General features: G+C 43.7%; 1 protein-coding gene across 3 annotated transcripts; it reads left to right on the forward strand.

Annotated features, from left to right (window-relative positions):
• Window positions 1-6530: 6530 nt before the first annotated feature.
• On the forward strand, window positions 6531-19604 carry Arrdc3 (arrestin domain containing 3). Of its 3 annotated transcripts, XM_004651620.2 has the most exons (8): window positions 6531-7073; window positions 11240-11321; window positions 13267-13414; window positions 14337-14439; window positions 14782-15038; window positions 15153-15315; window positions 15585-15739; window positions 16852-19604. In XM_004651620.2, the coding sequence occupies exons 1-8, from the start codon at window positions 6794-6796 to the stop codon at window positions 16906-16908; spliced, it is 1245 nt and encodes a 414-aa protein (XP_004651677.1). In that variant the 5' UTR covers window positions 6531-6793; the 3' UTR covers window positions 16909-19604. The 3 variants fall into 3 exon arrangements, with proteins under 3 accessions (XP_004651677.1, XP_044990027.1, XP_044990030.1); XM_045134092.1 differs by lacking the exon at window positions 16852-19604 and having other exon boundaries at window positions 15547-15733; XM_045134095.1 differs by lacking the exon at window positions 13267-13414 and having other exon boundaries at window positions 7014-7073.
• The last annotated feature ends 52485 nt before the right edge of the window (window positions 19605-72089 follow it).

Consider the following 72089-nt stretch of genomic DNA (forward strand, 5'->3'; position numbering starts at 1 on the left):
ATACAGTTTATCCCTAAACATTGTCCAGAATTTTATTTAATTCCATTTGGAAGGAACAGCAAACTCTTAATGACTTAAAGTATGTGAAAATAAATGTATGAGAACAAATACACAAAATAAAATCATGAATTAACAACAGAAAAAAAATAAAGGACTGGAGCACAAACTTACTGAGGTTTATGAAGACAAGAAAGGTTAACACTAGAAACAGAATAGGCATGTGGTGCTTGTTCTTTCTGAGTCATTCCCTTAAGTCTGTTTTCTTTTCTTTTCTTTTTTTTTTTTAAGTAGGGTCTCACTCTATTTCACGCTGTCCTGGAACTCACTCTGTAGTCCCAGGGTGGACTCAAACTCACAGCAGTCCTCCTACCTCTGCCTACTGAGTGCTGGGGTTAAAGGTGTGTGCCACCACACCTGGCTGGCTCATGATTGTTGAAGCGGGAAAGTTCAAGAATGGAAAGGCATATGTAGGGAGGGCCTCATGCAACCAACTAAAGGAAAATAGAAGGGCAAATGGTATGTTCAAAAGAGGTAAAAGCAATTTGTTCTCATGCTAGCTAATCCAGTCTCACAAGACGGGGAACTCCCTCATAAAAATAAATAAATAAATAGGCACTGGTGAGGGCTCCAGGCCATGGCCCATCCTCCATCAGGTCTGTCTCTCAGTTCTGCCACATTGAGGAATTAAGGTTCTAACACATGAAGCTAGTGTAACCTTTGCAATCTCTTAAGAACTATGATCAGGAGCTGGAGAGATGGCTTAGTGGTTAAAGCATTTGCCTGCAAAGTGAAAGGACCTTGGTTCAGTTCCCCAGGACCCACATAAACCAGATGCACATGGTAACACATGCATCTGGAGTTCATTTGCAGTGGTTGGAGGCCCTAGAGCACCCATTCTCTCTCTCATTCTCTCATGTGCTCTCTCAAAAAAATAAATAAATAAAAATTTTTAAAAAGAATTATGATCAGTCTTTACAATAGTCTCTTGTTTGTCACTTTTCTAAGAAGTGACTCTTATGCAGTGGCAGGAGGTCCTGGTATGCCCATTACCCCCCTCTTCCCCTCTCTCTCTAATAAATAAATAAAGGTTATATTTTAAATTTCATATTTTAGCTGGGCATTGTGGTACATGCTTTTAATACCAGAACTTGGGAAGGTAAGTTAGGAGGATCACCATGAGTTCTAGGCCAGCCTGGAACTGCAAAGTGGGTTCTAGGTTACCCTACCTTGAAAAAAAAATCATCTCTTCATTTATTTGCAAAAAAAAAAAAAAAAAAAACTAAGCAAAACAACAAAGAGAGGGAACAGGACTCAGCTCAGGTTTTGCTAAGGCATCACCCTTCCAAAGATATTACCAAATTTTACAGATCAAACAGATCAAAATAATGATAATAAATGAGTAAGTAAGCTAGAAGATTTTTGCCTATCCAAATGTCCACCAGTCAAAATTGAAGCGCTCTTTATTTCTATGCATATAAAATATATTAAAGCAAATGCCTACTTTAGCTTCAAATTGTTTTTAACTCACACCTTAAAAAATATTTTTGTAAATACCAAACCTTTCCCCATTTCTAAAGACTGGTACTGAATATACAATTTTCCTTTGTAAATTATTCATGTTTAATTCTGTTCCTCACTTTTGATATTTGGTAATGTGTTTTCCCATGCCCATAACACCCTTCATATATGTTTCAAGATCCAAAATAATAAAACATTGGAAACCTTTCTGGGCTGGAGAGATGATTCCATGGGTAAAGCAATTACCAAAAATGCATAAGTCATTGGGTTCAGATCCCCAAAGACCATGTAAAAACCAGAGCCTGTAGCAAGCATCCGTAATCCCAGCCCTCCTGTAGTAAGATGCGAAGTACAGACAGAATGCTGGAAGTTTGCAGGCCAGATAACCTGGCATTTGCAGGGGTGAACAAGAGACTCTGTCTCCTCCAACAATGTGGAATTCAAGAACCAACACTCAGGGTTTTCTCTGAGCTGCAAACACACACTATGACACATGAACAAACATATTCACATCATGCACATGTAGAAAAATTGATAAAAGCTTTTATCATATTCCCTGCAGTGAACTATACACATGACTATAAAGAGGTTATGTCAATTTTGAACAGGAATTTAAGTTGCTTTATCTCTCCAGTGAGATGTGTTGTTAATTGGGGTTGATGTTATAAAAATAATAAATATAAAACCAATTGTAGATTATGCACATGAATTTACTAGGTCAGGGATTAAATGTGTGATTTTCTGATTTGGCAATCACTTGCTTCCTGACCCTGAAGTAAAAGATAATTTAAAGTCTGAGGGGGCTGGAGAGAGTGTTGAAGTGTTTGCCTGCAAAGCCTAACCATCTGGATTCAGTTCCCCAGTACCCACATAAAGCCAGATGCACAAAGTGGTACACGCACCTGAAATTCATTTGTAGTATCAAGAAGCCCTGGCATGCCCATTACCTTATCTCCCCTTCTCTCTCTCTCTCTCTCTCTCTCTCTCTCTCTCTCTCTCTCTCTATCTCTTTCTCTTTCTTCTCTCCTTGCAAATAAATAAAAAGTTTTCTCTCCTTACAAATAAATAAAAAGTTTTTAAAAACTGGAACTACTTAATTTTTGTTACAATTTGTCTCTAAAACATGATATCAAGAATATATGATGTTTAGGGCTGGAGAGATGGCTTAGCAGTTAAGGTGCTTGCCTGTAAAGCCAAAGGACGAGGTTCATTTCCCCAGGACCCACGTAAAGCCAGATGCACACAAGGCAGCACACAGACCTGGAGTTCATTTGCAGTGGCTAGAGGGCCTGGCATGTACATTCTCTTTCTCTATCTGCCTCTCCATTGCAAAAGAACTTCAGACACATGTGCCACCTTGTTCATCTGGCTTACCCTGGGACCTGGAGAATTGACTCTGGGCCCTTAGGTTTCACAGGCAAGTGCCTTAATGGCTAAGCCATCTTTCTAGCCCAGATTTCTTTTATTTTTTTCTTTTTTTTTTAAGAAACAAATATTCTGACTACTGGCATTTTTCTTCTCAATGAGATACTAGAACTTTTCATTAAATTGGCTCACTTTGCCCACTTGTATTCTTCTATTCAAGAATATGTCTTTCTCTTGCATCTGTAGTTTTTAAAATAATATTTTTATTTGAGAGAGAGAAAAAAATAAAGAGAGAGTGAGCATGCCAGGGTCTCTTGAAGCTGCAAATGAGCATGCCTCACTTTGTGTGTTTGGCTTTAGGTGGGTACTAGGGAATGAAACCCAGACCAGCAGGTTTTGCAAGCAAGCATCTTTTACCACTAAACCATCTCCCCAGTCCTAAAATGGCTTACTTCATGTGTGTTTGAGTAAGCATTTTAACATCTGAAAAACTCCAGGCTTGATTCTAATTTTCACAAATCTAGTTTTTTGACAATTCCGGAGATTGAGTATAAACTTTTACACCCCCATTAAGATAGCATCTTCATTCACCACGAAATAACAACCATGAAACAAAGTTACTATTAAAACTGCCAAGAATCTACAGCAGGGGCAAGGGGAGCTGCTTCTCAGCTGAGTGGGGGTTAGAAGAGTCAGGAGAGGGGAGAGAGACAACGTGGTTCTCGGATGGAAGGCGGCTCTTACCTGTGTACTAGCAATAGTGAGGAAAGCCGACAAAGAGGACAGAAGATGTCCTCGGCAGGAGGATGGAGAGTTGGCGGGTGGGTAGGAGGAGATGGCATGTGCTCCAAAGGCTGGGCGATCACACAAAGAAGCTGAAATCGAAGGCAAAATACAATGAGGGCCCTGAGATGCAAGAGGCCCAGGGCCCAGGCTACAAGCACATTTCAGGCTGCCCCACAGGGTACCATCTCGAAGTCTGGAAGGTGGAACTTTATTCAAGGCAGAAGTGAAAACATTCAAAATTTGGTCCAAGCATGCATTTGTTTTTAGACGTGGAAAGATCAGAAAGTATCCTGAGGAGTCAGCATTGTTTTTTTCTGGTGTTTTCATTATTTGAATTAATTGGAGGTGGAAACAGAAGAAGCTAATTAACACAAGTGTAGGCAAAATCTGAAATGAAAAGTGACCAAATAAAGGGCATGTTGGGTAAGCCGAGAGCGGAGAAGAAATCCTTGACAAGCTGCCAGTTACTCAAGTGTTTAAGAAGACACATTAAAAAGAAACATGGGAAAATGAGTGATACAATGATTCAAAAGATCCTAATCGTCCAAGAAAAAGGTGGTGGTGAACGCCTTTAATTCCAGCACTAGGGATGCTGAGGTAGAAGGATTGCTGTGAGTTCAGGGCCACAAAACAAAACAAGCAAAGATTTTATTCTTCAAAGGTAAGAAATAGTGGTGTGTACAGAGCCAAGACTTTCTTGGGTTTTGTTGCTGTTGTATTTAAGGTAGAGCGCTCTAGCCCGGGCTGGCTTCCGCTGCCAGCGATCCTCTTACTGCGGCCTCCCAAGCGCTGGGATGAAAGGCGTGCACCACCACGCGCCGCAAGAATTTCTTAAAAACAAGTTTCAAAACTACAGAGGTCAAAGATGTTTGCTTGCAATGCCTCTCAGCCCTGGTTCAATTCCCAAGCCACCCATGTGAAAGCGAATACATGCTTGGACCAAATTTTGAATGCTTTCACTCCTGCCTTGAATAAAAACCATGCAAAAAGTGGTGCAAGTATCTGGTGGGAAAAGGCCCCGATGCACACATACACATGCACATGCAAATAAGTAAATACAAATTTTAAAAAAATAAACTACAAGTTTACTACGGTTTTCTTAGTTAACTGAAATCTAATGTATTTAAATATTAATTCTTTTTCAGAAATGAGTAACAATCTAGCAGGATAAAATCTATCAAAAAATTCAATCGATGGTAACTAGCCTTCAAAACTCGTTAAGCATAACTTTGGTCCTGAATTGACGTGCTCCTGTGTCCCGTACCTTCAATCCAAGCTGTTTGAATAAAAGTCCACCCTGCACTGCATAGAAGCTGACATTCGGGCACATTCACCGCTGTGACCACTAGGGGGAGGGACAACCCCAGCAAGTGTCACGTCAAGGCAGGCGCGAGCCTCCACATTCTTTACCTAGATTTTCCACCAGGTGTCGACCGAGAGGTAGGATTGTTTTCCCAGTCATACCCAAACCCGTAATTTTAAGAATGACTAGTCTAAACTCGGAGGTAAGTGGCTTCCTCAACTATTGCTTATATACTTGCATCCTACATGTTTAAGTTCAAGATGCCTTGTCAACTACAATTTTTTACATAATGAAAACAGCAAGACAAATGGCTCCATCTACCCAAATAAATCTAAAATGTCCAAAGTCATCTTAGTCATGTATAGTCTGTGAGCGTTACTTTAAAAAAAAAAGTGTGTGGTAAACTGTTGATTGCAATCGTCTAAGTTAGTTTATAATAACATTATGCTTTGAACCTCAGGGGTGTGGCAAAGGCATTGCTTTTTTTTTTCACCAAAACATTTGCAAAAAAAGAGAGAGAGAGAGAGAAATGTACCTATCTTTAATATGCAGCATAAGCATTCCTACATTGAACTGTCCAAGTCTCTTAACATAGAAAAAAAAAATTTTAAGCTTACAAAATGAAACCTCATTTATATAACAAATCATATTTAAGAACTATTATTAGGTGCTTCACTAACAAGAGATTTCTATTGCAAGCAGTGTCAGATAAACCATTATGTCATGGTATGTCTTTTATAAGGTGGGTACTTTTTGGTGTGTGTGTGTGTGTGTTTAGAGGACTCTATTCTTACTCCTTTGGACACAGGAGTTGTAATCATGGCACAAAGCTGTAGGTGGTGTCTTGTAAAAGGACCTCTCCTTCCTCTGAGGAAGTGGTCAAACCTCTGCACACACACACACACACACACACACACACACACACACACGGCACGTAGAGATGGAGAAGGCAGCTGAGGTGACAGCAGTTCCAACTGAGCAAATCACACTTGCTTCTCTTTCTTGCTCCTTGGAGTGCATTCTAAGGTTCCTTTAGCCTTATTATTTATTGCTTTTTCTTTTTTTTTTTTTCTTTTTAATGCAAGCCAGCTATGGTCTTTTCTATGACCCATACTGCTTGTCTGCTTTTCATTTCGCTGTCTCTGGAAATCCATTAGCCTGGGCTCAGCCACCCAGCCGCCGGCCCAACCGGTTTCTCCCGGTTCCTCCTTCTCTTTCTCGCTGTCTCCCCACACACATCATTTCTTCCTCCTCCTCCTCCTCCTCCATCCCGGCAGCTGGCACGAGCCTGCTCTCCGCGCTCCATCCTCCCTCGGCTGTTCCCGGGGCTCGCAGCGTGCGCCGGGCCCGGGGCTCGGGGGCGCGCACCGCGCGGGGACGCGGGCGGCTTCCACACCTCCGCGCCGGGAGCGCGCCGGGCGCGGGGGGGGGGCGCGCGCACGGAGGGCGGCCCGCAGCCGCGGCGTGCGCGTGCGCACTGGGGTTGTTTTTCACAAAGCTGCTCTTAAAGTGAGCTGGCAGCCTCGGGCCGCCCGTCTTTGTAAGGAGACCACTCAGAGGAGCGGGAGCGCCGAGCCGCGGCTTCCCGGCTGCCCTGACTTTTGAAGAAATCTCAATGAACTATTTGTAGGGAATCACTGATCCTGCCTGCAAGGATTTTTTTTTTTTTTTGGTTTTTTTTTTCCTTTGTTTTTTTTTTTTTTTTTGCACGGCAGAGACACTCGATCAGTGTTCAAGGAAGATCACATCTTACATGCGATCTTGACTTTTTTTTTTGTCTTACATTATATTTTTATAGATTTTTTTGTTGTTGTTATAATCATGGTGCTGGGAAAGGTGAAGAGTTTGACAATAAGCTTTGACTGTCTTAATGACAGCAATGTCCCTGTATATTCCAGTGGGGATACTGTCTCAGGAAGGGTAAATTTGGAAGTGACTGGGGAAATCAGAGTAAAATCTCTTAAAATTCATGCAAGAGGACATGCGAAAGTACGCTGGACTGAATCTAGAAATGCCGGCTCCAATACTGCCTATACACAGAACTACACTGAAGAAGTAGAGTATTTCAACCATAAGGACATCCTAATTGGGCACGAAAGAGGTAAGTTTATATATATATATATAAGCCTCTAGACTTGCTTTCTTTGGGAAAGGACGTTTCTTTTTCTCTTTCAATGTGATTGCACCCTCAGCCCAGCAGTTGAAAGGTAGCAAAGTTGGCCGGTGTGGACTCCGTTGACGTGCGGCGCCGAGCCGTAGTGCATGCCGGCGCCTATCTGCAAAGGGACTGCAAGCTGCGCTCGCCCTGTGCACCAGCACCGGCGGGCACCGCCAGGCGCCCTGGCATCTGCACCTTACTTCCAAACGCTGTAAATCAGTCATCTTACTTACAGCTTTCCGAATGAATTGCCAAAAGCTGCAGTCCAACATTAAAGTCCCACCCCCCCTTTTCTTTTACAACCCTTAAATCGCAAAATGAGCTTCAGTGGAGGAATGAAGTTCACATTCAAAGAAGGTTATTAGATGTATCTAATTTTAATATTTCCCATGCAAAAGGCCTTCAAGACTTGATTATCTTTTGATAAAGGCTTTCTTCAGAACCAACAACCCACGTGTGTGATTCCCCCCCCCCCCCCCATTCTAATTCCTTTAAAATTTTACGTCAAGTATTCTTCATTTTAAAGACCAGTATCTATCATTATGGCAAGTATTAAATCAGTTTTAGAAGCCATTCGGGGCCAGTGATTTTCTTCTCCGAGCATCATGTCTAACTTTGGAACGTGGATTCAATGAAATCCATGCCAGTCAGATGGAATTGAAAAGTACCCGGCGCATTGGGATTTGGTTTTTGGGTATAAGAGGGACAAAAAGCATTGCCAAAGGGAGAATGGGGTCCTGAGCTTTTCTACCTATTGTTTAAATGATCACATTGTGGAAATATAGGAGACTCTAAGCTTGTTTTTCTAAGTTTCCACCCTTTGTTAGAAGCGGTTCAATCCTGTTTCGGACCAGTTCTGGGGGATGGTGAGGAGGGGCGCTTGCTCTGCTCTCAGCACATTGGCCACACGCGTCAGGTGGTGGCGATGACTTAATTCCTAGCCCAAGAAGAATATAATGTTAAAACTGGTTATGTAATTTGTACTTCTCCTTTTAAATGCAGCATTTAGTACAAATGTTGGAAGGTTTTTTTCATTGAAGAAAGAAATACTTTATCTTTTTAATATCTAACATTGGACATTCTGGGGGGGGAGGAGTGCTGATTGAAGTAAGGCAAGTGAAAAATGAAGGATGCTTTGAGTTATAGCCTTAATGCATCATTTAAGAAAAGAATATTAGGGTGAAGTCAGCTCTCCCGCAGCATTTTAGTAATGACAGGGGTGCCCTGCATCCCGAAATAATTCCTAGTCCATCTCGCCGAGCATTAACACAGCTAAGCAATGCCAGCGCTCAATGACAGTGCTGTTATTTAGTTGGAAAGCAAATACTTGCATTTGGATTTGAACCTTTTTTTTTTTTTTTTTGGACCTTGCTGTCTTTTATAAAATGGGTGAGAAGAAACAAAGGCTTTTCCTCCGTGGGTCGAGTCTTGTAATGGATGTGGGGGGAGAAGAACCACGGGTAGTGGGAGGGGGGGCGCAGACAATTTCATTAGTTGCACTTTGATATCACGCTGAAGGGGACGAAGCGCCCCGCACCCCCACCTCCCCGTCCCCTCCCCGACCGCCGCGACGCGTGCACGAGCTCCGGCGCCTGCAATAGTTTCAATGACTTAGAGCCGGGAGAGAGCTCGCCAAGCCAACGAACCTGGCCCCGAGGCCCCGCCCCTCGCGCCGCGCCATTGGCCGAGCCGGGTTTGTTAGCCTGTTGCTAAGGCGATGCCGGGCGCTGATTGGCTGGGGAGCCGGGGCTGGGGCTGGGCCGAGGCGGCTCAAGCCGGCTCGGGCGAGGTTTGGAACCGGCGTGCGCCGGTAAAGGTCCCTCCAGACCAGTCGCCTCCTCCTCCTCCTCCTCCTCCTCCCGCGCCTCGGGCCCGCGATCGTACCCGGGAAGCCCCCCGCCCCTCCCCGGGGGGGGGGGGGGGTTCGGGTCACATCACACCCGGTCGGGCGCCCCTTGCATCCGGGCCTCCCGCGGCCGCCGGCAGGCTCTCGCCGGCCGGCCCTTGCAGGTGCCCAGGGCGCGACTTGGGCCCGTGTCCAGTGGACGCCGGGCGCGTGCAGGGAAGGCACGGCCGCAGTTTCGGGGGAGCGACCGGACACGTCTCTGTGTGCACGTGCACCCGCGTCCCCCGGCGCGGACAAAGCGCGTGTGCCAGACCTGTGCCCGGTCCGCGAGACTTGAGGGGACCGGCGGGGACATGGCCGTCACTGACCGGGCCGTGGCGGGAGGGATGTGTGTGGAAGTGTGGGGGGCGGGAAGCGATCGGGACTCGACCCTCGGTCTGAGCCCCCCACGTCCATTGTTCCAACCCCCCCCCACCGCCGCCGCCGCCGCCCCGCGCTCTCCCCCCCCTCGCTGTGACTGTAAAGGTGTCCGGGTGGCCCGAGCCAGATCGAACCGGTCACCAGCTGGGGCGTGGAAAGCGGAAGCGCGCGGCCCCGCCCCCTTCCCCCGGGCTCGGCCGGCCCGGCTGCGCGTGCGCGAGCGCCGGCGACGTATGCCCGTATGTATAGCGGGGCGCGCGGGCGGGCGGCGGCGGCGGCGCGCGGGCGGGCGGGCGGGCGAGCCGGCTGGGATCTGCTCGCGCCGGTTTAGGCCGGTCCTCTCCTGCTCCAGTCTAGTTCTTGATTGACAGCCCGGCACTTGTTTACCACGGCGCGGCGGCCGCGGCGCGCCTCGGTGAGGCTGCTGAGCTGGCACAAAATTAAAAAAAAAAAAAAGAAAGGAGGAAAGAAAAGGAGGAGGATGGATGCATGGATGGATGGATGGATGGATGGAGGCGAGTCCCCGGCCGTGCAGGGAGCCCTCCCGGGGCAAGCCGCGTGCACACCCACGGGTCACATTATTTTTGGATAAAACTGTACACATCTACGTGCTTTTTTTTTTTTTTTTTTTTTGCTTCCCCCCCCCACTCTTGCGATGAGAGACAGCACACCTTTTCTTCCGCGTTCATGCCCGGCTTTGGGGAGGGGAAAGTTACGTGATAGTGACAGTTTTTCCCACTGATGAGCTAATTAGCAAGGTTTTTAAAAAAATGTTATTTTCCCTTACACCGAAAGAAGGAAAGCATCGGTAGATGGTGCCGGATCTGTATTGCGTACCTAGGAAACTAAAACCTGTGTAAAGCATCGAAAACCTTCCCCGCACGTTTGGTAATGAATTTATTGTCTTGACACTTAAAAAAAAAAAAAAGTCACTGCTTTAGGCAGGAATTGGCTGTAAAATTAAAGACTGGTCCCCTCCTCCCCTTACTACTGGATCTGCCTGGCTTCCTACTTCAAGGTTGCTGGAAACACTATTGTTTCCTTGTAAAAGAAGGAAGTCTCTTAAGTCCGACCTTCATAATTCACTAAAGTATTCTTTGACTGCACAAGCACAGATGCAGGTATTGGTGAGACCAGCTATCCAGTGTTGGCGTTCTGAGTGAGTGTGATGAGCCAGGAAGCGTACCGTTGCTGTCCCTTTTTTCTGAGTGCCTTTTTGAGATAGGGATGCCTTCCTTAGTCCTAGCTGGCCTGGAACTCCCAGCCATCCTCCTGCCTCTGACCCCAGTGTGCTGAGATTACAGGTGCGGTTCCCCCGCTCCCCATTCCCCTTTTAAATGCCAGCATATAATATTAGTTGACAAACGTTTCCGGTGGTTTTAAAATTATAACATGTATATTTTCTGACAGTATTGTTCCTCCCAAACTTTAATTTTTTTATGTAAAGTTTTTATCTTGTACATTATACTCTTAATATGATCTTCAATAAACGGTGACAAAAGAAAAACAGTATGTCTTAAAACTTGAACCTTTTTTTGAGTACTGTATTAAGACATTTTTTTTTTTTTTTTTGGTTAGGCTCATTTTTATTTAAAAAAGAAAAAAAAACATAGGGTATAAGCATCCACTATACATTCCAGTATACAAATAAAGAAGGTAAAGAGTAAAGGTTTTTGTTTTTTTTTTTTTTTTAGAGCAAATAATGGTGTTAAAATTAAAATTCAGATCTCGAAGACTAAAGTTTATTCCTAATCATTAACTGTATGTCCTTGAAGTTTGCCACCCACCCCCAGGAGCACAGACATTTAATAACAAGTGTTTTGTTTTCTTTTGTTTGTTTCAGATGATGATAATTCCGAAGAAGGCTTCAACACTATTCATTCAGGAAGGCATGAATATGCATTTAGCTTCGAGCTTCCACAGACGTAAGTATTACACGTAATAAGCATTTTTCACAGACATGCATAGTTATGCAGTCTTTTAAACTTAACTATTCTAATTTCAAATACCTTTAGTTTTTATTGAAAAAAAAAACCCTTTCATTACAGAAATTTGCTAGAGGAAAACAATATATTAAACATAAGAAGCTATTCTTAATCTAGTGTGGCAAAATTATAAAAAGTAAGCTCATTTATTAGTATTTTGCCCCAAAGTTTATGAGGTTTATAAAATGTGATTAATATTTCATTTAGGACAGGTGGATTAGAGGGTGCTAGTAAGAAAATAAGCCTTTGGTAGAACTTTTTATCATCATTTGGCATTGTCAGAAAAGACAATGTCTCAGTAGTTTCTGAATTAGAATTTGGTGTCCTGCCTTTTCTGCTAGTACTAATAAACTAGCAATAAGTTTAGAAGATAAAAATAAACAGAACCTCTACTGTTTTTCCATATAACACTATCTTTAGAAGTCATGTTCTTTAGATGTAAATCCAGTAACTTATAAAGAGCTATTGAGGAAATCACACAAATTATAAACCTGGACTTAAGAGGAAATTGTCATGCACGTCCAAACTTCCTTAATGAATACAGTACATTCTTAACAGATTGTTGGGAAGCTGGAGAGATGGCTTAGCCATTAAGGCACTTGCCTGTGAAGCCTTAAGGACCCACATTCTATTCCCCAGAACCCACGAAAACCAGGTGCACATGCTGGCACAGGGGTCTGGACTTAGTTTGCAGTAGCTAGAGGCCCTGGTGCCCCCACTCCTTCTCTGCCTCTCACTTTCTTGGTCTCTGTCTTGCTAATTAATCAATAAAATATTTGTTGGAAGACAGTATATAAACTACAAACAGTGCCTTTTACCAAATAATGAAATTCATAGCTGGCACTTGTATTGATTATTCTAGAGAATAAACTTAGATCACATAACAAGTTATCATGTACTAAATGCTTATCATCACACATTTAATTCTATATGTAGAATGGATGAATGATTATAGACTACAATATTTTAATAATTTAACTGTAAGCCAACGTCATTTAATATAACTTCTAGAAAACCTAGCATGAAGCATAAGATTTTGAAGTACTCCATTTATTTATTTGCTGTATAAATTTATATGGGAGTTTAAAATGAAAAAATAAAATCATTTGTAAAATACCAGTGCTTCAGCTAGTCTAACCTACATCTCTCCCTTGTAAAAACTGAATGTTGTATATTTTGCTAATGAAACAGACTGTTTATTAAAACCAGCAGATGATAAAACCTGAAAATCTGGCCAAGTTCAGAAACAGTTGTGATTCTTTTGATGTGGCGCAGTGTAAGCCTTGCCAAATCAGGTTAAAAAATGTGTCTAAAGGGGAATTGAACATGAGTATGCTGAGAAAAGAAAAAGCAGTTTTTGTTTTTAGTGATTTTATGATATGAAATTTTGAAACCATTTTAGGCCTTTTCTAAACCTTAATTAGTTGCTATAAAAAGAGGTGATAATTTCTAGCTAATGAGAAGTGGAGCACTATAGGGAATTTTGTCTGACTATTTGACCAGTGTCTAGAATTTCTGAATAGAAATAATGAAGCCATTCTTGACTTTTTAAATTTTTGATCTTTTCAAAAATAGTTCATTAAAACTCTCATAATTTTGCCACCAATATTAAAAGTAGCCTCTTTTTAGTTTAAATGGATTGTATTCTTCTGGCTTTTTAAAGCAAAAACTTCTCTAACATTAATTCCTATCTATTACCTATTGTTATTTGGAAATAAATGATTTTCCCCAGTGACTTATCCCTTTGGAAGTCTTTATAAAGTACTACATTTGGTACCTTGTTGGTACATAATCAATGCGATACATTAGCACTTCTGTTCTGACCTACTGTTGACTTTTCGAAAGGGGAATAAGATTAATATATCCACCTTTATATTCTGCACAGACCACTTGCTACCTCATTCGAAGGCCGACATGGCAGTGTGCGCTATTGGGTGAAAGCCGAATTGCACAGGCCTTGGCTTCTACCAGTAAAATTAAAGAAGGAATTTACAGTCTTTGAACATATAGATATCAACACTCCTTCATTACTGGTAAGAACTGACTGAATTCATCATTGTTTGATTTTTGGCATATGAATACTGAAGAATAATCACCTAAACTATGCAGTCTTCATAATTTTAATATAGCAATTTAATTTTTAAATTCCATTTTAAAATACACATTCTTAAATGCAATAGAGAATACACAAGCTAATGAATAATATGCTTGTATTTTTTACATTGTGCTAAGTAAATTTAAAAGTAAGACCAATATGTCTTTACTCAGAAAATAACAACAAAAATCAGATATGTTCCCTAGAAGATTTTAGTGTAAGTGGAACATTTATTGTAAGATAATCAGTTACTTGAAAGTAACAAAATCTAAAACTTGTACTGCATAACATTATTCCAATTAGGGATAGTTGTCAATTGATGGGGAATCATCACTTTTGTGAAAAAAACTTAATTCCTTTAAAAAAAAATCCTCCTAATTGCATTTGTGAGAATAATTCAAATTTCACTTCAAAAACTATTTGGTTTAAACAAATGGTAACATCTTTAAGGCAAATAAAATACCTTAAAATGGATAATTTTCCTTTGTTTTCCATACGGATTTTTATATTCTCAATGAGAGATGTTAACATTTGGGTTTACAACCAGGTTACTTCATATGCTGCCTGTTGTCAAGGCAGTTTCAGTAGGATTTGGAAAGGGTTTTTTTGTTTGGTTTTAACTGTACGTAAGTAGGCTACTACTGTATTTTGTGATAGGGTGTTATTCCTTTTGTCCCTTTTTCTTCATTGAATGGAAATTTATATACAGACCAAAATGTGGTGTAATTCAGATGTCATTGTTAGGGGAGACAAAAGCAGTACTATTGATTGTAAATAAATAAGAATTTAAGATATTTAAGATAGTCTAGTATTTTATGAGTTCATACATTGATGTTTTCCTCAAAATTTGTTTCTTACAGTCACCCCAAGCAGGCACAAAAGAAAAGACTCTCTGTTGCTGGTTCTGTACCTCAGGCCCAATATCCTTAAGTGCCAAAATTGAAAGGAAGGGCTACACCCCAGGTACGTGTGAGGCTGGTCCCACAAACTCCTGTCTTTCTTCACTAAGCATTTGTATGTAAATCTATCATGTTAGTAATAAAGATAAACATACTGCAATATTCTTTAGGGAAATAGCATAGATGGTGCATATTTATTTTGTTTTCAGAAGTTGGAATGTAATCTCCTTTTTCATGTGGCTACTAGAAGCAGACACACCATTGATATGACTTAAGTTACTTATATATTCTTCAGATACCTTTTCATCCACGTAGCTAGCTGAAATTTCGAACCTTAGCTTTGGAAGTCTACACTGTTTAAAGAAAAATTGTATTATTAACAGTACATATAATTTTCCCTCTTCAGGTGAATCAATTCAGATATTTGCTGAGATTGAAAACTGCTCTTCCCGAATGGTAGTGCCAAAGGCAGCCATTTACCAAACACAGGCCTTCTATGCCAAAGGGAAAATGAAGGAAGTCAAACAGCTTGTGGCTAACTTGCGAGGGGAGTCCTTATCATCTGGGAAGACAGAGACGTGGAATGGCAGGTTGCTGAAAATCCCACCCGTCTCGCCCTCTATTCTTGATTGTAGTATCATCCGTGTGGAGTATTCACTAATGGTATGTGTGTTGATTTAAGAGGTTTTGGTTTTGTCTTCAAGCTTTGGGGGCATAATGTTGTCTTTCAAAAGAAACTCATGTTTAGCATTCTAAGCCTATCTTTTTACTGTTCAGGTATATGTGGATATTCCTGGAGCTATGGATTTATTTCTTAATTTACCACTCGTCATTGGTACCATTCCTCTGCATCCATTTGGTAGCAGAACCTCCAGTGTAAGCAGTCAGTGTAGCATGAATATGAACTGGCTTGGCTTGTCCCTTCCTGAAAGACCTGAAGGTAATTGGATACTATTTAAGCTTAATTTTTTATGATTATTAAGAATAATCTTTTGCTTTTGATATTTTAATGACCTTAGATTAATTTTATCATTCCCTAGAGAGTAGATATCCCCCTAATGTTAAATTTCAATGTATGTCTCCCTTATTTTAATCACCAAACAAATAGTTGTGATTTTACATGACATTCCTTTTTAATACCTACTATTCTGTGTATTTTGACATGCATAAGAACATGTTGTTCGAATTGCGTGTATCTTTTTCCTTCAGCACCACCCAGCTATGCAGAAGTGGTAACCGAGGAACAACGGCGGAATAATCTTGCCCCTGTGAATGCTTGTGACGACTTGGAGAGGGCACTTCAAGGACCACTGTTTGCATATATCCAAGAGTTTCGGTTCTTGCCTCCACCTCTTTATTCAGAGGTAAGCACCGACTGAAGTATGAAAAGTACTGTGTCTCCTACAAAAGAGCAGTGTAGACTTTAATATCCCTTGATTATCATGGTAATAAAATAACGTAGGACAGCAGTTTAAAAGTTATGATGAGAGTTGTCAAATATACAAAGTCTGGCACAAAAATAAGACTTAAGTAAGTTTTTATATTCAAGCAGCAGTAGAAAAAGCTGGCATTTTTCAAGCACTCATTAAGTAGTTAGAATTTATCTTATCCATAATCCATTTCCAATTTAATTCCTGCATATCTTAACATTCTTAGTCAGAGGGAAATAGCATATTTCTGAATAACTTCCTAAACAACGTTTTTATGCTGCTGTATCATTTTGTGTGTTTTATATTGATGGCAACTAAGCACATCTGTAATATTAGCGCTTGTTTGGGAGAAACTCACAGACTGAGAAAAATAAACTTAGAAGGGAAATACTACATTAACAGTGTTAGGAAACACTACTTGTTTATTGAGAAGTATATTGGGCATTGGGAATCAGTAAGTCTCCTCTGAGAAGGTGACTATTAAACTGAATTTTGAAAATTGAATATAGTCCTCAAAAGGTAGAATAATCTAGAAAGGGAAGGACAGCTGTGATAAAGGCCAAAAGGTAGAAGGTGGCATTATTTTATACCAGTTCTTTGTTTCCAAAACCTGGGGAAGAGATGAGTTAACATTTTTATACAAGGACAAAAAGGATGCTTTACAAAAAGAGATCAGTGCTTTGATGGTGTGCTCCAATGTGTAACCGAGCTTTTCAAGTACTCCTAGATGTTGAGAGAAAACATCCTTTCACTGAAAAGATTTCACCAGTAACTTGTGAAAATAAACGACTTGGACATATCTTTATAAATCATTTTCTTAATCTAGTGATTGCATAGCAAGCACATTATAGTTAAAAGCACCCTTTCGTCCCCACACAGCACCTTAGCTATGAAAGGATAGTGGGGAAGCATTCGCTAACAAGCTGTGTATTTCTTTCTGACTACCTTTTGTTACATTTCTTGACTAGTACTCAAAAGCAGTCATCTGCTACATTCTTTCTACACCTTATCAGATAACAATAAAAATTTCATGTCATTCTTTCCAGATTGATCCAAATCCTGATCAGTCATCTGAAGACAGACCATCCTGCCCCTCTCGTTGAAGAAACTCTTGGTTGAATCAAGTTGATGTTGGTTCCGAACTGTCTCTCTTCCGGCTGAGAACAGAGAAGTACCCTGGAGACACGTTTTCAGAGGAAGTGGAATTGCTTTTGCCCAGAAAAATGGCAATTACATGAAACAAGCAGTGATCATGCTTTAGAGAACCCTGCAGCAACATTCTGGGACTGCTCCAATGCGCTTGAAGATCTCAGCTTCTCTCCTTTCAAACTGGCACATACTAAGAGCAGTCTTAGCCTGCGGTCAGGCGTGTCAAGACACCACGTTGTGAAGAAGGACGGTTTCCTTCTATTGATTTGAAAATTTGCACATGCTCAATGCTTACATTGTGCAGTTCGATGTCACTACAGCTTTTTTTTTTTTTTTTTTTTTTTTTTCCATTTACGCCAGACTCTTGATATTCTTTTAAACTTGTTTGTGGTCAGCACAACAAGCAACGAAAGAAAGCTTTGACGAACTTTGACATGAAAGAAACGCACTGACAGTTTTTTTTTTTTTTTTTTTTAATTTAATATAGCCTGGACTTTACCTGCGTATGCACATGCTCAGAATTGTCGTGCTAGGCTGACCATGTATCACCTCTTCAGCTTGGATCCTATTGTGGATTTATTTACAAACATCAAATGCCTTCAAGCCAATCCTTTTTGCTGTATGTTTTGCAGCCTACTGTAGTAGATATGCAACAGATCAGTGTGTGGGGGGAAACAAGAGGAGGAAGCTAATAAGAGACTCTGTCAAGACTGTATACCTTCTTGGTTTCTTTTGAGAATTTGTTGCCTTTCTACTATTACAGCAAAGCAGCATTTTGTTACTGACTGCCTAAAATCACTTAAATCTCAGGTGAACGCATCACTTGCCAAACTGTTGAAATGCTATTTGTGTTTTGTTGCACTGTTGTTTTTTTGTTGTTGTTGTTGTTATTGTTGTTGTTGTTTATTTGGTTGCTTTTTGGAGAGGGAAATTTGGAGACGGGACATACACAAAAATGATAACCCACCCGCATACCCTTTTATCATTATATATAAGAAGAAACTAGCAGAGCTAAGAATGGAGTAAAAGACGGTAGGACAGGCACCAGCAAAGAGTTAAGGGCTGTTGCTCTTAAAAATTATTTTTATTTTAAAAGTAATAGGAGTTTTCCAGTCACTAGGGAAAGGAAGGGAAAGTACATTTATTTTTATACAAAGCTACTTAATTACCTCCAAAACACATATGTTGGAAATCATTTTTGCTGAGGCAAAGTACTTTAATGAGCAAGAATGTATATATGCTGAGGTTATGATTAGAGAACATAATTTATACATTTGCTATTCTGCTCCAAGTTTGAGAGTATAAAGTCACAAGTTTATTCCAAAAAATCCGTAACTTCACAGTTAAAAATATTAGAATGTTTGCTGGGATAGGTGTGTGTGGATGTGTGATCTCTTTTTAAAAATGACTTTTTCACATTGTCTAAAGGATCACTGCTAACCTAGGAAATCACTCTTTTGTGAGTTTTGAGTTTATATAGGTTTATATAAGTAAACTGAAAAGCTGTCACATCAGGAAGTTACAGTTAATTTTTTTTAAGATAGTTGATGGTTGGATCATAACAAATATACCAGCATTCATGATAACATTTAAACTCCATTTTCCAAAGTGCTAAGGGTACGGATGATTTTTAGGAGGAATCCAGCTCTTGTTTTTCATTAAAATCAGCATCTATGATGTTGCAACATACGTGTGAAATGGGTGTGACATCTATCCTGCCATTTACACTTAACCCCACCGTAAATACAGTGGCTGAAAATAACAGTAACTCTGGCTTGGTGCTTGAACCTGGTTAAATACTGTCTTAAAGCTTCATACAAAATAGGCTTTTCCATAAGTGGCCTTTACGAAAACATGGAAGACAATTCATGTTTGAAATAATGCTGACAGGGTGAAGAAAGCCCAGTGTAAAAATGAATCGCGTTTTAAGTGATTCAGTTAGAGGGTTTGGGCTCCCGTAGCAAACTAATACTAGATAATAAGGAAATGGGGGTGAATTATTTTTTATTATTGTTAAATCATTTTGTGAATGTCCCCCTCAAAAGAAGCTAATGGAATACTTGGCATAAAGGGCATTTGGTGGTTTTTATTTTTGTTTGGGGGGGTTGGTTGTCAGAAAATCCCTTTTCTTTTCTCTTATGTCTGACTAGGGAACAATTGTTGATATGCAGAGCATTGGAATACTTATTACCATGTTCTTTCACAACATATTAAGCAAGAATGACCAATATTCTAATAATTGGCATTGGGTCACAAAGTGTGATAAAAGTTTAAATTCTTAAGACTTTATGAGATAAAGTTTTATTTTCCCCATTAAAGTATTTCTTTTAATCACTTAAAGGCATTAAGTTTTTCTAATATTGGTCAATTCCTGACGTAAGATGTGAGGTTCACAGTTGTATTCTAGTATTCAAGATAGATTCCTGATTTTTCAATTAGGAAAAGTAAAATCCAAAATGTTATCAAAACAAAGTGCAATATTAAATGTTTGCTTTATAGATTATCTTCTATGGCTGTTTGTAATTTCTCTTTCTTTTTTATTTGGTGCTGAACATGTCCTTGTAGGCTCTGTTTTAAGAAAACAATATGTGGGAAATGACTTAATTTTTCCTATTGCTCTTCCTTGTGGAAAATAAAAGTGTTTTTTTTTTTTCTTTTTGTATAATTGTTTGAAGATTTATTTGAATCTTGATTATATTAGTAACCAACCACACACATCCAAATACTATTTAACATTATAATTAAACTCTTAAGCCACACTGAATAAGAATTGTTTCTAAATTTGTGCTAAAGAACATTACTGAAGACTTAGGAATTGTTAAAACTAATTGTTTCACTTAATTCATGAAGTTATGGGCAGTGTTTTATAAGCTTACTAAATGCATATTAATTTTTGTCTTAAGTACAGACCAAATTTAATGAGATAAAGTATGCTTTTGGATACCAAATTCCTGCCACTATAATGTGTCCTATTTCCAGCATTGCAAGAAGATGTAAATTTCAGTTACATTGAAGAACACTAACCAAGTTTTCCAAATTTTAAATAGTCTCAAAGGTTTTATTGGCAACCTCCCTACTTACCAATTTTTAAATGTTTCTTAAAAGTGTGTCTTTATTTTGTTAGGAGTGGTAACCTTTGAGATTCTTTTGGAAGTCATTTAGTTTTTTCTTTCGGTATTTACACATGCAAACGTAATAGGTTACCAGGTTGTATGCATGCCTTGCAGTGGGGTTCTTCCACATGTATATCCACACACCATGTGTCTTAACAAAAGACCTTATTCATTTTGTACATAGTCACCGTTGTATAAAGGTGCTGTCAGCCTTCTTCACTCAAGCCAGTGGCAAATTTAGACTTTGAGGAATCAGAGTGACTGTTGCGAGAGAAACCACAGACATGGAGTTGAAGCTTTTGGGTTCTGTAGGCTGAGGAGTTGAAATGCCCCAGCAAGTTCACTTCCACATCCGTAAAAGGGGAAAGTCATTATCTGAGATTCTCTCCACCGGACGTGTAAGCTTATGCATTTTTTAAAGAAACAATGCTCTACACACCAATGAGACTGGAAACTCACAGCACTGTCAGTTGGCATTAGAGTATGTTGAGACTTCAGCATGTAGCTTACGTTAAATAATGTCAGTGAGGTATCTTGCTCTTTCTGTATATTAACCAAGTAATCTTGGTATACTTGTGAGGACTTGATTTTGAGGGAGAAATTCAGATTAGGTTCAGTAAAACAATGTATTACCTGAAATTCCAGGCATGATATATATTAAGCCCATGTGGATCTAGCAATCCAGGCAATGCCCTGGAGACATTAGACAACTCTTATATTGCATCTCAAAGTTATCTTTTTCATACTGATCTTTTTGTTCACAATGGTTTTTGTTGCTTTGATGTTAGAACAGATGACATCAGCTTTTACAGTCCAAAGACAAAAAACTTTTTTTTTTTCTTAACAGTCTTGGTATGTAGCCGAGACTAGCTTTAATCTCGATCTACCTGCCTTACCAGGTGTGTACCACCATGCCCAGTTTATGAGAGGCTCTGATTAGCTGATACCAGGATCCTACTTCATACAATATAGAATGGGTTTCCCACTAGAGAAACTTCCGCTAACATAGTCCCATTATTTCCAGTGGTATTTTAAATCAGCAACAACATCCTCAAAGCTCAATATGAAGATGTGCTCACAGGATACTGAAATAAAATCTACCTTTTCAAAAAATGCCCAGGTAATACTTTGAGGTAGAATTTTGTAATCTCTGAGTTAGTGGATTATTATACCTTTGGAATTCATATGTTAAGCTGCATTTCTTAAAACCCCTGACTGGTGAAATGTTTGTCACTTCATATTGTTTTATTTCAAAATCAATATACAAGGAAAACAAATGTGCCAATTCATGAAAAAACAAGTTTATTTTTTATTTATTTGCAAGGAGAGAGACAGACAGAGAGAGAGATTGGGATTGGATGTGCCAGGGCCACCTGCCACTGCAAACAAACTCCAGATGCATGTGCCACTCTGTGCATCTGGCTTTATGTGGATACTAGGAAATCAAACTCAGGCCATTAGGCTTTGTAAGCAAGCATCTTAACTGCTGAGCCATTTCTCTAGCCCCCTGAAAGTTGAGATAAGAAAATGCTGACCTGAACAGTGCCATTTAAAATACTTTTACCAAAAAACAAAAAAAGATATGCAATAAGTGAATATGCAACATATATTGAAGGCTTGGTCCCCAGTGCAGCGATGTGGAGAAGCAGATCCTTTTCTGTGGGGAACGTGTACGTGTGCAGGTGTATGCCACAGCGCACACGTATGAAGGTTCTGATCCTTGTCTTTCACCTCAGCAAGGGCATTTGAGGCAGGGCCTCTTGTGCACCAGGCTGGCTGGAGTCTAGCCTTATGTGGATGCTGGCAACGTAAACAAACCATCGCACAGCAAGCCTTTTACCCACTGAACTATCTTCCCAGCCCCAGAGACATAAGACTTTTGAGAAGTGTCCCCAAGTGTTGTGATCTTATCAATGATTTCATCCACTGGTGAACGTGGAATTTGAAGAGCTCTTGGGAAAGTAACAGCCACTTAGGAAGCGAGACCTGTTCAAAGGAAACAAGTCCCTGGGGACTTTTCTCTCTGCTCTTTCTTAGACTAGCAACAGCTCTCCTTCATCACCCACCCCTGTTTGGCCACGATGACACAACACCGACCTAAAATCAATGGGATGAAAAAGCCAGGACCCTCCAACTGTGAGCCAGAATTAGCCTTTCCTTTTATACATTGTTTTCTTAGGTATTTTGTCACAGTAGCAGAAAGCTGACCAACACAGAAGATCAACTTGAACTCCAAGACAATTTGCGGTTTGGGAATCCAAAAGCAAGCCTGCTTGGAAGTGGACTGCATCACCATCTTGACCGTGGGAATAAAGTTAAACATGTAAGGAACTGAAATGGGCTTTCCACCAACTTCAAATACTAACTTAGACAACTGGGGTCAAGCCAGCATGGCAAGCAGAAAGCCATGGCACTGCTCTGGAATAGTGTTACAACTTGATTACGACCCGTCCCCAAAAGGTTGATGGTCCCAGTGGGGGTCCCGTGAGGGGGTGTGTCCTGGAAACTTTAGGATATAGAAGCTAGTGGAAGGAAGAATGTCACTAAGGTAGGTTCTTAATTGCATCATACCCTTGTCTCTCCCCATTATGATGTTTTGGGACAAGCATCCATGGACAGACCCTCTGAAACTGTGAGTCAAATTCATCTTCTGGGGTTATTCATGTAAATAGCTTCAGCTGTGCATGATGGCACATGCCTTTAATCCCAGCATTTGGGAGGTAGGAGGATTGCCATGAGTTCAAGGCTACCCTGAGATTACATAGTGAATTCCAGGTCAGCCTGGGCTAGAACAAGAAACTACCTCAAAATAAAAAAATAAATAAATAAGATAAAATATAATTTCCTTCCTTCCTTCCTCCCTCCCTCCCTCCCTCTTCCTTCTTTCCTTCCTTCCTTCCTCCCTCCCTCCCTCCCTCCCCCTCTCTTTCTTTCTTTCTTTCTTTTTTGTTTTTTTTTTTGAAGCAGGGTTTCACTCTAGCCCAGACTGACATAGAACCTGGGAACTTACTTTGTAGCCCAAGCTGTCCTCAACCTCACAGTGATCCTCCTACTTCTGTCTCTCTGAGTGCTGAAATTGTGTGCACCACTGTACCTGGCTACTTTCCTAACTATGTTGTTGTTGTTGTTGTTGTTGTTGTTGTTGTTGTTGTTGTTGTTTCGAGGTAGGGTCTCACTCTAGCCCACGCTGATCTGGAATTCATTATGTAGTCTCAAGGTGGCCCCAGACTCATGGCAATCCTCCTACCTCTGCCTCCTGAGGGCTGAGAATAAAGGTATGTGCCACCATGCCCGGCTACTATCTTAATTTTTAACTTACAAAATGATGCTTATTTCCCCAATGCATAGACCTTGCACTGAAGATACAACTCAAAAGTGTCAACATTTACTCTGGAACTCTTATTTAATTATTTTTTAAAAAATATTTTATATGGGGGCTGGAGAGATGGTTTAGAGGTTAAGCGCTTGCCAGTGAAGCCTAAGGACCCCGGTTCGAGGCTCGGTTCTCCAGTTCCCACGTTATCCAGATGCACAAGGGGGCGCACGCGTCTGGACTTCGTTTGCAGAGGCTGGAAGCCCTGGCGCTCCCATTCTCTCTCTCTCCATCTGTCTGTCTTTCTCTCTCTGTCTGTTGCTCTCAAATAAATAAATAAATTAAAAAAAATTTTTTATATGGGCTGGAGAGATGACTTAGGGGTTAAGCGCTTGCTTGTGAAGCTGAAGAACCCCAGTTTGAGGCTCAATTCCCCAGGACCCATGTTAGCCAGATGCACAAGGGGGCACAGTGTCTGGAGTTTGTTTGTGGTGGCTGGAGGCCCTGGTGCACCCATTCTCTCTGTCTCTCTCTCTCTCTCTCTCCGTGCCTCTTTCTCTGTCTGTTGCTCTCAAATAAATAAATAAAACCAAAACAAAAAATAAAATAAAATATTTTATTTGCTTATTTGTTTGTAAGGAGAGAGAAAGAATGGGTGCACCAGGGTTGTCTAGCCACTGCAAACAAACTCAAGATGCATGTCCCACTTTATGCATCTGACTTTATGTGGGTACTGGGAAATCAAACTGGGGTTGGTTAGGCTTTGTAGGCACGTGCCTTAACTGCCAAGCCATCTCCTCAGCTCTGTGACTACTTTTTTTTATTTTTATTTTTTAGTATTTTATTTATTTATTTATTTGAGAGAGAAAGGAAAAGGCAGAGAAAAAGAGAGAATGGGTGTACCAGGGCCTCCAGCCACTGCAAACGAACTCCAGATGCATGCACCCCCTTGTGCATCTGGCTTATGTGGTCCTGGGGAACCGAACCAGGGTCCTTAGGCTTCGCAGGCAAATACTTTAATCTCTAGTGACTTCAGAACTAAGGTTGGCAACAATTAATTCAAATTACTGTAGAAATGATTTTTAATGTTCCCAACACAAAGAAATGATGTGATTAAGGTGACAGATAGAACAATTACCCTACTCTGACATTACACATTATATACATACATTGAAACATATACTGTACCCCATAAATATTTGGAATTGTTATGTGCTATTACATATAAAAAATTATGTGTATAAATAAATACATATTTGCAAATTCCCAGGGCATGACTTGCAAATAAGGAATACATTTGGTTTTATACAGCCTAGGATTAGGAAAGGAGTTAGAAGGGTGTGAAGTTTCTGAAGGGTTGGCTGGTCTGACCTCAGGAGCAGCTACAGCCACTGGTCTGCTTATTCGTGGTAAAGACATTGTTTCTCAGACTTCCATGCAAAAGGGGATGAAAACATGGAGGAAGACGTTAAGGAACACTGAAAAGTTCCTTCAAAAAAAAAAAAAAGTTGAACACTTATCTCCTGTCCTTCATAATGTTTTCTTCCAGGATAATCTCTCCAATCTAGAGCTAAAATTAGATTTGTTTTTCAGGAGGAAAAGAGCCTGAGTACTTTCATGGGGGACATAGCTACTAAGATACAAAGTAGAAACACCAAGAGGAAAATGTGGCATAAAGTCTCCACTACCGATCCCTCTATTTCAGAGTGAGATTTCTTTCCAAAATGCCCTTGGCTCAGATCTAATGGCATGTATCATAATAGGCTTTTGTTTCCTTGAGGTATTAGCTGCACTATTCTATGCCTCTCTGACAGTTTTCTTGATTCAATAATAAGAAGAAAACTGATCCAATTTAAGGAAAATCTATTAACACATTTAGTTCTCCAAGGAACTATTCCTTGGTACACTGAAGAACTAGCTTACAAAATAACATGGTAGAAATGAAAAAGCTCAATTCAGGTAGCAATCTGGAGTCTGTGTATTCCTAAATTAAGGAAAAGACTGTGTGTCTGTCTTCCTTAGTCTCCTTAGTTCTAAATCCACGCGGAGTGGTTTGGGAAGTGAAGAAGTGACACATACTTACATCTTTGGGCCTGTCATATAAGGTCATTCTGTCACACTGTGTTACAGCATGCAGGACTTCTTTATATGCATTACCATATTAATTCTTATGAGAATGTTCAAAGATTAGTATTCGATAATTTTTAAGACTTACTCTTATTTATTAGAGACACAGAGAGAGAGAGAGAGAGGGCATGCCAGGGCCTTCAGCCACTGCAAATAAACGCCAGATGCATGCATTATGCATCTGGCTTATATGGGACCTGGAGAATTGAACCTGGGTCCTTAGGCTTTGCAGGCAAGCACCTTAACTGCTAAGCCATCTCTCCAGCTCCCCCCCGCCCCCGCTTTTTTTGTTTTTTTCTAGGTAGGGTCTTGCTCTAGCCCAAGCTGGCCTGCAATTCACTATATAGTCTCAGGCTTACTTCAAACTCACAGTAATCCTCCTACCTCTGCCTCCCAAGTGCAGAGATTAAAGGCATGCATCACCACGCCTGGCTAGAGCAATTTTTTGTTGGAGAAACCTATTCAACTTCCTCCTTTTTTGTACCCAGCCCTGCAAAAGATATTTGTAATATTCATTTGTGAGCTGAGAGAGAGAGAGAGAGAGAGAGAAGGAAAGAAAGAAAGAAAGAAAGAAAGAAAGAAAGAAAGGAAAGAGAAAGAGAGAAAGAGAAAGAGAAAGAGAAAGAGAAAGAGAAAGAGAAAGAGAAAGAGAAAGAGAAAGAGAAAGAGAAAGAAAAAGAGAAAGAGAAAGCATGGGTATGCCAAGGCCTCTTCTCACTGAAAACTCCAGATCCCTGCACCACTTCGAGCATTTGGTTTTACCTGAGTACTGGAAAATTGGGCCCAAGCTGCCGTGCTTTGTAAGCACACACCTTACACTGCTGAGCTGTCTCCTAGTCCAACCAAGCCCAGGTCCTTATACACGCCAGGCGAGCACTCTATTGCTAAGCCACATCCCCCGCCTAACACCATGCTCAATAAAGTTTAAACAATTTTCTTAGATCCCACACTGGTATAATTAAAAGGATTTCATATACAGGGGCTGGAAAGCTTGCTCAGTGACTAAGGGTACTTGCTTACAAAGCCTGCTTACCTGAGTTCAATTCCCAAGCTGTCTGTGTAAGATAGACACAAAATGTGGCCCAGGCATCTGGAACTCATTTGCAGAGGCAACCAACGCTGGTGCATGCACGTGCATAATAAATAAATAAGTAAATAAGAATTTCAAAGTCATTCCCATCTAGAACCATCTGAACTTGAAATCCTCGTGTTGGCTTTGATGCAGGGCTTTGTCCTGAGAAAGCCCCGTATCATTATAAAATTTGTTTTTCTTTTCTTTTTAAAATTAATTAATTATTAATTTGCAAGTAAAGAGAGACAATGGAAAAGAGAGAGAGGAATGGATAGAGAGAGACTGAGAGAGAATACGGATGAACTAGGCCCTCTAGCTGCCACAAACCAACTCCAGATACCTGCACAACTTGGTGCATCTGGCTTTACGGGGGTACTAGGGAGTTTTACCTGGGTCATAAGACATGGCAGATGAGCGCCTTAACTTCTGAGCCATCTCTTCAGCCCTCTTATTATTATTATTATTATTTTTTGGAAAGAGTGACATTTTCTTATTTATTTAAGAGAGAGAAAGAGACAGAGGCAGAATATGGTATGCCAGGTCCTCTTACCACTGTGGACAAACTCCAGACACCTGTGCCACCTTGTGCATATGGCTTTACCTGGGCACATGAGAATTGAACTCTAGCCTGTCAGGCTTAGTAAGCAAAGGCCATTAACCCCATTGTCATCTTCCCCAACCCAAATTTTGTTTGCTGACAATAGCTCCCCACCAAAACTAGACACCTGACTGCTAAATATTTCCTGTCAAAGTAACATGTGGCAGATGTCAAAGAGTAGTTTCTATTAGGAGCTGACCTGAGCTCCTAAGCAGGGTTAAAGTGAGCAAAAGACTTCACAAGGCAGACCACTGCCACTACCTCACAGAAGTAGCTAAGGTTAGACTGCCAGCAGCAGCTGCTGGTATGGAAATAAAGGTCAGTGAGAGCTGACCTGCCAACAGGAGAAGGGGCCAAGGCAGACCCAGGAGAGGACCCAAGTCCAAGGAGAAAACTAGGTCACAGGCTTCTGGCCCACTGGGAAGGGTTCTGTGAATGTACCTGGATGGTCTGACCATCAGCTGATGCCGCTGAGACCAAGCCAATTAACCCCTTCATTGGGAGGAACCACCTCGGTTCATTATTTCAAAGGGTAATTAAACGTTCAATTAAATGCAAATAGGAAAGCTAGTTTAACTTCAAAACATGCTGATACACAACACACATTTTAGTTGTCAAATGCTTTACGTTCACTCAGCAATGGGGCTGACCAGCACATACTCATTTCACATAGCACTAACGCAGTACCTACCCTGAGGAAAGCAGAACTAAGTCCATTATTGCAGGTTCAATATTCCTACGCTACCGTGCCATTTCTACCAACAGATCTTGTAGGGTGAGGCACTTTTCTTCCATGCCATTCTCTTCAGATTGTCACGGGAAGGTCGTTCGTTCCCTCAGCTTCCATTGTTAGTCTTGTGGTGCTGGTTTGAAAAAGATGTCCTCCAGAAACTACGGCGTTCTGAGACTGCTTTGTCCCCCAGCTGGCAGCAAGTGGGGAGGGCGAGCCTTGCTGGAGAAGGTGTGTTGTTGGGAGTGGGCTTAGGGTGTTCTAACAGGAGCCCCCTTGCTAGGGCTCACCCGCTCTCCAGTTGGTGGTGTCCACCCGCTGTGGCAGAGGTGAGAGCTGGCTTCTGCTCATGCCATGCTGCCTGCTGCCGTCATGAAGCTTCCTCCTGAGACTGTAAGTCAGAATGAAAATTTTCTCCTCAGTGGCTGCTTTGGGGCAGGTGCTTTTGTCCTGCAACACAAAGCAACTATAACACCTATGATGAGCCCAGTACTCATTATCTCCAGTCCAGCCTTTTCTCCTCCTTGCCCTTATTTTCAATGTCATTGGAGATGATTTGCCTGCTAAATTCTTGGGTTTTTCAAAACAGACATTTCTGAAGAGAGCTATCCATCTTTCTTATGTGCCTAACCCCACCCCACCGACTCTCTTCCTTCCCGGCAGAGCGTCTGTCCTGTTAAAGAGGACCATTTTCCTCTCCCGTCTGCTCTATGGACCTGTTGATGGTGCTCTCCCAGGCTTCCCTGTGAGACCACTACTGTGGTGGTTTGATTTCCGTGTTCCCCGTGAGCTCGTGTCCTCTGAATGCTTGCTTTCCAGATGTTGACAAGTCGGGAGGGGGAGCCTGGCTGGGGAAGGAGTGCTGCTGGGAGTGGGTATTTCAGTCAACTCCCCTTCTGCTCACTCTCTTGCTTCACTGTCCCACCTGTTGTGGCAGAAGGGATGTCCAGCTTCTGCTCATGCCACACCGTCCCCTGCCATTATGAGCCTTCCCTTTTAGACTGTAAGCCAAATTTAAAAAATCAATCAATCAATCAACTTTTCTCCCGTCGCTCCCGTCAGCTGCTTTTGCTGCAGCTCCAGCGCCTGGCCACTTCCTCCCACTCCCTTTGCTGCCTGCTTGGTGAAGAGTTACTCTCGTCATGTGCCCCATACTCTTCAGCCCACACCCAAATTCCCAACCTAAGTGACAGCTCCTCCGCAAAGCTGTGGGGACCACGCCAGCCCTACGTTGATCCTCGCCATTGATTGAACTCCCTAAGTGTTTGTTCTAGCTTGTCATATCTTGGTGTTGCCTCCTCAGTAAGACCATAAACTCTGGAGAGAAGTGACCCACTAGTCCCTGTTCTAATTTGATGGCTTTTTTTTTCTTAGGGGTTTGTGTGACCTGCTGAGTTGAGTTAGACTTGCTTACATGAGCACGGGCGAGGAGTTACTGACTGCAGAAGGTGCGACCTGCCAGGGGGCACCGCACTGAAGAACATGTCCCCTGCTCCCCCCACAACCGCTAACTGCCAGTGGTCTTCAGGGAGGGATGGTCTCACTCCCTCCTCCACCGTCCGTGATAGGATGGCGGTGGACCCGATATTGAACAGGTCTCGTGCAGATAACGGTCACTACGAGGTCATGAATGCAATGACCACATCATGTCCCAAAGGCAGCTTTCCACAGTGCTTCTCCCCATCCTCTGGCTTTTCCATTCTGCCCTCCCCCTTCTGCAATGTTCTCCAAGCACCATATGGATGTCCCATTGGTGCTAAAGTCTCCAGTCACTTATTCTCAGTGCTTTGATGAGTTCTAATTTTTCACTTTCAAGGAGAGAGAGAAATAGTGTGTGTGTGTGTGTGTGTGTTGGGGGACTCTCCAGTCACTTATTCTCAGTGCTTTGATGAGTTCTAATCCTTTACTTTTAAGGAGAGAGAGTGTGTGTGTGTGTGTTTATATGTGTGTGTGTGTGTGTGTGTTTGGGGAAGCTAACCAGATGTTCTTTCTCTGAAAGTTATTGTCTAAGGAACCACATCAATTGCTGTTTGCTGCGAAGACAGACAAGATCAAACTTAGGTAGACAGCTTTGATTTGAATGTGTTCTCTGACTTTCACATGTTGGGAATGTCATCCCCAGATTTGTGTGCCATTGCTATTTGTAGATGGGACAAATGTGGGAGAAGACTGTGTCCTAGGACTCTGCCCTTATGAATGATCTGTAGAGAGGGTGACCCTGCTGCACGAGAAAGCTCTCTTTGGCAGGCATTCTCTGTCTGATGCAGCAGGAAAGGTCCTCACCAAATGGTGAGAAGATACCAGAACCATAGTCCTGAACTTTCCAGTCCTTGGAACCGTTAGCTAATGACATATCTATTCTTTACAAGTTACTCAGATGTAGCTATTCAGTTATAGCCATAGAAAAGGGACTAAGGCCTGGGCCAGGGCAGAGCAAAAGAAGCGCAAAAGGTCATTAGAGCCGAGTGTTGACCTGATTGCACCTGAAACCTGACCTCCCTTTGCACTTGCACTTTCAGCAATGTGAGCTGGTAAATTTCCTCTCTTGACTAAGCCAGGGTGGGTCTGGCTTTCAATTACGTGCAGTAAGAAACATCCTTCTTACAGAAGACTAAGCCTTCCTCAAGGAGGAAATTGTTATTCATAAGAGAAAATTTGGCCCTCTCATTCTTTGCATCTCGACCTGATCCAAAACTGACCCAAATGCCTCGCAGAGGCATCTGTGCGCATGTGCTCTCTGCATTTGCTTATACTGGAAGGGGCCTCTGCTGACCCATCTTTTACAGCCTGAGGCACTTGACTCTCAAGGACGTTAAGTTGAAATTACATTAATTTGTTCTTTCTGAGCAACAAACTAAAGTCTCTGATAGATTTGAGTCAATGGGACAGAATGAACGCACATTTGAAGAGGCCCTGCAAGGGAATACACAAAGGAGAACCAGAACTCCAGTAGGAGTAGTTAAGGAATAACAGAGAACCAGCGAAAAAGACCTTTGGACTATAAGGGGAGCTAGCAAGAAGCCAGTTGCAGGTGGCAGGTGTCCCTGAGGTAGTTTGGTATAGTGGAATGATACACTTTAGCTAAACTATTGCTAATTCAGAGGTTAGATGTGTAATTTAAAAAAAATAATTCATTTTTGAGTGGGAAAATCTAAGGAGGATCTAATGAATGCTGATTTAAGATCTAAAAGGAGGAAAAGAAAAGATCTACAAGGAAAGACGCAGCTCAGTGTCAGAGGGTGTGATCAGCATGTGTGAGGCCCTGGATTCCACGCACAGCACACACGTCCGTGAGAAGTGAGTGCCTAAAACCAGGACGAGGGAGGCCAGAGCTCACCGTGCCCAGCAGCGGCTGGACGGCTGGGTTCTGCCTTCGACTAAAGGGCGGCGAGCAGTGGAGAGTGCAAAGGCCCTGGGCTGTGCCCAAGTGCACACAGGCCAAGCAACTCTGTCGAGATCGGTGTCCTCAACAAATACCAACTCATGGTGCCAGATTTTGTCAGTTATTATCAAGAGAAGCTGTGGGTGGGTGTGTGTGTCTGTGTGTGTGAGAGAGAGATGTTAATCAGAAAAACATAATTGTTTAGATCAAAAAGAAGGAAAGTGGCTGGAGAGGTGGCTTAGTGGTTAAGGTACTTGCTTGTAAAGCCAAAGGACCTGGGTTTGATTCCTCAGGACCCACGTAAGCCAGATGCACAAGGTGGTGCACGCCCATTCTCTCTCTCTCTCTTACTGGCTTTTACATGTGTGCACACAGTGCACACACAACTGCACACATACATGTGCATAGGACTCACACACACACACACACACACACACGTACCAAAAAGAAGGAAAGAAAAAAGACGTCATGTTCTAAGTTTTTCTCTAGAGAAATCGCCTTATTAAGGGACCCTGATTATCAGACACATCACCCCAAGTGATCACTTTGTACCTGAAAGCATTCCTTCTCCACCTTCCTCCCCTGCCCCTCAGCAGACCCTGTGCGGGACGCGGGTTAACTAAGCAGACCATGGCCAGTGCTCCTCTGCCTGCCTTGAGTGTGCAAAGAAGAGCGACCTGAGGAAATTGTTAAGGCGCAGATACTGGTGCGAGTGAGTTTGGGTTGGAGCTTCAGCCCTGCCTTTCTAAAGAGCTCACAGCAGGTAGAGAGATGGCTCACTGGTTAAGGCGCTTACTTGCAAAGCCTGGGTTTGATATCCCAGTACCCCCTTTGAGGCTGGTGCACAAGCTGGAGCATGTGTCTGGCGTTCATCTGCAGAGGCAGTAGGCTCCGGAGTGCCCATTCTCGTTCGTTCATATTCTCTTTCTCTTTTTCTCTCTGCTTGCCAATAAATAAATATCTTTTTACATTTTGAATTTTTATTTATTTATTTATTTGACAGAGATAGAGAGAGAGAATGGGCACGCCAGGGCCTCCAGCCACTGCAAATGAACTCCAGACGCGTGCGCCCTCTTGTGCATCTGGCTAACGTGGGTCCTAGGGAATCAAACCCGGGTCCTTTGCTTTGCAGGCAAATGCCTTAACCGCTAAGCCATCCCTCCAGCCCCAAATAAATAATTTTTAAAACGAGCTGACAGGCATGATACTGTTGGCTCATGTTTTCAGCAATGAAATTTAATATAGGCGGGTCAAGCTTTTTTACCCATGACTACATTTTATTCAACAACCCAGAACACACACACAAATGCGCACATGTAAAACAAACAGACTATACGACAACATCGATTTGACGTTGCTTAACTGTATCTGACTATTGCATCCTGTCTTGTCATGTTTTAGTCTTTCAATGCTGGCCCTAAGCCATTAAATAGATTTCACTGTCCACTAATAGCTCATGGCCCATGGTTTTAATAAATTTTTTTAATAAATTTTTGTAAAACTTTTATTCTCTACTTTTTTTTGTTGTTTTTTTCAAGGTAGAATCCCACTCTAGTTCAGGCTGACCTGGAATTCATTCTGTAGTCTCAGGGTGGCCTCAAACTCATGGCAATCCTCCTACCTCTGCCTCCTGAGTGCTGGGATTAAAGGCGTGTGCCACCACGCCCAGCTCTAATATATTACATTTTTTGAAAAATATATTTTCAGGCTGGAGAAATGGCTTAGTAGTTAAAATTCTTGCCTACAAAGCCAAACAACCTAGGTTCAACTCCCCAGGACCCACGTAAGCTAAATACACAAGGTGATGCATGCATCTGGAGTTTGTTTGCAGTAGCTGGAGGCCCTGGCATGCCCACCCCCCTTTCACATTAATATATAAAAATAAATATTTCTTTAAAAGAATAGAAATAGCCAGGCATGGTGGCGCACGCCTTTAATTCCAGCACTCGGGAGGCAGAGATAGGAGGATCGCCATGAGTTCGAGGCCACCCTGAGACTTCATAGTGAATTCCAGGTCAGCCTGGAATAGAGTGAGACCCTACCTCAGAAAAAAATAAATAAATAGACATATATCTTCCCATGCCAGTGGAATTTGAGGAGTCCAAGATAAAGAGACTAGCAGGCGTGGCTGTATGCTGAAAGCTGTTCTTTGCTTTAAACAAGACGGCTAATTGCAGCCCATCCCCTCCAGAGGCCTGACACATCCACTTTAAATTCTGTTGCTGAAAACAAAACCACGTCCTGCTGGGCCCTCACCATTGTGGAACATAGAAGACAAGTAAGCCAAACAGTGTGGGAGGCCTCCCTCTTTTCTAGGGGGTCCTCATAACCCAATCACATCTTAAATATCAGCATACTGCTGTTAGCTTTCAGCATCTGAATTTTTGAGGCCACACATTCATATAACGAAATGAATGGTGCAGTTAAGAACATGAATGGCCGGGCGTGGTGGAGCACGCCTTTAATCCCAGCACTCGGGAGGCAGAGGTAGGAGGATCGCCACGAGTTCAAGGCCACCCTGAGACTCCATAGTGAATTGCAGGTCAGCCTGGGATAGAGTGAGACCCTAACTCGAAAAACCAAAAAAAAAAGAATATGAATGGTATGACTAGATTTTGCCTTAAGTGTGTTCCTTCCAGAGGTAGACTGCCAAGGTTCTAATATCAACTTAACCACTTACAAAGTATGAAACCTTTGAGAATTCATTATTTAACTGTCCCCAGTTTCCACATCTATAAAACGGAAGTAGAAATAACATGCACACCTCCTCAGCTTTTGTAAGGATTGCTGTACATGAACCGTAGCACATACAGAGGAAATACAATGTATACACAGCAAGGGCATTCTCATCATTATTTTATTGCGGATTATTTCAAAGCAGCAACACCACATGAGTTTCTTTTTAAAAAACTCTTATGGGCTGGAGAGATGGCTTAGTGGTTAAAGCACTTGCCTGTGAAGCCTGAGGACCCAGGTCCGATTCTCCAGGTCCCACATTAGCCAGATGCAAAAGGTGGCTCACGTGTCTGGAGTCTGTTTGCAGTGGATAGAGGCCCTGGTGTACCCATTCTCTCTCTCTCTCCCTCTGTCTCTAAGAAATAAATAAATAAAAAGATAAAGACTGTTTTTTGTTTGTTTGTTTTTTTGAGGTAGGGTTTCACTCTAGCTTAGGCTGACCTGGAATTCACTACGTAGTCTCAGGGTGGCCTTGAACTCAAGGCGATCCTCCTACCTCTGCCTTCCAAGTGCTGGGATTAAAGGCGTGTGCCACCACACCTGGCTCAAAATTTAAAAAGAAAAAATTATTTGTTAGTGAGCAGAGAGAGAGAGAGAAAATAGGCATACCAGAGCCTCTAGCTCTGCACAAGTACTCCAGATGCACGCACCACTTCGTGAGTCTGGCTTTACATGGGTACTGGGAAATCAAACCCAGGTTGTTAGGCTTCGTAGGCACGTGCCTTAATCTCTGAGCCATCTCTCCAGCACCACATCTGTTTTCCTAACCATCCTATGAGAGAGCAGAAGGTCTGGGTAACTCAGTTCCGCATCCTTTCTTGTAGATCGCTGTCTTGCTGACAGACTTCCCTGTTTTAGTCAGGGCATTTACCAGCCCTCAGGTGACTCAAGGGTGAATCCTAGTTAACAAGATGACCATAAGAAACCCTCTTTCATTGCCAGTAACTGCCTAATGAGAAGCATACAAAGCAGTTCTGGCCAGTGAGTCATGAGGCAACTGGAAAAAATTTCCTTTCCTTCAAAGTGTAGCAGAAGGAAGACAGCCTGTTTTCTTGCACTGGGCGTGGCGGCCATGAGGGAGACTAGCAGAGAACCTCATGCTTTGACCGTGAACTGTCCCCCATAGGCTCATGTCTTTGAACGCTCTGTCCCCAGCGGATGATGCGGTTCGGAAGGTTGTGGAAGCGGTGGGAGGTCAGCCCTCCTGGAGGAAGCGGGCCCGACCGCACCACTTCTTCTTGCTTTCTGCTTCGTGGCTGGGCATGCAGTGTGTTCAGCAACCTCCCCCTCCTGCCCCCATGCCTTTCCTACCGTGACGGGCTGTACCCCTCAAACTATAACCCAAAATAAACCCTTCCTCCTCCTTTTTTTTTTTTTTTTTTTTAAAATTGAGGTAGGGTTTCACTCTAGCCCAGGCTGATCTGGAATTCACTACGTAGTCTCAGGGTGGCTTTGAACCCACAGCGATCCTCCTGCCTTGGCCTCCTGAGTGCTAGGATTAAAGGCGTGCGCCACCATGCTCAGTTCCCCCTTCCTCCTCTTACGTTGCCCCTTGTCAGGCATTTGGTCAGAGCAATGATAAAAGTAACTTGTGCAAGAAAAAAGTGAGGAGCATGTGTGGACACAAGTGGTAGTGACAATCTTCTCCAGAACAAGTAGGTAGAGTAGGCTAAAATGGCAGGAAAGTTCCAAACCGCTCACTCAGGGAGTTACCTGCTCATCAGACATGCTCCAATAGCCACATTTTAAAGAACACATTAAAAACAAAACTAGCTGGTGTGGTGGCTCATGCCTTTAATCACAGCACTTGAGAGGCAGAGGTAGGAGGATCACTGTGAGTTTGATGCCACCCTGAGACTAAGTAGTGAATTCCAGGTCAGCCTGGACTAGAGTGAGATCTATCTCAATCCCTCCCCCCACCAAAAAAATATTTTTTAACATTTTTTTAAAGCCTCCATACATACACCCAGGGCATCCTGATCATAATTCTCTCTTACCACCCTTCTTCATGCTTCAACAGCCCCATTTTTTTTTAATTTTTTTTGTTCATTTTTTTATTTATCTACTTGAGAGTGACAGAGAGAGAAAGAGGCAGATAGAGAGAGAGAGAGAGAGAGAGAGAGAGAGAGAGAGAGAGAGTCTGGGGGCTGTTTAAGGCACTTGCATGGGAAACCTAAGGACCAGTAACCACATAAACCTAATGCACAAGGTGGTGCATACATCTGGAGTTTGTTTGCTGGCACTCCCATTCTCTCTCTATCTGCCTCTCTCTCTCTCCAAAAAGTAAATAAAATATTTTTAATAATGTTTAAATATATAGTCTGGAAATAAGAATATGTTTACTTCCATATGACTAGGCACTAACATCTTCGGCTAAGATTGTATCAGAATAACTATGGAATTGATAATTTGGTTAGAATTTGAGGCTGGCTTCAACTTGCTATGGAGCCAAGGGTGACACCAAACTACTGATCCTCCTAAGCACTGAGATTACTGGTGTGAACCAGCGTGCCTGGTTCCATTTATCCTTGTTTCTTAACCAGTATTTTAAATCTAAGATCCCTGCCCTCCCAACACACACACACACACACACACACACACACACAAACACACATTTTTTTTTTATTAACAACTTCCATGATTGTAAACAATAGCCCATGGTAATGCCCTCCCTCCCCCCACTTTTCCCTTTGAAACTCCACTCTCCATCATATCCCCTCCCCCTCTCAATCAGTCTCTCTTTTATTTTGATGTCATGATCTTTTCTTCCTATTATGATGGTCTTGTGTAGGTAGTGTCAGGCACTGTGAGGTCATGGATATCCAAGCCACTTTGTGTCTGGAGGAGCACTTTGTAAGGAGTCCTACACTTCCTTTGGCTCTCACACACAATTTGTTGTTTGTTTGTTTGTTTGTTTCACAGTAAAAATTATCAGCTTTACTTTTTTTACTTTCAAAATTTTTTTTAACAACTTCCATGATTATAAAACATATCCAATGGGCCGGGCATGGTGGTGCACGCCTTCAATCCCACCACTGGGGAGGCAGAGGTAGGAGTTTGGTGGTGACATCCACCCTAACTGCCTCTTTGGTTAAGATAAAGGAGCCGAACCACATTTGTAACTCTCTGCTCTTCTTCTCGGCCCCCTCCATCCTGCCGTTCTGCCTGAACACAAAACGGGGCAACTCCCTATTTCCCAGAGCACTTTCCTGCCTGCTCGCTTCTCCTACGTGTACTTTCTCTCTGGAGGCTTTTCTGTTTTCCTACATGTGTGATCTTTCTTTAAGACCTGAGTCCGTCACTATCCTATTTCCTTTTCTTTTTCTGTTTTTCTTTCTGGTTTTTTGAGGGAGAGCCTCGCTCTAGCCCAGGCTGACCTGGAATTCACTACGTAGTCTCAGGGTGGCCTTGAACTCACGGCGATCCTCCTACCTCTGCTGGGATTAGAGACGTGTGCCACCTCAGGCTTCTCTGTGGAGGGGGGCTCTCATTCTCTCCTTCCCCTTTGCAGCTGGGCAGGGGAGAGAGTTCCTTTGTGGCTTGAGTCTTTCACGTAGCCCTCCCCTTGTATCCTAACTGTCTAAAACAAACCTCGTAATTCATAATTTATCCTTTTTTGGAGTCCATTTTTTAAAAATCTTTGCTAATTCAGATAAGGACCCAAAAGTTGGGGTTCCATGGGCCAGGAACCTCCTGCATCTTTATGGAACTTCACCCCTTTCTGAACCCAGAGTCCTGCATCCACACTGTGGTATCTTGCTCAGATTCACCCCACTACTGTATCTTGTTCCTTTTCCTTGGTCCTCTTCCTCCCCCAGGTAACTAACCCTCTTTTAACTTTTATGTCACACACACACACACACACACACACACACACACACTCTAGTTCCCATGCATGAAAGATCTCAAAAAATGTAGGAGATCCTGGCCCATGGGTGGTAATCCTCTGATTTAAGAGAGGCCACTGGGTGTGGTGGCACATGCCTGTAATCTCAGCACTCAGGAAAATGAGGCAGAAGGGTTGCAAGTTCAAGGCCAGCTGATCCACATAGCAAGACATTATCTTAATTAAAAAAAGAAATGAAGAGGGCCTGGAGAGATGGCTTAGCGGTTAAGCGCTGGCCTGTGAAGCCTAAGGACCCCAGTTTGAGGCTCGGTTCCCCAGGACCCACGATAGCCAGATGCACAAGGGGGCGCACGCGTTTGGAGTTCACCTGCAGTGGCTGGAGGCCCTGGCGCGCCCTCTCTCTCTCTCCCTCCCCCCGACTCCTTTCTCTGTCACTCTCAAATAAATAAATAAAAATTAAAACATATTTTAAAAAATGAAGAGAAACAGAGCTATCGGAGGTTATAGCCTAGTGTGCAATAGAATGTTGTGCTTTAAATTAAGACCAGTAAGTCATTTAAACTGTAGGTATTTGCCAATAATAACTTGGAAAATGAGTTACAGAGCATTTGACAAGTAGAAAAAGGAAATACAACATCTAAGTAAACTTTCTGCCACTCTTTTAAAATAGTCTCTGCCAAAGTGGCCATCTACGATTCTCCATGCTGCTCCTGGAGGCTGGGGAGGCTCTGAGTGGTGGGCAGGAACAAGAAAAAGTCACATGTGCCTGGCATGCTAGTAGTACATGCTTTTAATCCCAGCACTCGGGAGGCTGAGGTAAGAGGATCACCACGAGTTCAAGGTCAGCCTGGCACACAGTAAGTGTGGTGGTTTGATTCAGGTGTTCCCCCATAAACTTATATGTTCTGAATGATGGGTTCCCAGCTGATAGAGATTTGAGGATTAATGCCTTCTAGAGGGAGTGTATTGTTGGGGGTTAGCTTGTGGGTGTTATAGCCAGTGTCCCCATGCCAGTGTCTGGCACACTGTCCTATGGCTGTGATCTACCATATGTTAGCCAGGAGGTGATATCCACCCTCTGCTCATATCGTCATTTTTCCTGCCATTGTGGAGCTTTCCCGCGAGTCTGTAAGCCAAAATAAATCATTTCTTCTCAAAAGCTGCTCTTGGTCAGGAGATTTCTGCCAGCAATGCAAACTTGTCTGCAACAGTAGCAAGTTATGATATTTTGGAGACTGCTTTTGGGTCACACTTTTTTCTCCTGTGATCTAAACAGATATTCTAATTCAAAGATTCTTCATTATTTATTCAGCACAATGTTTGCTAGTCCTAAAAGTGTAAAGTTGGGTCTCTAATATTCTTAACCCTAGACTATTTTTTTAACGCACATCTACCATATCCAAGTTCTTCCTTCAAGAAGAGGAAAGACCAGTTAACAGCAGAAATCGTTCCGATTGCTCCCCACGTGAAGATCTCCCCTGGCCCTGCTTCCTCTTAAGAAAGTGTTATGTAACCAAGCTTGCGCACAGTTCCTTCAGTCAGTCTGAAAGAGTATGTCAGACGCAAAAGAAGAAAATGCTGAGAAATGCCTTATACAAGTGTAGACACAGCCAGGCAGGCTGGAGCCCATCTATGACCCCAGCACTGGGTAGATGGAGGCAGGAGAATCAGGAGTTCAACTAGTTTTGGCTGCATAGTGAGTTCACAAACAACCTTAGATACATGAGACTCTATCTCAAAAATCCACAAAAATGAAGCCAGGTGTGGTGGCGCATGCCTTTAAGCCCAGCACTAAGAAGGCAGAGGTAGGAGGATCACTGTGAGTTCGAGACCACCCTAAGACTCCATAGTGAATTTCAGGTCAGCCTGGGCTAGAGTGAGACCCTACGTCAACCCCCCACCAAAAAAAATAATCCACAAAAATGATTAAGAAAACATGTTTAAGGGGCTGGAGAGATGGCAAAACGGTTGAAGGTACTTGCTTGCAAAATTTGACATCCTGGGTTTGATTCTCCAGTACCTACATAAAGCCAGATGCATAAAGTGGCACATGTTTCTGGAGGTCGTTTGTAGTGGCAGGAGGCCCTGGTGTGCCCACACTCAACCCATACACACTCTCTCTCCTCTCTCTCTCCCATATAAATGAAAAATATTTTATTAAATACAAGTTTAGACCAAGAAGGATTTTATGTATTTTCCCTATAATGACAGAGCTTATAGACAACCTACTTCAAAATAAACATAAAAGTTTATAAGTGGACATTTTATTGAAACAGTAGATCAGGTTTCTGTTTTCCTTATGATGCATATAAAATGAGATTTTTTTATTGGCTTCTTCCATAAATACGTTTTTTTTAATAATAGTTATCTCAATAATTTTGCAAACCAGGGCTGGAGAGATTGTTTAGTGGTTAAGGCACTTGCTTGCAAAGCCAAAGAGCCCAGGTCCAATTCCCCAGGACCCATGTAAGCCAGATGCACAAGGTGGTGTATGCATCTGGAGTTCCTTTGCAGTGGTTGAAGACCCTGGTGTGCCCATTCTCTTCCTCTCTCTACCTCTTTCTTTCTTTTATAAATAATAAATAAATAAATAATTTTTCAAACCATTCTAGAATTTTTTTACATTAAAAAATTTACTTATTTATTCATTTAAGAGAGAAAGAGAGAGGGTTTGTCCAGGGCCTCTTGTTGCTGCACATGAACTCAGACCTGCACCACTTTGTCCATCTGGCTTTCCGCAGACTACTGTGGTTCTTGCTAGGGGTAATTTTGGTCTTCTCAACACGCTCAACTGTAAGGAACATTTGTCAACATCTAGATACATTTTTGGTGTCACATCTGGGCTTCTGGCTTCTGGTGGCGGGAGGTCGGGGAGGCTGCAGAGCCCTGCTGTGAGCAACACAGCACCCTCCAAAGGAAGAGGCACCTGCCCGCCAGTCACTTCTTACAGAACTGAGAAACCCTAACATCAAAGTACATTTGTCTCTTAATGTTCATACCCATATATTAATGCTACTCTCACTTTTGGCAGAGAACCTTCTCTTTTCAGATGGCAGTGACCTTGCGATGACTCAGAATTTTACTATTTTATTTTTATTTATTTATTAGAGAAAAAAAGACAGAAAGAGAGAGAGAAAGAATGGATGGTCCAGGGTATCTAGCCACTACAAACAAACTCCAGAGACATGTGTCACCATGTGCTTCTGGCTTACATGGGTTCTGGGGAATCAAACCTGGGTGCTTAGGCTTCACAGGCAAGCACTTTAATTGCTGAGCCATCTCCCCAGCCCCTGGATTCTTTTAATTTATTGATTTTGGGGCTGAAGAGATGGCTCAGCAATTAAGGTGCTTGCCTGTGAAGCCTAAGGATCAAAGTCTGATTCCCTAGTACCCACGTAAAACCAGATGCACATTGTGGTACATGTGTCTAGGGTTCATTTGCACTGAATAGAGGCCCTGGTTTGCCAATTCTCTCTCTCTCCCTCTCTCTCAAATTTTAAAAAAAAAAAATTATGGGCTGGAGAGATGGCTTAGTGGATAAGCACTTGCCTGTGAAGTCTAAGGACCCTGGTTCAAGGTTCAACTCCCCAGGACCCACATTAGCCAGATGCACAACAGGGCGCACGCGTCTGGAGTTCGTTCACAGTGGCTGGAGGCCCTGGCGCACCCATTCTCTATCTATCTCTATCTGCCTCTCTCTCTCTCTCTCTCTCTCTCTCTCTCTCTCTCTCTGTGTCACTCTCAAATAAATAAATAATTTTAAAATTTTTTTAAATGTTGATTTTTTTTAATAAAAGGGTTGCACACATAGACCCCCCTTCTTCCCCACCCCAATTCCACGAAGGGTCTTTGGTGGGTTGTTGGTGTTCACTGTGGGGACCAGGAGGCCTCAGTCAGTCTGTGCAGGGTTGGGGAGACATGGTGTCTCAGGCTATTTCCACCCACCCTGAGGTTCCTACGATCTTTCTGCCCCCTCTTTGCTAATACTACCTGAGCCTTTGTGGGCAAGATAGAGGTCTGATTTAGTGTTGCTTTCTCTGTAGACTCTGGATCTCTGTTTTTATGACGTCTGAGTGACCACGGTGTCTGTCGCCATCTAGAAATGCTTTTTAGGCTAGCTGTGAGAGCAGTATTTGTGCCTCCCCGCCCCCCCCCCCCCCAGAATGACTTCTGGGCTCAGACAGATGAGGTGGAGGTGACCCATCTCCTGGTAGATAGTCAGCCTCTGTTTATTTTCATTTTTTATTTTTTATTGATTTGTGAGGAGGGAAACAGAGAGAAAAGGTGTGCCAGGGCCTATTGCTGCTACAAGTGAATCCCAGACACATGCGCCACTTTTTGTATCTATACAACTATAAGCACATAACTATAAGTGGGTACTGGGGAACTGAACCCAGGTTGTCAGGCTTTGTAAGCACATGCCTTTAATGTCTAAGCCATCTCCCCTGCTTTTCTTTATTTGAAATGTGTGATGCATCACAGAGCCTCTTGTATGGTGTTTTTTCCTCTGGGAATAACATGAAGCCATCTTGAAGTAAAGAATGCTTTGGCCAAGTGGCTATGACAACTTTGGAGCAGAAACTTCTCTGATACAAGGTCTACAGAAGTGGTGATGGAGCTACTGACAACTCTAGGAGATGGGAGAGTTAGACTCCCCAGACCCTCCCCTGGAATTCTAGCAGTGGTTCGGGCCTGCTCTCCCCAGAGCTGCAGCAATCTTGGGGGAAATTGGATTATATAGGAGGTAGAAGGTCAGCTAGAAGTGGGATTCCGTGATGCAGCTTTCGTGATGTCGCTCTCCAGGAATGGGTGGGAGTTTCTGGTGATGCAGCTGCCCTCGAGCCTCCCAAGATCCTGTAAGCAAGCCTCACCTGCGCTCCCGCAGTAGCCCGGTACACTCACTGGTTCACCAAAACTGGTTTTGGGGCCATTGTGCTTCAGGTTGCCCTCCGAGCCCTACTGATGCAGGATCTGGGGGCTCATGGGAGACCTGCGAGACACAACTTTTGGATTGTTATCCAGTTAGCAAAGAACTGATAAAAACAGACTCCGGGAAGGGTCCATTGTGAGTTCTGAGGTCTGCTGTAGGGGGAAGCAGGATCGAGGGAGGAGGTTAGTGGAAAGACTGAAGTCAGAGGAGGGTTCTACCGCCTGGCTGGCAAGGGAGAGGGGCGATGGGAGAGACCCCATCACAGAGATTTCTCTGGGGTCAAGGACTCTGGAAGAGGCACACACCCACCGAAGCATGAGAACCAAGCAAGAGTCCCTTCACAGAAAAGAATAATGAGCACTGAGAAACAGTGAGGGTCCCAGATCAGAAAAAGACCATACATGTAATGAAACGAGAAACACCTCAACACAAGACACATGTAGGAGGCAAGCAGGAGAATTCCCAGGTAGACATCGTCTGGTGTGGTAGCTTCGTTAATATTAATAATAATTGTGAAAACGGGTCCATGTTTTGCATGCTAGGATGCTTTAAAAACTGATGAAGGCTAAAATCAATATTTTAGGGCTGGAGAGATGGATTAGCAGTTAAGGCACTTGCCTGCAAAGCCTGAGGAACCATGTTTGACTCCCCAGATCCCATGTAAGCCAGATGCACAAGGTGACGCAAGAGGTCAAGGTCACACATGTGCACAAGGTGGAGCGCATGCCTGGAGTTCGATTACAGTGGCTGGAGGCCTCGTTGTACCAAGTTCTCTGTCTCAAAAGAAACAAAGGACAGTCTGTTGGGCTTGCCTCAAAAAAATAAATAAATAAGAAAGTAAATATTTTAGGGACTGGAGCAGTGGCCCAGTAATTAAAGGAACCTGCTTGCACAGCCTGAGGGACCAGGTTTGGTTCCCTAACACCCACGTAAAGGCCCGTTAGAGAAGTGCACGCATCTGGAATTCATTGGTGGAGGCAAGAGGCTCTGCCACACCTTCCTCCTTCCTCCCCCCCCCTCGCTCTTTTCTCCTTGCCAATAAAGAAATAAAATTATTTAATTTTTTAAAAAATTTTTGTTCATTTTTTATTTATTTATTTGAGAGTGACAGAGAGAGAGAGAAAGAGACAGAGAGAGAGAGAGAGAGAGAGAGATTGAGAACGGGCACACCAGGGCTTCCAGCCACTGCAAACGAACTCCAGATGCATGCACCCCCTTGTGCATCTGGCTAACGTGGGTCCTGGGGAACCGAGCCTCGAACCCGTGTCCTTAGGCTTTACAGGCAAGCGTTTAACTGCTAAACCATCTCTCCAGCCCAAGAAATAAAATTATTTAAACTGAACATTTTACATGTGTTGATATGTCTGATTGCATCTGCTGGCTCTAGAAGAGAAAGTCCTGAAAAGGACAGCCTAGATAGAATTTAGAGGTTAAACTGCTTTGGATATAAAGTGAGAACTTCAGAGAACCGGAGGTGACTGACAGGAGAGAACGGGGGGCTTCAAAGCAGGCAAAAATGTAACCGAACGTGATATATTAAAGATACATAGAAACCCCAAATCATCTGCATCTGCATGGAAGAGTGAGGGGCAGGGGAACAAGTTCGAGGCCGGCCTGTGCGGGTTATCTCCAAAACAAAAGGACAGAGTGACAAAGACAGAGATCTTCCCCCTGCAGAGTCATAGTGAGGTCTCCTCTGCTGGGTGGCGCTCTAACTCTATTGTATTTGTTTTCTTTTGGTTTGAGTTTGGCTTTTTGAGACAGGGTCTTGTGTACGTCAGGTTGGCTTTGAAGTTGCTATGTAGCCAATGATGAGTTTTAATTCTTTTTTTTTCTCTTTTTTCTTTTTTTGGTTTTAAGCGTAGGGTCTCACTCTCTAACCCAGACTGACCTGGAATTCACTAGTCTCGGGGGGGGGGGGGCTTGAACTCATAACCATCCACCTACCTGTGCCTCCCGTGTGCTGGGATTAAAGGCGTGCGCCAGCCCCCCCCCCCCCCCCCCCCGCTTGACATGTAACTCTTGATTCTCCAATCAGGTTCTAGGATCGCAAGGGCTGGCACTACAGACCTGTGCCACCACGCCTGGCTGTCCTTTACTGTGAATAAGAACCTGGCAGTTTTTGCCTATTTCTTGCGGTAGTACTGTGCTTTCTGTGTGTGTGTTTTGTGGTGACATAAATTTTGTTTGTTTCAGGTGGAATCTTAGGAGTGGAGCCACTGGGAGGCATCGTACGTATTTGTTGACTTTTGTTTGTTTTTCAAGGTAGTGTTTCACTCTAGCCCAGGCTGACCTGGAATTCTCAGGGTGGCCTCGAACTCACAGCGACCCTCCCACCTCTGCTTCTCAAAGGCTGGGATTAAAGACGGGCACCGCCATACTGGGCTTTCTTTCTTTCTTCTTTTTTTTTTTGGTTTCTCAAGGTAGAGTCTTGCTCTAGCCTAGGATGACCTTGACCTGGAATTCACTATGTAATCTGAGGGTGGCCTCAAACTCATGGCAATCCTTTTACCTCTGCCTTACAAATGCTGGGAACCAGTGACTTTTTTTTTTGAATTGACAAGTTTTATACATGTACAGGATGTATTTTGATCACAATCTCCTCCTATAACCTTTTGTCCTCCTTCCTGGGATTAGTGATGCTGGTGAAACGGGGGTCATCTGGGCCATGTCCAGTGTTGGGAACAGGATGTGGTGGGAGCCGGATGAGAATACTCGGGTGAAGTGGAAAGTGAGGATTAGAAAGGAAGCAGGTGGAAACTGAGTTTGCAGCGGAACAGCGGCGGGTGGCGGGAACGGCCAGGCTTGGGTGCAAAGTCTCCTTGCTCCAGAGCAGGGAACGGGCACTGTGCTAGACGTGAATAAGGGAAGGGCTACGTGCCACAGTATCTCCCTGGCTTTTTTAGAATACCCCTCTCCATTCTAACACAGTCGATAGCTAACGTGCAAACCTGAGAATAATTGCTTATAATTTCTAAATATTTGCCTGGGTGTACATTTCCCTGGCACATCCAACCGTTTTTCTTTCTCTTGTTCCTTTGATGTTCAGCTGACAGGCCAGTGGAAATCACACTACCCCTCACTTTGAAGTTCCCAGAAAGGTTTATACAACGTCCCAACCAAAAGTCACTAAGTGACTCATGGAAGAAAAAGGGGAAATCAGCCCTTACAGGAGCCGGGAAAAAGCTGCGTAAATTGCATGGTTAGCTGACGAAGCTATGCCAGCTTCTTGGGGTTTTGTTGTTTTGTTTTAGTTTCTTCCTTCCTTTCTTTCTTCCCTTCTTTCTTCCTTTCTTTCTTTTAGAGTTTTTGAAATGGGGTCTTGTTATATATATAGCCCCACATAGCCTGGTACTTGCTATGTAGTCCAGGCTGGCCTTGAATTTCCCTCAGCCTCCTGAGTGCTGGGATTCTAGGCATGCACCGCAACATCTGGCTCCAGCTTTCTTTCTTTCTTTCTTTTTTTTTTTTTTTTGAGAGAGAAAGAGCAAGAGTGAGTGAGACAGAGGAGAGAAGTGGCCTGCCAGGACCTCTAGCCACTGCAGTTTAACTCCAGACACATGCGCCACCTTTTATGCACGCATGTGTGACGTTGTGTGCCTGGTTTATGTGGGTTCTAGGAAGTTGAATGTGGGTGCATTTACTTTGGCTCACAGATTTGCTTGGGCTTACAGTTCCAGATGGTTCAGCCCAGTGTGGTGGGCAAGGCACACACTCTACAGCAGGTTGATCCACAATGGGCAGCTTGCACCATAACTGCTCAAGTGGTGAATACTGTAGAGAGAGACAGACCAGAACCAGGGCTGGGCTATGTCTTCCAGTGAGTTCTCAAATGACAGGCCTACCCTGGAAACCCCCTTTAGATTATGAACTACTGCTGGCCCAGTTCTGCTGAGCCACATTTCCCCACCCCCCTCCTTCCAGTGTGTTTTCCTATACACTGAACACTTTCTAATGTGGGTTTACCAAAAACTATTTTTAATATTTATTTATTAGGGAGAGAGAGAGAATAGGCATGCCAGGGCCTTCAGCCACTGTAAACGAGCACCAGACACATGCACCACCTTGTGCATCTGGCTTATGTGGGTCCTGGGGAATTGAACCTGGGTCCTTTGGCTTCTCAGGCAAATGCCTTACTGCTGAGCCATCTCTCCAGCCCGATTTAGCATACTTGTCATCTGCTTTCTCGGTCAGAATTCAAGTTAGTGGACACTGAGGTATCTCAGGTGGCCAGCACATCCATTGACTTAGATGGATGCAGTAAGTGGTCGTAGTGACCCTTGGGGTAAGTGCACCCACATGTCACATCTGTTTGCTTTCCTGTATGTTGGTTTTATTTTTTTTTCTTTGTTTATTTTGATATATTTATTTGAGAGCAACAGACAGAGAGAGAGGGAGGCAGAGAGAGAGAGAGAGAATGGGCGTGCCAGGGCCTCCAGCCATTGCAAACAAACTCCAGACGCATGTGCCCCCTTGTCCATCTGGCTAACGTGGGTCCTGGGGAATCAAGCCTCGAACTGGGGTCCTTAGGCTTCACAGGCAAGCGTTTAACTGCTCAGCCTTCTTTCCAGTCCCAGTTTTAATTTTTTGAAACAGCCTCTTGCTATGTAGACCAAACTAGCCTCAAACTCATGATCCTCTTGCTCTGCCTCCCACATGCCAGCATGCCTTATAAAACTGTTTAGTTTTATTTTTATTCATTTACCTGACAGATAGAAAGAGAAAGAGGCAGATAGAGAGTGAGGAAGAGAATGGGCACGCCAAGACCTCCAGCCACTGCAAACAGTCTCCAGACGCAAGTGCTATCATATACATCTGGCTTATGTGGGTACTGGTGAATCAAACCTGGGTCCTGGGTTTATTTACTTATGAGAGAGCATGTGTGTGCGCACACATGAGAGAGAGAGAGAGAGAGAGAGAGAGAAACAGAGAGAATGGACACACCAGGGCCTCTAGCTACCGCAAAGGATCTCCAGATGCATGCGATACCTGTTCATCTGGCTTTAGATGGATACTAGGGAATTGAACTCAGGAACCTGGGTAGTTTGGCTTTGCAGTCAAGCACCTTAACCTCTGAGCCATCTCTCTAGCCCAGAACTAATTTTTAATTTCCACGAAAATGTGTGGAATGTATAGCTACAGGGTCTGTCAGCTCTCTAGCATACAGATATAAGTACTTGGAAGTTTAAGAACTAAAATATTTTTCAACTGGAATCATCAACATTAATTAAAAGGTGAAGTGAGAACCGGGTGTGGTGGCGCACACCTTTAGTCCCAGCACTCAGGAGGCTGAGGTAGGAGGATCACAATGAGTTTGAGGCCACCCTGAGACTACATAGTGAATTCCAGGTGAGGTGGTGCATATTATAATCCCAGCACTGCAGAGACTGAGGCAGAATTATAAATTTGAGGCCAGCTTGGTGTGTACACACACACACACACACACACACACACACACACACACACACACACAAATCTTTTGTCCCAACAACAAACACCTGTAACAATTGGATGTGCTGCCGGGCATTTGCATTTCAACATATCCCTTGTGTTGTTTGAAACCCACTGATGATTCAGGAACCCTTGCTCCAGTCAAAACCTTTCCCCACCTTTTTCCCAGATCTGCATTTCCCCTGTTTTCGCATCCTCACATCTCGTTTGATGCCAAGGCTGATCTTCTGAGAGATGCTTAGGCAAAGCTTCTGGTTAAGCTTTTAGAGTTCCCCCTTCCAAGCACCTCAGCATGATTACATCCCATACCTTTGCGCAAACTAGACCTACCAGGCTGTGGGGAGAGAGCCTGTAACAGTCTCTCTCTCTTGCAAAGCAGCTCCTCCTCTTTAATATCCTGCCCTGAGGGTGACTTTTGCCAGGGAGGAAGGGTACTTCTCTCTTTGAGGAACAAAATCTCTGCTTTCCAGAATATCTTCTCTTTCAAGTCATATTTAGAAATCAAAACTATGTTCTTGTGCTGGAGAGATGGCCTACGGACTCTGGTTCGAGGCTCGATTCCCCAGGACCCACGTTAGCCAGATGCACAAGGGGACGCATGCATCTGGAGTTCGTTTGCAATGGCTGGAGGCCCTGGCACATCCATTCTCTCTATATCTGCCTCTTTTTCTCTCTGTCTTTTTCAAATAAATAAATAAAAATTTAAAAAAAAAACATTTTAAAAACTATGTTCTTGCTGGGCGTGGTGGCATACACCTTTAATCCCAGCACTTGGGAGGCTGAGGTAGCAGGATCGCCATGAGTTCGAGACTAGCCTGAGACTAAATAGTGAATTCCAGGCCAACCTGGGCTACAGCAAGACCCCACTTTGAAAAAACAATAAAAGAAGGTTCCTAAGCACGTTTTCACTGCCTGTCACTGTCTGCCAATGCTTCTTCCTCCCTTGCCCATTTGTGTATGTGCCCCTTGGCCTGGTTCATGCTGTGGCGAAGCCATGCTGGTATGATGCTATACAGACCATTCAGCTGCTGGAATCCTGTACTAATAAACAGTTCTTCTTTATTCAAAAAAATTAGCCTTGAAAGCTGGGTGTGGTGGTGCACGCCTTTAATCCCAGTACTCAGGAGGCAGAGGTAGGAGGATTGCCATGAGTTCGAGGCCACCCTGAGACTACATAATGAATTCCAGGTCAGCCTGAGCTAGAGTGAGACCCTACCTCAGAAAACCAAAAAAAAAAAAAAAAAAAAAAAAAAAATTAAAAAAATTAGCCTTGAGTATTATAGCAACACATAATGAACTAACACATTGCTACACCACATCTGAGCACTTACTTCTGGGGCTGGAATTCTATTTTTCTGATTGTTTTTATTGTTTTTTGTTCTTTGTTTTTTTGAGGTAGGTTCTCACTGTAGCCCAGGCTGACCTGGAACTCACTCTACAGTTTCAGGGTGGCCTCAAACTCACGGCAATCCTCCTACCTCTGCCTCCTGAGGGCTGGGATTAAAGGCGTGCGCCACCATGCCTGGCTGGAATTCTATTTTATCCAGTTTTTGTTGTACTATGCAGAGCTTGAATCACAATAGGTTCTTATTAAAAGTGAAATTAACTTGTGAAGGAATGGATAAATGTGTAGATGGATTAATGAGTGTCGAAAAGTAGACTGGTAATATAATCTTATTAGAAGGCTTTAAGAGTAAGATTGGCCACCTATGCAAGACCATCATAATAGGAGGAAAAGATGATGACTTCAAAATAAAAGAGAGACTGATTGAGAGGGGGAGGGGATATGATGCAGAATGGGATTTCAATGGGGAAAGTGGAGGGAGGGACGGTGTTACCATGGGATGTTGTTTACAATCATGGAAGTTGTTAATAAAAATAATTAATTAATTAAAAAATGAAAAATAAATAAATAAATAAAATCAAAAAGAGTGATGCCAGGCATGGTGGCACACACCTTTAATCCCAGCCCTCAGGAGGCAGAGGTAGGAGGATTGCCGTGAGTTTGAGGCCACTCTGAGACTCCATAGTGAATTCCAGGTCACCCTGGGCTAGAGTGAAACCCTACCTTGAAAAACCAAAAAAAAAAAAAAAAAAAAAAGAGTGAGATTGGGTGAATGTTTCTAATCTCTACTTTTCCATGTAATTAACCCACATTTCTGGAGCACGTGCTATGTACCAGACACACACCAGAGCCGAGAGGGAAAGTGAAGAGAGAAGATCAAAGGCCTTGTCCTCCAAAGCTGAATATTACTGGTGAGGCGTGGAACACCAGATAAACAAATAAACAAGTAATTGATTTTAAATAGCGAGAAGGAGTGAATTGGAAAGGAAAAATACATGATAATGTTGGCAGAATTACTGAGCCGCAAGAGGCTTCCTGACCTGGATGGAAATGATGAGAGTCATGCAAAGTTCAGAGGGACCCCTGCCTCAGCCGAGAAGTGCCGTACCCTACTGATCATACTCACGTTTCATTGCCTGGCACTGGCCACATGGCCATGAATGACACGTGAAGCAGGAAGTGAGCTTAGTTTTATGACAAGAAGAAGGGAAGTACAGGCCATGATAAAAGTGCAGTATCTTTCCAAAGTGTCAAAGAAAAGAGAATTGCTATTTAAAACTACTATCTATTTGAATAACAATAAACAGATTTGGATTTTTAAAAAAACATTTTATTTTTATTTATTTATTTAAGAGAGAGAGAGAGAGATAGAATGGGCACATCAGGGCCTCCAGCAGCTGCAAACTCCAGATGCATGCACCACCTTGTGCATCTGCCTTATATGGATCCTGGGGAATCAAACCCGAGTCCTTTGCTTTTGCAAGCATATACCTTAACCGCTAAGCCATCTCTCCAGCCCTAAATTTTTAAAAATTATAACAATAATTGTTCTATGCAGAAGGAATACCAAATGCTGGCCACATCAAAGAAACAATATACCTCAGACACGGTAAGTGGAAGATAAGGTGGGCTGGTGAGAAAGCTTCTAGATTGAAGGTGGTTGCTTTCTGGGTTCAATTCCACAGTATCCGCACAAAACCAGATGCCCAAAGTGGCACATACATCTGAAGCTCATTTGCAGTGGCAAGAGGTCCTAGTATACTGTCACTCATTCTTGCTCTCTCAAATAAATAAAAATACTGTATATATGTAATTACAATGATCGTAATGGGGAGGTAATATGATGGAGAATGGAATTTCAAATGGGAAAGTGTGGGGGTGGGGAGGGAGGGAATTACCATGGGATATATTTTATAATCATGGAAAATGTTAATAAAAATTTTTTAAAAAATTAAAAAATAAAATAAATAAAAAAATAAAAATAAATATTTTTTAAAAGAAAATTAAAGTGATAGGACAAGGAACCAGAGAATGCAGCACACGGTGGTATGGAGTGTCGTACTCCAGATACAATGAAATAACTTTGCTAGGTTTTAAGGAACCAACTCGGGCTGGAGAGATGACTTAGCAGTTAAGGCACTTGCCTGCAAAGCCTAAGGACCCATGTTTGACTCTTCAGATCCCAGGTAAGCCATATGCACAAGGTGACACAAGAGGTCAAGGTCACACGTGTGCACAAGGTGATACACACGTCTGGTGTTTGATCAAAGTGGCCAGAGGCCCTGGCACACCAATTCTCTTTCTCTCTCTCTTGTTCTCTTCCATAAAAAAAAAAGGCCAGTCTGTTGAGCTTGCCTCAAAAAAAAAAAGTCAATTGATTTGATTTAACACCTAAAATAGGGCTGGAGAGATGGGTTAGTGGTTAGCAAACTTGTCTGCGAAGCCTAAGAACCCATGTTCAACTCTCCAGATCCCACATAAGCCAGATGCACAAAGGTGAGGTAAGTGCAAGGTCACACATGCACCCTAGATGGCGCAAGCATCTGGAGTTTGATTGCAGTAACTTAGGTCCTGGCACACCCATTCTTTCTCTCTCTCTAAGAAAGACAAAAAAAAAATTAAAATACCTCTCTCTTCGATGTGCAGAATATAACACAGAGAACAAAGATACAGGTGTGGTGGCGATGACTCTTCACTGGGAACCTGACTTGATTTAGAATCATCTAGGAGACACACCTCTGGGCGTGTCTGTGAAGGTGTCTGCAGGCAGGTTCAACTGAGGAGAGAAGAATGTGAATGGCGCCCTCTGTGAGTTAGGGTCCCCAGCAGAATCAGAAGGGAGAGAACATGCTAAGAGCAGGGTGGCCCTTAGCTTCGTGCTGCTGGCAGAAAACAAAGAGCAGCATTTGAGGGGCAGCTCCACGATGGCAGGGGGAACACTGGCATGAGCAGAGGGTACACAATGGCAGCAGGAGAGTGTGCCAAACACTGGCAAGCAGAAGCTGGCTATAACACCCATAGGCCCGACCCCAACAACACACTGCCTTCGAGAGGTGCCAGTTCCCCAATTGCCACCAGCTGGGGACCTAGCATTTACGACACATAAGTTTACTGGGGACACCTGAATCAAACCAGCACAAGTGACATTCACCTATCTCTGCTTCCAGACTGTTATGTGCACCATGTGATCAGCTGCCACGCCGTCCTTGCTGCACTGTATCCCCTCAGACTGTAAGCCCAAATAATTTCTTCCTTAACTTCCTTTTGTGAGGGGTTTTTCTTCTTTTTCTTGCCACAGTTTACTAAAAGGAACAGGCAGGCTTGCACCTGTCCAGTGAGAGAGAGTGTTAAGACAGTGAGCATCACAGAGGATGGGGCCTTTATTTAGTGTGCAGAAGACAGGACTGCAGGACCACTGGTTATAAGAAGTAGAAAACAGGGCTGGAGGGATGGCTTAGTGGCTAAGGCATTTGCCTACAAAGCCAAAGGACCCAAGTTCAATTCCCCAGGACCCACGTTAGCCAGATGCACAAGGGGGTGCATGCGTCTGGAGTTCATTTGCAGTGGCTGGAGGCCCTGGTGTGCCCATTCATTCTCTCTCTCTCCCTGCCTCTTTCTGTCAAATAATAAATAAAAATAAAATATTTATAAAAAAGAAGTAGAAAACAGAGAAGTCTTTCCCTCATGAAGTAAGCTAGACTTTTGTTGTTGCTATTAGGTGTTTTGTTTGAGTATTCTTTTACACACACACACACACACACACACACACACACACACACACAGGGTCTTGCTATATGCTCACACTGTCCTCAAACTTGCCACACATTTGCTTTAGCCTTCTGAGTGCTGGGGTGATAGGCACATGGCATGTTTTTAAAGTTTAAAGACATGCTTTAAAGTTTTTAAAGTTTACACTTAGGTGTATCTGCAAACCCAAGTGTTGCAGTTACCTTCTCTTCCTGACAAAGCATCTGACCAGGAGCAGCTGATGGGAGGACACTTTTAATTTCTCTTACGACCTCGAGGGGAAGCCTCATGATGACGGGGGCGCCTGGCACGAGCAGGGGCTGCGTGGCTCTGCCGCGGTTGGTGGAAAACTGCAGCGAGAGGGCTGTAGCAAGGGGGAGCTGGCTGCAGGACCTCAAAGCCTGCCGCAGCAGTGCCCCTCCTCTCCTCTAGCAAAACTCCATTTCTCAAATTACTACCAGCTGGGGACCAAGCATCAGAACACATAAGTTTACATCTGGTTCAGAACAACCCTATCCTTGGCTGGAGAGATGGCTTAGCACTTAAGGAGCTTGCCTGCGAAGCTTAAGGACCCACGTTCAACTCTCCAGATCTCACACAAGCCAGACACACAGGGTAGCACAAGCACAAGGTCACACATGCACACAAGGTGGTGCACTCATTTGATTACAGTGGCTGGAGGCCCTGACATACCCGTTCTCTCTCTCATTAAAAAAAAGGCCAGTCTGTTGGGCTTGCCTTAAAATAAATAAGTGAATAAATCAATGAAATAAAATAAGCCCATATTCTTTCCCTGGCCCCTGTAAACTCACAACCATCCATGATGTACAACACAAAGCATTCAGTTCAACTGAAAAGTATCCACAGTTGTTGTTGTTGTTTTTTTAAAACATCCCATAGTCCAAAGTCCCTTCCTATAAAACCAAAAACATATAATGGCACAGACATTCATACTACAAATGACAGTACTGTAAGGGAAGATACAACCAATGAAACATCTAAAACAAACAGGGTAAACATCAAATCCTGCAGCGACGCGTCCAATATACGTACTCAGTGACAGGGTCTCTGTGGGGACACACTATACTCCCTACAGCTTGGCTTCCCCCAGCCCGGAACGCTCCATCCTGAACTAGGAGCTCTCTTTGGCAGCCATCCCATAGTCCTAGCATCTCAAAAATTACAGGGTCTCCATTGCAACTCACAGTTCATCCGCATGGCTCTGTTGGGCCTTATACGCAGATCCCCAACAACCCTGCCTCACATCATCAGCCAGAGGACATTTCAAACCACACACACATTGCAAATTCAATGATCTTCTCTTTCCTGTATTCGTTATATTCTCCTAGTACCAAGTATGCTACCAAATTCATTTACTCAAGGGGGAGTAAAGCCGTCTCCAAGGGACAGGAAGACTCCTGCTGCAATCTTGCCCCTCCCATAAGAGACAGCATTTTTTCCTGCTCACCCAATGCAGAACAGCTGGCAAAATCTCCATACCGGTAACCACTCAAACAACGGCAGCTGAGCAGAGCTGCTGTCTTCAGCGCCAAATGTTCATTTGTTCGCGTGCCCTATCCTTCTGCTCATGCGAGCGCGGTTTCTCCGAGCGCAACCCTGCTTCAGCTCCCTGGGCACGAGCCAAGCACAGCCAGCGTCCCTCACAAGCTGCCTCTGGCCCAGACTGCACAAAGCTCTTTCCCACGTAAACCGCAGTCTGAAGTTCCATCCTCCGTTTAGATCTTTCAATGCTGACCAAAACAGCCCATCAAGCTTTGCCTTCAGCTCCGCAAGGCCTCTCCTAGGCCAAGGTTTCAAATCCTTCCTCAGTCCTCCTGCAAATCAGTTCGAAAAGGTCAAAAGCCACACCGTCAGGTTTTAAGCTAACAACCCCGCTTCCCTGGCACCAATTTTTTGCTGCAGTTTCCTTATCATTGCTGCGACAAAGCACCCGACTCATAGCAGCTGGTGGGAGGAAGGTCTTTTTATTTCAGCTTAAGACTTGAGTGAAAGCTTCATGGTGACAGGGACAAACAGGGCATGAGCAGAGGCTGGGCATCACCCCCATGCCACAACGGATAGAAAACAGCAGCCGGAGAGGGAGCCGAATTCTGGCGGGGCGGAGCTGGCTGTAACACCCCAGAGGCTTCCCCCAGCAATACATTTCCTCCCACCTGCCATCAGCTAGGGACCAAACACTCAAAGCCATTGTTCTATGGGGAATATCTGATCCAAACCACCACACTAAAATTGCAGGAAAGTATACTATATTACATTATTCACTGAAAAAAATTTTATGAACTGGATTAGTTATGTCAATGAAATATAATGAAAACCACTGGAGTTAGTCTTAAACCTTAAAAATGAGATAGGCTGGGGGCTGTAGAGATGGCCTAGCAGTTTAGGCATTTGCCTGCAAAAGCAAAGGATCGCTGTTCAGTCCTCCAGCATCCACACAGCCAGGTGCACAAGAGGGCACACGCATCTGGAGTTCATTTGCAGTTGCTGCAGGCCCTGGCACACCCATTCTCTCCTTCTCTCTGCCTCTTTCTCTGTATGAAGTAAATAAATAAATAAATAAAATATATTTAAAAGAATGAAATAGATTGAGTGATCCTGATGCTGGGTACAAGGGAATTGAACTCAGGTCAGCAGGTTTTGTAAAAGGTGCCTTTCACCACAGAGCCATCTCTTCAGCCCCCAGATACAATTTAGTAACTGGATACTGTCATTTGTACTTTTTTTTTAATCTGTGTAGGCACACTATACAGCCCGGGCTGGCTTGAGACGAGGGATTTTCCTGCTCCATCCTGCCATGTGCTGATACGCCGAACGCCAGAGGAGGTCCTTGTATATGTACGCCAGCAAGTCTGGCTCTGGACATCTTAATTACATTGTAAATCAGGTGGTCCCGGCTCTATCAGTTACTGTCTTGTTGCTGTGAATAGATACACAACCCAAAGTCACGGATGAAAGGAGACAAGGCTAACTTGGCTTACCGTTCCAGAGGATGGGTCCTTTACAGAGCAGAAGCAGAGGAAGGCCCCAGGGGAGCTTGGCTGCGGAACCTCAAGGCTGACTCCAGTGACCCGCTTCCCCAAGCACCGCTCCATCTCCCCAAGGCTTCACAACTGTCCCCGTCAACACTGCCAACCCCGGGCCAAGAGCTCAAACACACTTGCCTTACATTCTTGAGAGGTGCAATGCATATTCAAGCCACAACCCCGACTTTATTTTTAGAAATATTAACTTCTGGGGCTGTATAAATGGCTCAACATTTAATTACCAGCCAGAGTTTGATTCTCCAGTACTCACATACACAGAGTGGCACATACCTCTGGAATTCCTTTGCACAGCAAGGCGCCCTGGCATGCACCTACTATTTGTCTTTTGCTGTTTCTCAAAAAAAGTAAATAAAAAGAATATATATATATATATATATATATATATATATATATATATATTTTTTTTTTTTTTTTTTTTTTCCAGGTAGGGTCTCTCTCTAGCCCCGGCTGACCTGTAATTCACTCTGTAGTCTCAGGCTGGCCTCAAACTCACAGCGATCCTCCTACCTCTGCCCCAGAGTGCTGGGATTAAAGGCGTGCACCACCACGCCCAGCAAAATAGTATGTTTTAATTTGCACTTCATTAATAAGGATTTTTTCTCTACTAGCATTTTAGAAAATATTTATTTGCAAGCAGAGAGAGATGGGACGGGGGGGTGTAGGGAGCAGGGAGAATGGGTTTACCAAGGGCCTCTAACCTAATTCCTCCTCCGCTCCCATAACTCAAGCCTCCATCACCTTCCAGGATCCTAGGGTAATTCCAACAATGGAGGGAGATCCCAATACCTCTTTCTAGCCACTAGAGCCTCAATATCAGTCTTTGTTGTTTTGTTTTTTGAGGTAGTGTCTCGCCTTAGGCTGGCCTTGAACTCATGGCGATCGAGCTACCTCAGTCTTTCCTTGAAAGCCTCAGTGTAACTCTTCTTCACATGCTTGGGGTTCTAGTACAGTTTTCCCCCCAAGTCTCAATTTCTCTGAAAGAACATTGTAAACTATGTAGTGTTTCCTATTTCCCATGTGTTTATAACTCTGTTCTAGCTTTCCTTCCTAGATCCCAATCTCCCTTAAAAAAATAAACAAAAACACAAGTTGCGATTTCTCCCTAAGTAAACTTACTTCAGAATTTATCCTTCTTGAGCCCATCTTTATTGATTCTTTATTAAAGATAAGACAGAACTGAAAATTTGGGGTTAATGAATTCTGGAGGACATGCCTAAAATGCAACAGAAGGACCAGAGAGATGATTCAGCAGTTAAAGGTGCTTGCTTGCAAAGCCTGCAGACCTGGGTTGAATTCCTCAGTATCCACGTAAAGCCAGATGCACAAGGTGGCACATGCATCTGGAATTTGTTTGTAGCATCAAGGGGCCCAGGCATTCCCATATTCTCTCTCTCTCTCTCTCTCTCTCTCTCTCTTTCTCTCCTTACAAAAATAAATAAATAAAAATATTTTAAAATGCAACAGAAGCTGAACTGTGTCTTACATGAGCCCGGGCACCAGAGAGGAGCGGTTCAAGTCTGTGGTTATAACATGAGACAGTTTGCCATTCTTTATTGACGTATTTTAGACTGAGAGTTCTGTTCTGACACTTTGCTTTCTGGTGTGTGTTTGGCGGGGGTGCTCTGCTAGGGATCAAATCTAGAGGCTTGTGTTTATTAGACAGGTGCTCTGCCATCGAGCCACACCTCCAGCTCTCCCTATGTACACAATTCTGAAGCATGTTATGCACAACTTTCTTATCAGTTGTGTAAACTGGACAGATAGGGCAGGTCCAGACTGATGCAGAGATGTGATAACCTCTGGCCACTTGCCTGTGGGTACCAGGCTGGTTCCTAGAGTGAGCAGGAATCTGTCTGTAGAGGACAAATTTACTCTCATGTCTGTTGAGTTCCTCCAAGTGGACCAAGATTGATTTTAATAACAGCCTAAGACCTTTTTTTTTAAATCTAAGGAGATTACAAAGCTATAGTGGAGACATACATGGAATGCCAACATTAAGAAGGGACGTTCAAAGTTTGAGAATTCTGTGGGGTTTTTTTTGTCTTTTTTTTTTTTGAGAAAGGATTTTGTATCTTTGTATGTGTGTAGGAGAGGTGGATTTCATGTCATCCTCTAGATGTGGGGTGTATCTTCCTCCAGGGTAAGGAGCTACTATCAGTGTCTTATCTTTTTCTCTTCTTTATTCGCACAGAGAATTGCCATGATACTGCTGTTGCTCCCTTATTTTGCACCAAGTGAGTGTTTAAATATTTTAAATAAACATGTTTCTGCTGACTGCTGGGTGAGATTCATTATAGCCGTGAGGAGCTCAGTGGGACTGTTCAAGGAGATCTGGTTAATATCCCCAGAATTTATGCTCGGGGCAGAAACTGCACTAATATTTACACGAAGGGTGTGGTTTGGGGGGCAATGGCTCAGCGTGATTGAAGTGGGAATCTGAAGTCAGCAAAGCTCATGAAAATAGCCGCCGTTTGCTCTGGTGCCCTGTGACAAAGTATAATTAGGCCCTTTACAAGGCACGTTACTTTCACGTTTCTGTTCTTAAGCTGCAACTTTCTCTTACCGTCCGTTTCCTACATCTGGATGATTGCTTTGCAAAAATCATTCAGCACAATAACGCTAGCCTTCTGGGTCTCTTAGACCTTCCCCTTCTAGGCTTCACGAATGAAACAAGATATCCTGATTTTCTTGGTGGTTATAAAAAACAAAACCAAACATGATGTACAAGTTATCCTTCCAGAGAGGGCCAAGCCGGCGGAGCAGCTGCCCGCGGACTCTCTACACTCCATGAGTCACACAGGGATGGAGAAGCGACTTCAGGCGCCGCAAGAGCAGGTATGCTGAGGGCCTTGCAAGCCGCCCAGCTAGCTGACGAGGCGGTCCCCGGGGAGCCTCCGGCAGGAGCGTTTCGCTCTTACTTTGTTTGCACACTCTCCTAAGGCAACGTCTCTCTCACTTGTTCAGGAAGCAGCACATCCTGGAAGTCGGGGTGTTCTTCGTCACTGCACAAAATGCACACGCATTGATTACAACCCCAAAGCCCCTGGTCGCGTTGAGTAGGACGTGCCGGTGCACATCTGCACGCGGGCTCCAGGTTGATGTGGGCGCCTCTGTTTTTCAAGGATACTCAGTGTTGCTGCGGTAAATCACATCTCCCGGCCCTCATATTTACAAATAAGCCACGGCTGCTGCCCCGTTGCTGACTGGGACTGTTTCCATCTTTTCCTGTTAATATTTGCTCCTGGTTCGCTCATTTTTGTACCCCACAGATAAGATGCAATCACTGAGGCTTTAAGACATATTTAAGGGAGTGTAAAAAAAAAAAAAAACACTTTAAAAATTTTATCTATGTATTAGTATTTTTTTTCCCCCCTGCGAGTTGGGAAAATTCCATTCTTTGATTTTAACCTTGAAGACATTAATGTAGCTCAGAGCCCAGCATGCATAGATCTGGACATAGCTAGTAGACTATTCTGAGTTGAGAATCCTTTATAACACCTGATTGCTGTTCAGAGGGAGGGGCACCCTTACAGCTCAAGATAAACTGTAAGGTAGCTGGCTGTGTGCAGGGCCCATGGCGTGGAGCTCAGCCCTCATACACATTAACGTTATTGATCTTCCAAACAACTGTTAGAACACCTTGCATCCTTTCATGCGTGAATTTGTTCATTTTATACTGAGGGCCAGACACCCTTTTATGCCCTTGGGATGGAACATGGGTGCACCAAAGTCCTTGCTCCTAGTTTGTAATTCTCTTCAAGGGTGCACTTCTGTCTGAGTTTAGATCTCTGCTCCAGCAGTTCCTAGCCCTGTGACCTTGGGCAGGTTATGTAAGCTGTCTGTGTCTCGACTGTTTATCTATAAAGGACAGACGGTGACAGGTCCTTCATTAGAAGGCTGACAGGAAATGGCAAGATGATCTTCATGAGTTTTGCATGAAGCAGGTAGAATGGGGCCTGGCGGGCCGTGCACGTGAAACCAGTGCGTCCCCTGGCCTGCGTCCTGCACTGAACAAGACTTTCCTCGGTGAGGCACAAAGCTAAATGTAGTGGAGATAAATGGAATAAAGAAAAATCAAATAGGCACTGGAGAGATGGCTTAGCCGTTGAGGCATTTGCCAGCAAACTCTGACAACCGGAGTTCAGTTCTCCAGGACTCCAGTAAAACCAGATGCACAAAGTGGCTCATGCACCTGGAGTTCATTTGCAGTGGCAGGAGGCCACAGTGCACCCATTCTCTCTCTCTCCTTGAAAATAAAAAATATATCTTAAAATTTTTTTTTTTGTTTGTTTGTTTGTTTGTTTTTTGAGGTAGGGTCTCACTCTGGTTCAGGCTGACCTGGAATTAACTATGTAGTCTCAGGATGGCCTCGAACTCACAGCGATCCTTCTACCTCTGCCTCCGGAGTGCTGGGATTAAAGGCGTGAGCCACCACACCCGGCCTAAATTTTTTGTTTATTTTTATTTATTTATTTGAGAGCAACAGACAGAGAGAGAAAGAAAGAGAGAGAGAATGGGCACTCCAGGGCCTCTAGCCACTGCAAACAAACTCCAGACGCATGCGCCCTCTTGTGCATCTGGCTAACATGGGTCCTGGGGAACCGAGCCTCAAACCGGGGTTCTTAGGCTTCACAGGCAAGTGCTTAACCGCTAAGCCATCCCTCCAGCCCATAAAAAAAAAAAATTAAATAGAAAGAAAAGCAAAACAGAGTAACAGAAATAAAGACTGGATGTAGTGTACTTTTACAGGTGGATGGGAAAAGTTGACTGAAGAGATGCTTGAAAAGAGACCTGATCAAAGCACGGGCCTGCGGACCATGGGCACCTTGGCCAAATTTTCTCAGGTGACTCCAATAGAACTGCTGGTGACCCATCTTGCTTTCAAAAGTCCTATGAGGGAAAAGGACTGTTTTCTTTTTAAAATATTTTTATTTATTTGAGAGAAAGAGAAAGAGATGGAGAGAGAGAATGAGAATGAATGGGTGTGCCAGGGCCTCTTACCACTGCTGAAAATGAACTCCAGATGCATGCACCTCTTTGTGCATCTGGCTTTGCGTGGGTGCTGGGGTAATTGAACTCAGGCAAGCAAGCTTTGCAAGCAAGCACCTTTAACCACTGAGCAATCTCCCCAGTCCGAAGTGTTTTTATAGCTTCTGATGAATAAAAGCAGAATTCTCAGAACAGAAACCTAACTCTTCCCTCAGGATTTAAATAATGATAAGGGGACGCAATCTTCTCTCTTTCCGTTCTCCTCCCTAGTGAATCCCAAGCAGCCTCCCAGCTTCGGGCACACAGCAGGCTCTCAACGAGGACCTGGAGGAGGCAACGAAGGCGGCGCTGCTCTGACGGAGAGATGGGAACCGGAGGACCAGCCTTGCTACCTGCGGAGGTCAGGTTCTGGGGTGCTACTTGGGGTTCATAGGGACGTGTGGCGGGTGAGGAATGGGGTGAGCAGGGCTTGGGTTTGAGACTAGCCAGGAAGGCCTCTGTGTTGAAGACCTGACCAGGCCATGGTGCTCTTTGAAGGTGAGAGAAGCTTTAGAAGGTAAGGGCCAGCGAGAGGAAGTGAGGTCACCGCTTACGTGCCCCTGAAGAAGACAGTGGGATCCAGTCTCTTCCCGCTGTCTGCCTGCTTCCAAGCTGCCCGGAGGCAGGCAGGCTGCTCCGCCATACACACCCCACAGTGGAGGACGCGCTGCCTCTCCAGGGCCCGAAGTAGCATGGCCAAATCAAACCCTGCATTGCAACCGACGGCTGGAGTCAAACCTTTCGCTCTCTCTGTCTGGTTTTCGAGGTAGGGGTCTCGCTCTAGGCCACGCTGACCTGGAATTTGCTATGGAGTCTTGGGGTGGCCAAACTCACATCCATCGTCCTACTTCTGTCTTCCCTCCCAAGTGCTGGGATTAAAGGCATGTGCCACCACATTTGACTCCTTTCTTTCTTTCACTCTCTTTCTTTCTTCCTTTCTTTCTTTTCTTTTCCTTTTTCTTTTACTTTGTTGAGGTAGGGTCTCACTCTAGTCCAGACAGACCTGGAATTCACTAGGTAGTGTCGGGAGAGCCTGAAACTCACAGTGATCCTCCTACCTCTGCCTCCCGAGTGCTGGGATTAAAGGCGTGCGCCACCACACCGGGCCCTGTTGTTTTCTTTAAATTTATTATCTCAGGTATTGTGTCACTGTAATGGAACATCGGAATCTATAAGGGAACTGGCACTAGAGGCAGGTGTAAAAGCAGGCCAGTAAGAATCTTGTTGCATTACCTTTCTTGTCGCTAGACTAAAACATCTGACCAAAAGCAGCTCATGGGAGGAAAGGATTGATTTTTGGCTTACAGTCTTGAGAGGACGCTCCATGATGGCAGGGGAAAGGATGGTATGAGCAGAGGGTGGACATCACCTCCTGGCCATCATCAGGTGGACAGCAGCAGCAGGAGACTTGCCAAACATTAGCAGGCAGAAGCCGGCAATACTACCCATAAGCCAGCCCCCTATAACACACCTCTGCCAGCGAGGCTTCAGTGTCTAAACTGCCACCATCTGGGGACCTAGCGTTCAGAACACACAGATTTATGGGGGACACCTAACTCAAGCCACCACTGATCTACCGCAGTGAGCACAGTGAGATAGGCTGGTGCTGTACCTGGGTAGCAGCCAGGTGGTGAGAGACCGCTGGGAGTCAGGATTTAATTTGAAGATGGTACAAATAGGACTTGCTGATGCAGGAGGTATGGGCTGCAAGAGGAAAGAGAGTGTCAAAAATACTTCTCATTATGTAAATACATGAACAGAGAGGTGCTATTTAGTGGTTTGACAGAGATGGAATTTACCGTGGTTTGGGGTTATCTCCCCGCCCCCCCGCCCCCACCACGCATGTGGCAGGGTACCCTCCAAGAATCTGCAAGCTTGCTGTAGCAGGGTTTTTCCTATTGGTGGTGGTCATCTCAACACTGTAATTCCTGGTGCCTGCCCTGTGGTCTTCTGCGGTTCTCTGATGATCTCTAGCATTTTGCAAATATTTCCACCCATGGGAATGAATTTTAACCCTCTTTAATTAAAAAAAAAGCAAGGAAAATGCTACACAGCCATTTTAGGAGGAGGGGAAGGGAATATTTTCTCCAAATTATAGGAGGATGTTGCAACTGCAGTAGCTAAAAGCAGCAGGATCAAACCCTCGTTTCTGAGCAGCAAGTCTCCTCCTGCATCCACGGGCCCCACAAAGAGGTGACGGCTACTGTCTCACCGGCTGAATGGGTGAGCACGTTTGCAGTTACGCACCGGTGTATATAGACTGCTGAGTGACATGACGGTACACAGATGGGTGGTAATAAACGAAAAACTAGAATGATTTTAGAAAGGGGCTGGGGAGATGGCTCAGAGGTAAAAGGTACTTGCTTGCAAAAACTGCTGCCCTGGCTGGTGGGGGGAGGCATTTCCCAGTACCAATATAAAGCCAGACACAAAAAGGGGTGCGTGTGTATGGGGTTTGTAGCAGCAAGAGACACTGGCATGTTCCACTCCCACAACATACAATTAATTAATTAACTAACTAATTAATAATATTTATTATAAAAAGAAAGAACCAGGCATGGTGGCGCACGCCTTTAATCCCAGCACTCAGAAGGCAGAGGCAGGAGAATTGCAGTGAGTTCAAGGTCAGCCTGGGATGACAGAGTAAGTTCTAGGTCAGCCCAGGCTACAGTGAGATGCCATCACAAAAATAAAAGAAAAAGGAAAACAACAACAACAACAAAAAAAAAGACAAAAGATTGAAAACGAGATTCTTAGGTTTATGGGCAATTTTTATTTCTCGTTATGCTTATTCACATTCAAAGTTCCTAAAAGTAAAGTGAAGGGTTTTGGACACAAGCCTGCATACGGCGACAGTGAGTCCTAGGCTGGCCTTCCCTGACCAGGCAGACCTCTCGGCACCTTTCCATACGAGCCGACGCTCGCTGCCTTCCTCCGCTTCCAAGCCCGCGCCGCGGCCCGGAGTCATGCGCATGTCTTGCTCATGCCTGTCACTAGGACTGAAGCTCCCCGACGCAGGGCCCTGCTCTTCCTGTTCCCTCTCGCAGTGCCTAGAAAAAGGTCCAGTGCATGTTGGCTAATGTGTTCAGTAAATGTTGATCAATACACACCTGTATTCTCTTTCAAAGGTCCTTGGCAGCAGAGAAAGACTATCATGATGATTCTCAAAAACCTGTAGTACACAGGCTGGAGAGATGGCTTAGCAGTTAAGGCGCATGCCTGCAAAGACTAAGGACCCAGGTTCGTTTCTCTAGGTCCCGCGTAAGCCAGATGCACATGGTGGCACATGCATCTGGAGTTTGTTTGCAGTGGCTAGAGGCCCTGGCGCACCCATTCTCTCTCTCTCCCCTTCTCTGTCTCTAACAAATAAATAAATAAATAAAATAAATCTTGTAAAAAAAAAATCCGTAGCATTCATAGGACTATCTGTTAACATATTTAAAATTTTTATTTTTAATTTTATTTATTTATTTTTTTCTTTTGAGGTAGGGTGTCACTCTAGCTCAGGCTGACCTGGATCTCATTCTGTAGTCCAAAGCTGGCCTTGAACTTCCAACAACCTTCCTACCTTTGCCTCCCAAGTGTAAAACAACATTTTTATTTATTAGTTAGAGAGAGGGAAAGAATGTGGGCATGCCAGGGCCTCTTGCAGTGACAAACAACGCCAGATGCATGCTTTGCCTTGCACTCCTGGCTTTCAATAGGTTATGAGGAATCAAACCTAGGGTGGTAGGCTTTACAAGCACGTGACTTTAACCACTGAACCATCCTCCCACCCCTCATGTTGGCACAAGTTTGATAAGAAGATTGAGGAAAGACACTTTTGAGTTTAAGTTCAGCCTAGATTACATAGTGAGACTGTCTCAGAAAACAAAACAAATGAAAAAATTGTAAGGCTCGATATTGTCATATATTTAAAAACTCCAGCTGGGTGTGGTGGCACACACCTTTAATCCCAGCACTCAGGAGGCAAATGTAAGAGGATTGCTGAGTTTGAGGTCAGCCTAGGACTATAGAGTGAATTTCAGGTCATCTTGGGCTAAAGTGAGAAACTACATCAGAAAAAAACAAACAAACAAACAAAACTTCAAAAAAACATACATAACCTTCAACTCAGTAATTTTACGTGTACAAGCCAAATAGGAGATTGCTAAGTATATTTATTCACATATTTCAAGTATTTGTGAAAATGTGATTTAGTTAAATATATTATAAAGAAGTCATAAAATGTAGCTAGAAAGATTTCTCAGTTGGTAGTGCTGTTCATACAAGCATGAGGGCCTGAGTTTGAGTCCCCAGCCCCCAGATAAAGGCCAGGTGCAGCGGCCCATGCCCGTGATACCAGCACTGGGAAGGTGGAGAGCTGGGATTTGGTGGCTGTTTCCTCTGTCCAAGTCACCCAGTGAGCTCCAGGTTCAGGAAGTGAAGCTGTCTCAGAAAGTAAGGTGAAGCCGGGTGTGGTGGTGCACGCCTTTAATCCCAGCCCTTGGGAGGCAGAGGTAAGAGGACTGCCGTGAGTTCGAGGCCACCCTGAGAAGACGTAGTTAATTGCAGGTCAGCCTGGGCCAGAGTGAGACCCTACCTCAAAAAAAAAGAAAAAAAAAGTTGGAAAGCAATTGAGGAAGACACTAGGCACTCACCTTCATGGAGCCCCCCCACACACACACACAAAGCAGTCATAAAATGATAAATAATAATAAACTATTCTAGAACAGGGTATCATCTGTCACTAATTTTACATATGTTCAGTAGGATTCCTTACATATGGCAAAACTTTAGGAATTGTGTTTGCTAGAATATTAGCCAGAGTTATACCTAGGTTCTGAGAGTATAGGTATTTCAGTTTCTTCCTTGTGCCTCGTTGCATGTTGTTAAAAATTTTTTTGTTTTTTATGCATTCGTGAGAGACAAAGAATTAACATGCCAGGGGCTCCAGCCACTGTAATCGAACTCCAGATTGCGTGTGCCACCTTGTGAGTCTGGTTTACATGGGTTCTAGGGAGTTGAAGTTGGGTCCTTAGGCTTTTCAGGCAAGAGACTCGACCACTAAGCAGTCTCTCCAGCCCCTAACTGCATGTTTTTTAACCATCTATAGCAAACTAAAGAAATACGATCCTCCTCCTTGGGGCACATCACCAATCTCCTGCTTCAGCCCCCCACCCCCACCCCAGAGTTATGATTATGGGTGTATATCACCATGCCTGGCTAGTTTTTTTTAATTTTTTAAAAATATGTTTTATTTATTTATTTATTTAAGAGAGAATGGGCATGCCAGGGCCTCCAACCACTACTAACTCCAGACGCATGTGCCTGTTGTGCATCTGGCTTATGTGGGCCCTGGAGAATCGAACCTGGGTCCTTTGGCTTGGCAGGCAAATGCCTTAATGGCTAAGCTATCTCTCCAGCCCTTGTTTGTTTGTTTTTTAAATTTTTAAACATCGTTAAAATTTACTATAGGCAATCCAAAGTGAATTTCTTAAGGACTTTAAAAAAATTATGTATTTATGTGTGTGAGTGAGAAAGTACAGAGAATGTCAGGGTCTCTTGCTATTGCAAATGAACTCCAGACACATGTGCCACTTTGTGCATCTGAATTGAACTGGGTACTGGGGTACTGTATACCAGGGATGGCAGGCTTTTCAAGCAAGTGCCATTGACTATTGAGCCATTTCCTCAACTCCCTAAGAACTTATACTTGGAGCATATCTTAAAAGCCAAAAGTATTGTAAGTAAATATATAAGCAGAACCTCTTTCTTTATGTCTGTTACCCAAACATCTCAAGTCAAACGTTCTCTTACACACCAAAAGGGTTGTAGAATAACCTCTGTCTTTCAGAAGAAATTACTGTTACAATTCAATCACAAGTAATAATTAGGTTAACATTGAAAACTGGAGGTAGGGGTAAATTAATAAGCCATTGTTTACCACTATCATGGTGTAGAATCTGCAGAACAGTTGCCTTGCCGCGAGTTTGAAGCCAGCTTGGACAAATTCTAAGCTACGAACGCTAGACTATACAGTGAGGTCCTGTCTTTAAAAAATAATAATAAATAAATAAGCTAGGGGTGGTCGCACAGGCCTTTAATCCTATCACTAGTGGAGTGCGGGGTGGAGACAGAAGCAGGAGGATGGATGTGAGTCCAAGGTCACCCTGAGACTCCATAGTGAATTCCAGGTCAGCCTGGGCTAGAGTGAGACCCTACTTAGAGAAACCAAACCAAACACAACAAAACAATAAAAACAAGAACAAATGAAATAAATGGTCTTTGACATCGCTGTACAGGAAAGTCCCAAAGAGCCATGTACCGTGGGAGGGGAGGAGGGGAAGAGACAGAAGGGGACAGGAGGGAAGGAGTGGGTGGCTCAGTGAATGCAGAGCTTATTGTCTAAAATTGAGGAAGTTGTCAATAAAAGTTAATTAATTAATTAGCATTAAAAAAACCACAGTCGGGCATGGTGGCGCATAAAGGTGGCACCTTTAAGACCAGCATAAGGGAAGCAGCGGTAGGTGGATCATGAGTTCAAGGCCAGCCTGAGACTACATAGTGAATTCCAGGTCAGCCTGGGCCAGAGTGAGACCCTACCTCGAAAACACAAAAGAAACAACATCAAAAAAGAGGTAAAGTTGGGCTGGAGAGATGGCTTAGCGGTTAAGCGCTTGCCTGTGAAGCCTAAGGACCCCAGTTCGAGGCTCAGTTCCCCAGGTCCCATGTTAGCCAGATGCACAAGGGGGCGCACGCGTCTGGAGTTCGTTTGCAGAGGCTGGAAGCCCTGGCGCGCCCATTCTCTCTCTCTCCCTCTATCTGTCTTTCTCTCTGTGTCTGTCGCTCTCAAATAAATAAATAAAAAATGAACAAAAAAAATTTAAAAAAAAGAAAGAGGTAAAGTTGACCATCCTGGAAGGAGGGTCTCCGCAGGACCCCTTCCAAGATGTGGAGATGGTCTTCCCATTTCAATTAAGTGTCTCTGGTTCAGAAATAGAGCCTGCTGATAAGAGACGATTTAGGGGAGGAATTTCCACACTTGGGGCAGGTCGCGCCTGTCAAGCAAATTCTGTCAGTTTCCAGATTAGTAATGGGTGACTTGGCACCCTGGCTGATGGGCTGGCCAATAGTGTCTGTCATATCTGAGACAGCCATGGACACCCAGGGCAATGTGGCTTGTCACTTACAACAGGGGCGGCCTCCATCCCCAACTGCTGAGTCATCATGCCCTGGGAGCTATTTAAAGGGAAGCTTCCAGGAGCCGCTCAGTCAACACTGCCCTCAGACAAAGCTCGGGCTTCCCGCACAGATTACTCAAACAGCAGCACTTCTAAAACCTTTTTTATCCTCTTTTGTTTTTTCCATGTTTTTCTACTATGGGTTCTGTCTTCTGGCTCTTTTCCTCAAAACAAGCCTATTGAGCACTAGGGAGATGGCACAGTGGTTAAGGCACTTGCCTGCAAAGCTTAACTACCTGGGTTCGATTCCCTGGTACCTAAGTAAAGCCAGATGCACAAGGTGGAGCATGTGTCTGGAGTTGGTTTGCAGCCGCTGGAAGCCCTGGCTCACCCATTCTGTTTGTCTGTCTGTCTCTCTTCTCTCTATCTCTCTCTGCTTACAAGTAAATAATAAATAAAAAAAATATTCCAAAAAAAGCCTTTTGAGACAATACTTATGGGATCTTGACAGTTCGGCCACCAATTCTTCCAGATTTTCTCATGGTAAACCACTTTGTTGTATTTCATCCAGGTTAGCAAACATTGTGTGAGCACCTACTGTGTGCTCTGCTCTGAGCTACAGGTTAAAGGAGTCAGATTCATTGTCATTAGCAGTTGCCAGTCTGTGGAAGAGACTCGGGTAATCAGCCAACCAAAACATGTGATGTGACGCTGTTAAGGCAGGTAAGTGCATGCCAGTGTTCTGGGCCTGCGTGTTGGAGAGAGCCGTGGGTGGAGGGGTACTTCTCTTGATTAAAGGCCTTCACACCCTGTGAGTGCCTCCTGAGAGAAACTGAAGGGACATGGGATGTGTTAAAGGAATGCAGGAAGATAGATTTAAAAAAAATATTATTTGCAAGAAAAAAGAGAGAATATGGGCATGCCAGAGCCTCTGCCACTGCCAATGGTCTCCAGACACATAACTACTTGGTGCATCTGACTTGACATGGGTATTAGGGAATTGAACCCAGGCCAACAGACTTCGCCAGCAAGCACCTTTAACCGCTCAGCCATCTCCGGAGCCCAGGGTGTGCATCTGCACCTGTCTGCCAGCCCTTGCCCCGTCTGACCTGGGTACTTGCTGCCGGGCTGTTGGCTCTGCCTGCTGCTGATGGCCGACTGCCCTGCCCATCCTTCAGTGTGTCAGATGAGGACTTCTTCACATTTGCCACACTGTCCTGTCCAGACAGCTGCTTTGGCTCAAGCCTGCCTGCTGGCTGGCATCTCCCATCACTCTGTGAAGAAGCCGACTTGCCACTTGATGTCACATGTCCTGTAGGGGCTTTTGATGGAAGTGCTGGAGGAGTTGGATGTGATTGACGTCTGTGGGCACCCCTGACGCGTCCAAATGCTGTGGCTGTGTCCCAGTGGAAAGGTACTGTAAATAGAGAACGAACGAGCACCGGCTTATTTTGAACACTAAATATAAGCTGGGAGCTGTCCCGGGCTTGGTATAAAAGTTTTCAGTTCTCATGGTAAAATTGTTCTCTTTTTTTTTTTTTTAAGATTTATTTTTATTTACTTATTTATTAGAGACAGAGAAAGAGAGAAAGGGAGCGTGAGAGAGAACAGGCGTACCAGGGCCTCTAGCCACTGCAAGCAAACTCCAGATTCATGTATCACTGTGTGCATCTGGCTTAAGTTTGACCTGGAGAAGCAATGCTGGATCCTTAGGCTTCACAGGCAAGTGCCTTAACCACTAAGCCATCTCTCCAGCCCCCTTTTTTTTTAAAAAAAAAATAATTTTATTAATTTGTATGAAAGAGACAAAAAGAAAGAGGCAGACAGAAAGAAAGTGAATATGGGCACACCAGGGCCTCCAGCCACTGCAAAGAAACTCCAGATGTATGTGCCACCTTGTGCATCTGGCTTTGCATAGGTACTGGGGAATTGAACCTGGTCCATCAGGCTTTGCAAACAAGTACTTTTAACCACTGAGCCATCTCTTTAGCCCTCTTTTGGCTTTTTTTTTAAAGGCAGGGTCTCGCTCTAGTCCAGACTGACTTGGAATTTACTCTCTAGCCCCAGGCTGGTCTCGAACTCATGGTGATACTCCTACCTCAGTCTTCCAAGTGCTGGGGCTAAGGGCATACACCAAGCTAGTAATATTCTTATGCTAGAAATCAATTTTGTAGAATAAGGAAATTATGGCTCAAAGAAGTTAAGAGATTCATCCAAGCTCCCATAGCTCTAAAAATTCCGTTTTTCTTTTACACTACTGGGGATCAACCCAGGGCCTTACATATATTAAGGACCAAGTAATATAAACAGTCATAAATTCTAACATAGGACTATGTGTTCCTGCTGAAATATTTTAATATATGTGCTGCTGAAGCAAGCACAACTGTTGAAATATTTCACAGAAGGAACCATGGAATATTAGCATAACAATATGATTTCTGCATCCAGCTGATTCTCCTAAGAACAGTTAAACACTGGGCATTTACCTTGATCCCACACTGTGTTGTGAAACACGCTACCCATCTAAACAAATTGGCCCAGATGAAAGCAACGAACACCAAAGTCAAGCTCATCTGCTAAAAAAGGTAGTTAGATATGTGTATTCCCAGAACTCTCGCTATTTAACAGTGGGGTACACACTGGGGGAAAGACATGGGGTGGAGAGACTACTTCTGCTTTCACCACTTGTTGATATCTAGGGCTTTTTCTTTTTTTTTTTGCCCCTCCTTAAGCTTCACAGCCATTCCCAGCCATGCCAGCAGCATTCAGTACATTCAGAACAGGATCCTCCCCCCCCCCCCCCCCCCCGCAGCTGAACGAGGGCCATGCTTGGGACAGCACCTAGCGAGACTGTCCCAGCAGACAGGCCATGCCGGGGACTGAGCCAGGCTCTGGGAGTGAAGAGGAGGGCCATTTTAAGTAACATGGTTTATGTAAGTGTGATCTCACTGCTTCCACGGGAAATGGGTCAGATTTGAGCCCAGGGAACCAGAGCCCTTCCTGACCCTGGTGAAACCTTCCGCGTCCCCTCTGAGAATATATGGCCCTGTGGCCAAATCCTGATGCTTGGATTCATTGCAACTTGCCATGGTTCCCACTAAACTCTTGTTTCCTAATAGTTGCTGGGCCTTCTTCTTCTTATTATTATTATTAAATCTCTTTTTAACGTGGTAAGCTAAACAGGATATATCGTATGACAGACTGGTGAATTTACTATTGGGAATAGAAAGAGAAGGTAGGGGGATAAAGAAACAGGTCTTTTTCATCTCTCACGGCTATGATTCACTTCTGACTCAAGAGGAAGTGTGCCACCTACTGAATCACAGAAACCACTTCCCGTGGCTGTTTGGTTTATTCAGGAGGCATCAGGCCAAGGACTGCCCTGCCCTGACCCTGGCCCGGCTCTCCAGAGCCAAGGCGTTCACAGCTTGAGGTGGTTTGGCCCCGACTCCTGAGAACAGGACTGTATGAAATTACAAGTGTTTCGT

The sequence above is a fragment of the Jaculus jaculus genome, chromosome 14, assembly GCF_020740685.1.
Source record: "Jaculus jaculus isolate mJacJac1 chromosome 14, mJacJac1.mat.Y.cur, whole genome shotgun sequence".
NCBI classification, from domain to species: Eukaryota; Metazoa; Chordata; class Mammalia; order Rodentia; family Dipodidae; genus Jaculus; species Jaculus jaculus.

Coding starts and splice junctions, on each gene's coding strand:
- Arrdc3 (XM_004651620.2), top strand. CDS start 6,794: ATGGTGCTGGGAAAGGTGAAGAGTTTGACAATAAGCTTTGACTGTCTT. Junction 14,440..14,781: donor AAGGAAGGGCTACACCCCAG/GTACGTGTGAGG, acceptor TTCCCTCTTCAG/GTGAATCAATTCAGATATTT. Junction 15,316..15,584: donor CCTTCCTGAAAGACCTGAAG/GTAATTGGATAC, acceptor TTTTTCCTTCAG/CACCACCCAGCTATGCAGAA.